This window comes from Tachysurus vachellii, chromosome 1 (genome assembly GCF_030014155.1).
Source record: "Tachysurus vachellii isolate PV-2020 chromosome 1, HZAU_Pvac_v1, whole genome shotgun sequence".
NCBI lineage: Eukaryota > Metazoa > Chordata > Actinopteri > Siluriformes > Bagridae > Tachysurus > Tachysurus vachellii.
This window is the reverse complement of record NC_083460.1, coordinates 30,787,172-30,858,583: the sequence shown is the minus strand read 5'-3', so window position 1 is coordinate 30,858,583 and position 71,412 is coordinate 30,787,172. Positions and strand designations below refer to the sequence as shown.

The following is a 71,412-nucleotide window of genomic DNA, read 5'->3' as shown; positions in this document are numbered from 1 at the left end:
ATTTAATTAGCTGTATGTAAAAGCAGTTGCTTTAAAGTAAATATGACCCTTCTGTTTACATTGTAATGATTATTTAGAATCTTCACACTTTTGAGTTTTGAGCTCTGTTCTGACACTTTGATTATTTTTAGCCTTGTTTGAACTGCAGATCATAGAGTATTTCCTGTGGCTGTTTAAGAGTGTTTTGGACATGACTGTTTATGATTGCAGATATGGGCAGGTATGAGTTGACCCGTGGTCGTCAGGCCCTGGAGCTGCGCAGTAACCTTTCTGAGCGCCGGACTTTAACGGATCGCATTCAAGCACCAGAGTGTCCAGTTATGGCATCAACACGTAACTTGCAGTGGTCCATTGCACACGGTGAGATTATCAGCTGTTATGTTTCTAATACAATGGTGTTTCTCAGATGAGGTTATTCCATAGTGTTAAAAAATAGAGAGGGCACATTTGTACAGTTCCATATTGGGCCACCATAATTTTATCAATATGGCCTATAAAATAGATAACAGTAACCTATGACAGGACATGTAGAAAAGTAAGTGCTATATATAATCGCTATACAGTAAATAAAAAAAAAAAAAAGGGATATGCACACGGTTTAATTCTGTGCTACTATATAAATACATTACACAAGTTCTAATTCTAGTTCTCAAAAATGTGTTTGTTGTACTAAAGTCTGTGAAATGGACACCCTGAAATCAATCAGTTGAAATAGTGAGCTATGTGGCAATGCCTGAGGAGTCATTTTAAGCTTTGCTGAATTCTGCAGTCTCTTTCTCTGCCAAAATACTTTACAGAACATCGACCTAAAAGCTCTAACTAATGGTTATAATGTGGTGCATGTCATTCGATGAGATCTGGAGGTATCAGTCTTTTAGGCACTTCACAACTGCAACAATTCCCAGGCTCTACAAGAAAGAAAACACTCTTAGTCCTCTTTTGCTGCTATAATAATCTCCACTCTTCTCTAAAGGTCTTTCTCTAGATTTTCAATTGTGTGGCTGTGGGGATTTGCTCATTCAGCCACAAGAGCTTTAGTGAGATCAGATATTGATTTTGGGTGAGTTATTTGCATGTAGTTCAGTGAGGTTGACGATAGAATTATATGCAGGACACCTGAAACCTCTCACTCCAACCTTGACCATGTCTTTTTGGAGCTTGCTGTGCACATGGGTATTGTCAAGCTGGAACAGGTTTGGCTTTTTAGTTCCAATCAAAGGAAATCTTAACAAACTTAACAAACCAAACAAAGATATTCTAGACATTTACATGCTTTGTGACAAATGTTTGGGGAAATCCCAGATATAGATGTGATGATCAGGGGTCCACATACTTTTGTTCATATAGTATAAAGCACATGCTTTAGATGAACTCAAAAATAAATAAAAAATAGAATAATAAAGTGTGAGACAATTATTTTGTTCCTGAATGTAGGGCATTAAAAGAATGAAAAATGTTTCTGTTGTTGCATTGTCACATTTGTGAATTATGAAGATGGTCAAACATTTCTTCAGGATTAGACAGAAAAATATTTCAATACACCTTCACAAAAGCACTGACAATGCTGAATTGTTGTTATTTTTTGGTGTTACAGCTCTGCCAGAGAGTCGTGTGCTTCAGTTTGACTGCGGCGTGAAAGTGCAACTGGGTTTTGCAGCGGAATTTTCTAATATAATGATCATCTACACCCGGATTCTGGAGACACCCACAGACATCAGTACCTGCTCTGCTCAGCTGTCTGATTTCACTGAGGTACATTTGTACAACTAAGACAGAAAGTTCTATTCATCTGTTGGACACAATAGGGAAGGGAAAGGCTGTTAAGGTAATGACTTCAAAGCTGCTAGAGCATAAGGATAACAAACATTTGATGGTCCACAATCATCAACAATCATTCTGACAGTTGCTGAAACAAAACACTTCAGGTTTTCCTACAAAAGCACATTTTATTTTATTCCTAACAAATAATATGTTGTTTATGCCTTATCTTATTTTAAGAACTTTTTTTAAGTATGTAGCTCAGGGGTGGGCAAAATCTTTGGCTCAATGGCCACAGAGGGTTTTAAAATTTGACAGTTAGGCTAGACCAATAGCAGATGGGAGGATGAACTAATATAAATTACACTTTAATCCTATTACCTAAAAAAAAAAGAGAACTTTTATTCAGTTTTAGTGGTATCATTGTTGTTGGTTACCTTCTTTGGGTGTCAGCTTTTCTTTTCATTAGTCCATTCAACGTTAAAGAAGGGCTTAATGTAATAGAAAACGTGTGAAGAATGAATATCTGTGTGTCGAGACAATAGACTCGGCTTTAGCAAAGCTCGGTTGTGTTTGGGGTTTTCTAGTGGTATCAAGTGATACACAATGTCTTGCAGGAAAAAGGCGAAATGAACACGGTCTTTAGGACAATTTTGTAAATACTCACTGCTCAGAGGAAATGTTGTTATTGTTAGCACTAGCAATGTGGCTTCATGCAATGAAATCATGCAATGTAACAACATGCAATGAAGTCTTAAGCCATTTAGAGAACCTCAAGAAAACTGGGACATCATTCAGCAACTATTACATAGACATTTGATAGATAGACATAATGACATTGCATGCAATATTGTTTTAGGGCCCAGAGACTGACCTTAAGCGTACCAACCAAGCGAGTCTTCGAGATGCTGGGAGTTTGCTGTTAGTCATGGACGAACGTCTACCACCAGAACAACCGCAACTCTTTACTCGTCTTTGTGCACTGCAAAGACTCAAGGTAAAGAATAAATTCTTTCTAATTTTCCAATTAACTTTTTATGAATATGAATCACTGTAAACATATTAGTTTAAAAATGCACCCATTATCCATCATGTCTTTGCTTACTTGTACATACCGAGACAAATTTATTAAGGTCACTTTGTCACACAATGTTCAACTGACACCATACAACCTCACAATTATCATAAAGAGATTACGCCATCTGTAACATGGAATACAGTTTTCAATTAGCATTTTATTGCTCACACATTCAGAGAGATCTGAGAGAAATTTTTTGATTGACTATCCTTCTCAAAGTGTTTATTAATACCAAATGAACTCACAGTCAGATTATTTAAGTAGATTTAAACATAGCTACTGATTTAATATGTGTGTATTTATTCTCCGTACAGAGCGAGCTGTCATTCACTGTGTGTCTTCACTATCAGTACACTCATCTTGATGAGGAGGTGCAGGAACAGAGAACAGTAACTGTGGGCAAACCTCTGGTTTCCAAACTGAACCTACACGAGCCACAGAGATTCCACACTTCATTACCGTCATTCTCGTCTGATCCTCAGTCTGCCAACATGCCACCTTACTCGTCTTTTGCTCAGGATCTGCATACCAGTTTGCCTTCCTTAGATGCTTCCTTCACTGAATCAACTGATTCCTACTTGTACCCACATGCTGAATTCTCTTCTACTTCTGATCTGAAGAGGAGAAATGAGCCAGAAGAGACCATTAGCCCTGAGTTCCTCAAGTCAGAGGAAGATAGAAAGTCCAAAAGTTTCACTCACACTAGTGCTGACAAACCTCTCAAATTCAGCAACTTTCATTCATTTTAGTTTAAAGGTGCAAAAGGTATTTTCTGTTATCATTTAATTTAAAATGGTGCCAACTGTTCAGCGGTGGTTTCCTTGTATGCAACGTCTTTAAGGCCTCAAGGCATTTAAAAAAAAAAAAACATGATTATCTTTATGGTGCAAGCACTTAACCTGAATGTATATTATACACTATATAGATTAATAGTCAATTTTTTAAAAGAACTTCAAAGTTATGTGTATAAATGTCTCCCTGTTAGGAATCACAGGTCTAAGAGTGTGGAACAGAACATTTTGGACTTACAGAGGCAATTGGTGGAAGATCAGTTTAACTTAATCATATTTTGAAATAATGATCTTAATGTATTTAAAAATTATAAAAAATTATAGTGTTGTTTATTTCCTCTGTTCTAACAGGAAATTATTTTAAAGACAGTTAAAAAACATGAAATATTTGTCAAATATGAGAATTAGTTAAAGAGGTCTTAAGGATGAAATTTAATATATTAATATTATAATATTGTTACAATAGTTATTAATATATTTGTTTTTGCATATAAACAAACAATTCAATATAAAAAAAACATGTACATGGGATAAATTACAAAGAACTACACATTTTTTAATGATTCATTTTGAGTTTAATACTTTCAGGCTATGCAATATGTAATTTGCTGTATTAATTATTTGTATAAGGAATTTTATACAATAGACTAATTGCATTTTTATGAGTTGTATGCAGGTAAAACTTTTTTAAAGTTTTTTATGGTCATTAAAAAATGATGACACTTGTAATTTGTGATAGTATTTTAAAATTGATCTTAAAATATAATCAAATCAAATGGGGAGGCAAGTGAAGGGTATGGAGTTAAGTGTATTGGGTCGTGTATTGGAGGTGGATGGCACAAGAAAGGATGTAAGGATTGGGTGCAGGGAGTGTATTAAGGAAACCCTAGGTAAGAGTTGAGTGGAGGCATTGTATAGGGATTGAAGGTAAGGAAGGAGATACTCACTTAGTGTTGGGTCGGATAGAGAAAACTATTTAGAGATAAGTGGGTACAAATTGTGTTTAGGGATCAGTAGTGTAGTTCAGTGTGTGGGGTGAAAAGGGATGTGTATAGGGATTATTTGTAAATTAAATATATTTAGGGATTAGTGGTTAAGGCTGGAGTGAAGGGAGTGTATTCAAGGATTAATTGGTAGAGGTTAAGTTTTATGGACTGTATATGGAGAGATTGAAGGTAGGGGCTGAGTGGAGGAAGATTTATTAGGGTTCAGTTGGTAGGAGTTGAGTGGAGGGAGCGTATTTAAGGTTTTTTATACTAAGGGTTTGCGTAGAGGAAGAAACAATTTAGAAATGTGTGAAAGCATTTTTGGGGATCTGTTTGGAAGAGCTTGAGTGTAGGATAGTGTGTAGGCATGTTTTTTTGGCAAGATGCCAAAATTTGGGCACAATTTGAGTAACAGTAGACAGGGACTGAATGTTAGACGTGTGAAAAGCCATTAATGAATAGTGTTTGTGTGGGGAAAGGTAAACATCTATTTATGGTCCTCTCCAAAACATTAGAATTAATTAAATTGCTAAATGAAAGTAATTAACACTTAATATTTGGTCGCATATCCCTTGTTTGTAATAACTAGTACATAGCAGAAGAAAGGGACTGTGTAGGGCAGAGGTATTCAACTAAAATTTAAAGAGGTCCAGTAAGAGAAAATTTCTTTAAACAAAGGTCCGGAAGATCATAATGTCTAACTAGTTAGTGTGATATATATATTTAAGTAGCCTAGTAGTTGTATGAACATCTGCACGCAATCAATACCTGTCTGTCAAATCAAATAAATTCAGTACAAGTCAAAAACTTTTTGACAATATTTATTGTTACGTAACATAGAACTGAACATATGTATGATTGTAGATATGTATAATGTTCTCTCATTACATAAATAAAAGTAGGGCTACATTTCAAAATAAGAGAAAAATAAAATGTGAAAATTTTGTATGTTTAAATAAAGTGCTTAACTTTCTGAGTGAGAGAACTGAGCTCTAGCTTGGCTTGGCAGGATGTTAAAACTGGGCTTGAATGGAGTCAGGGCCGTTCTCATACACATGTGGAGGTGCTCATTAGTGACCCTGGAATATTTATTTTGATTATGTTCATTGTAGAGAAAGCTGCCTTGCAGTTGTATGTAAAGCCAAACATGGTCAGGATGTATAGGGCTACTTTCCTCAGACCTGGGAAAGCTGTCTCAGGGAAGTTGTCTTCAGATTTGAGTGGATATGTTTGTTCAAAACCTGTATGTTTTGTTAAAAAATTGCCACTTTTAATATGAGACACACTGGTTTAGTGTGAACAGAAATCAGTCTCCGTCTCACTCGTCTGTTTCTCTCCCTTTCTCCGTCTCACTCGTCTGTTTCTCTCCCTTTCTCCGTCTCACTCGTCTGTTTCTCTCCCTTTCTCCGTCTCACTCTTCTGTTTCTCTCCCTTTCTCCGTCTCACTCGTCTGTTTCTCTCCCTTTCTCTGTCTCACTCGTCTGTTTCTCTCCCTTTCTCCGTCTCACTCGTCTGTTTCTCTCCCTTTGTTTTCTACATGTTATCGCTATCTTTCTTTCATGTGTAACTTTACTCTAATTCTCTCTCATCTGTCTTGCACTGTAGAGTCGCAGGGTTTACTTCAGGAATGCACAGACTTGATTGGTCTGTGCGTGTCCACTACCTTTACCGTAAAGATTGTAAAAGCTGCGCCGATAAAATAGAAGCGCTTCGTCAAGTTTTAAATCATAGCCTTTTGTTTTGGCTGTAGGTCAGGGTCCGGACTGGACAGCTTCTGGGTCCGGACCCGGACCGCGGTCCGTCTGTTAGTGACCTATGGTGTAGGGGGTGTAAGAAGCATACTTTACTACTTTGATTAGTAGGTTGGGGTTGACTGGAGGGGGCATGTATTGGTACAGGGATGAAAGCTAAATTATGTAACATATAATATAGGAAATGCATATACTGAAAAGAGGTTGATTAGTGGGTAGGGGTTGAGTAAAATGAGTATATTTTATGCAATTGAGACTGGATATTAAGTATATTTAGTTACAACAGTGTAAATATTTGTATTACATTTCAATTCTTCCATAGAGAATTGTAGGGAATTTCGAGAGGTTGGAAAACCGCGCATGCGCAGTACAAGTCTCAAGCGCCATTTTGTCGTGTGCAAGAAATTTTGGAGAGTAGACTGAGCACTGGCGTAAAGACCGGTCTGAGTCGTTTAACGCAAAGTTACACAGTGCAGTTTATCCGTGAATTTTTCAGTAATGTCTGAAAACACGTCGGCTGTAGATTCGGGTGCCGGAGAGTGTAATGAAGGCGCCGGGGTTCGAAAACTGTCGGAGCTGCGAGTCATCGATCTGAAGGCCGAGCTGAAAAAACGCAACCTGGACATAAGTGGGAACAAGAGCATCCTGTCAGAGCGGTTAAAAAAGGTGAAAAATCACACTGCAGCTTATATATTTACTTACGTTTGTTTTTGTTAAACGTTAACTATTATAAATCGTTTAGTAGAACGGGGTTTTCTTCTAAGTGCGTAAACGGCGACCGGTTTTGTGCTTTTAAATGTTTTTCGTGACGTTGTGTTTTTGTGCGTTCTGTTTTACTCGTAAAGCACATATAAATTCGTGTTAGCACAGACTAAGCGCTAGCTATGTGGCTAAAGCGTCCTCGCGCGTTTACACTTAGCTTTAGCAAAAAAGGCCCGAATTAGTTTTCGGTTTATGTTCTGCACACGTTGTTGTATGTGCTCCTGTAATCTGTAATAAACGTTCAGGGTATTGACATGTTGCTAAGACATATGTAGTAACGCACTGATACCGAATGTGAATGCTTTTGATATCGCTAGCTCGTGTTGTTAGCCACACGAGCTAGCGACGCGTGCTAACTTCCGGTTCTCTTTGAGGTAGAGAATGCAAAACAAATTCAGTTTGCATGTTTTCCTGGCAAAAATTGTTTCCCCAAATGTTTCATGCACTGAATTCCCACAGCATTGCTGTATTTTTATTTATTATCGGCAAAAGCCCATGGATACTCTCTAACCAACCCCCATGACCCCCCCCCCTTTAAACACAATTCCAAGTGTCATGTTATTGCTATAAAAAGTAATTTGTGTTGAACAGATTTTAGAACTTGCAGAATTTCCAATGTTACATGCTTTCAGTGGTCTTTGTTGCTTTTAATGAGAAGAACTAATCAAGTTCAGTCATGAACAGAGAGAGAACTCACAAAACATAAATCCATGTATCTTGTTTATTGTTGTTGTTATTATTATTGATCATTAATTTGCCTGCTTCTCTGTGACTGGTTTTGATTGGTTCTGTCAGGTGTGCTTATTTACTGACGTCAGAATATTGCCTGAAATTGTTTATACAGACGTCTGTTTTAATTAAAAAAAAGGAGTCTTATAAAAATGGTACTTTCTTGGCTTCTGTGAAGTAAAAGAGGTGGTAATTCATCACTAAAAGTTTGCCATCCCTTATCATAATTCTTATTTGGGAAAACTATCTTTATTCTTCTGTGATTATACTGTATATTTTGGAAGAAACTGTTGCTATTTGGCTTTGTTTTAGGTAAATTAACGTCCTCAGAGTTAAAATGGCAAAAAAAAAGTTTTCAGTATCACCATGTGAGATTTATTCACTGGTGGCATTTTGAGAATATTAACAGAACATTGAGAGATTTTTCTAGGAGAAAGGTAGAAGCCATATCTCACGTCTCAAAAATGAACATGGATTGTGCTGTGTGTAGACTCTGGTGGAAATGAAGTGTGTTTATCTCGGTTCTTTATTATTATTATTATTATTATTATTATTATTATTATTATTGCAGGCAATTGAGGAGGAAGGAGGCAATCCTGATGAAATAGTGGTTCAGCTTGAAATCACTCCTAAGAAAGCTCCCAAGAGAACTCCAAAAGGTAAAATTGAACTTTTTTTGTTCATTGTAATCACAATTTAGCTGAGATTAGTTGTGACGCTTTTTTCCTTTTTATTTTATTTATTTATTTTGTAGGGAAGAGAGCAGGAGCAGATGAATCAGAGGACTGTGCACTGGAAGAGGAGTCTGTTGATGGCCAGGTGCTTTGTAATGCACAAAATGTCTATTTAACTCATGCAGTATAAAGAAAAACTAACAAGTTCTTTCTTTCCTCCAGGACGATGGCGATGCACACGTTGAGAGTGTTCATGATATGGACATCATGGACATGAATGTTCTGGATGAAGCCGATATCGATAACAGCATGATTGCTGAGGACGACGAATATTATGAGAGCGATCTTCTGAACACATTTTCGAATCAGGCTAATGCAGATGACTTTGCAGATTCTGACGCACTTAAGTCTGAGTCTGAGGAGGTGAGTGTTTAGAACATGGCTGTGGGGAGGACTTCATCACGGATGCTTCTAAATTTGAAATAAACATTTACCTACTTGATGTGCTTGTTTTAGGAAATGGATACTAAAGATGCAGACTTAGAAGATCACCAGAAACACAATATTCAGGTACTAAAGAGGCAGAGTAACTATAGGAGTGCTGCCATAACTGTTAGTTCCTTGTCAGAGTAAAATTAATTCTTTTGGTTCTTTCACCTGGGAGCAGAGAGAGACCACCACAGTGAAGCTCTTTCACTTATTAACTCCTGAGTGTAATTGCTGTGCTCTCACCTGCCCAAAGAACTGCATGTATATAACACAACAGCAGTGAAAGCTCTGTGTGTTTTGTTACTGCTGAATCCTTATTGTTTGTGTTTTATTCTGCAGGGATCTGAGCCACAGGAGGAACATGAAGATATGACAGGTACTGACTGTATGGAGGTGTTTAACACGTGAATCATTTCAGGGTGAATTTTAAAGCTCGATTAGCAGTTAATAATTCCTCCTAATCCTGACAAAGAGACTGGAAATCCAGAGGTTACTGGCTTTGTGTGCAAGTTGACACCATTTAAAATGTGTTAGGAAAAATAAATATCTTAGTATTGAGAAACGCTTTTTGCTAAACAGGCTTATGCGCAGAGCCAGTAACGGTTAGTGGTTAGTCAGGCAATGTCTTGCTAGTTTTGCAGGTGCAGTTCAGTTTCTGCCTAAAGAAGACTTCAGAAGAGAAAATGAAGAAATGGATCACTTTGAAGCAAAATCACATTTAGGACTCAATGTTTGTTTTATGGAGATTCACTAAATGGACCAATTGCTTGATTCAAAAGAGAAAATAAAAGGCTTTTTAAAGGCAGCACAAAAGTCTACCTCTTCTCTATCATGGACACTTGAACAACAAAACAAATCACCAACGATGGACACTCTGGATCTGTGTGCTGCCCATGTGGCGTTCCACACGCTTGGCGTCAGGTGAAACTTAACAAGAGGCGACTTTTAGCCAGGAAATGGGTTGCTTTTTGACTCTGGTTTTTCCAGTCTCTTTCTAGGCATAACTAACTGTCTTATGTGAAGCAGTGGGTGGCGTCCTAGTCCAGTTCCACGCTAAACAATGCAATGTCTCAGAAGTGATTAAACTCTGTGCCATTCTATTCCTGTTACATTCGTAGAAAGTGAGAAAGTAGCCGGGTGTTGTATATCAGAGCCACTTAACGAGGAGCTGACTGAAGAGGAGAACGCTTCACTGTGGGATGGTTCTCGCAAGGAAGAGGAGGACAATGTGTCAGACCTCGGTAAAGCCGAGGAGGCCAGCAATGTGGAAGGAGACATTGACGCCTCAGAGCAAAGCAAAGTCCAACCGCCATGTGAGGACCTACAAGGCGTTAAGGACAATTCGCCGGGTGCTGAGAGCGCCTCCGCTCAGGCTGCTAACGCAAATGAAACGGGCTTGCACAAAATCGAAAGCGCCGATTCAGAAAGCGTGGCGAAGGCCGAGGGGACAGAGGAAGACATGAAGACTGAAGAGAGTGCTGCAGAATCTTCAGAAGTGAAAGAGTCCTCAGTAGAGGGTGGTGATCAGAAAAAGAGGTTTGTTGTTTTCTGTCTACTAGAACAAAAATGGCTGTTAGAATCTTGTTACTTTGGCTCCTTTGTTAACAAGTTTGGGTGCTCTTGGGGAGGTCTAATGGACTGCGCATTTCGTCCTTCATTTTGTTTTTGTCACCCCCCACCATTTCCCCCTTCTCCCTCTTGTTAACTATTTTAACGGTTAGATTGCCATCTAAGACGCCTTAGTGGCATGCTTACAGAAATTATCTCAAGTCGTAGAGTCCACATTTAAGTATTTTTTTTTCACTACCTGATGCTGTGTCCTTGCCAGGTAGGTATTTTTGTTAATCTCCATTGTCTTCACCAGCATTACCTGTTTGAAATGTTTCAATTTCTTTCTTTCTCTTATTTTTCCTCTAGCAGTGATGAAAAATCATGTAAGCCTGACTCAAAAGATGACAAAGGTAAATAAATTGGATTTGCAGAAACCCTTAATTAAAGGAAATTCTAGTATATTTGATCAAATTATGGTGTCTAACATGAGCAGGTGGTGCTGCCAGTAGTGGAAGGAACCTGTGGGTCAGCGGCCTCTCATCAACCACCAGAGCGACTGATCTGAAGAATCTGTTCAGCAAATACGGAAAGGTTTGTGTTCAATCTGACATTTATTGCATTTTTCTCTCAATCATAGTACATTTATATTTTAAATTCATGGCATTTTATCTGATGCTCTTATTATTTATCTGAGCGACTTACATTTTTATTTTATGACCACAATTTAAGACAAATATGGTGTAAATTTGCAGAAGGTTATGTTGGAGGTGCGGCAGGATTTTGAACAGCGTTCTGAACCGCATTAGATGGCGAGTGCCACTGCCGGTGTCTGTACTCTCAATTTTAAAGATGAGGCACTGCACTTTATAATTTACACTGCTAAGTACCTGCAGCTGTGGCGGGGATGATTCTTAATGTGGCGTCCCGACACGGCGACATGAAACACTGTCCCTATGAGAGTGATTTATTGTGGTAGTCCGGATGGAAGAGACAATAACCCCTCTGATGTTGGGCCAGTGATTTTGCGAGCCCTGGCAGCTATAACTCATTTACTTTATATTTTCTCCCCTTCAGAGAAAGTGCAAAATATGATGAACTCTTGTTAAATAAATGTCTCTTTACAGAACATTTGTAGTGTGTTAATATAAACCTGTTATTTGCAGCTGTGCTACTGTCAGAGCTCCTTATACAGGAATTAATCAACACCTTCTGCCTAATCAGAATTCAGCTGTCTTGTAGTATAAAATAGTATATTTCAACACCCACGATCCATCAGTTACAATTAGCAAGATTGGAGTCTGTCGAGTCCACTGGAGAATGATGGATATTTCTTCCCCGAGCACAGATGATGGTGGTGTTGAAGTCCTCTGCACTGATTTGATTTTCCTGTGAATTTGTAGGTGGTGGGTGCTAAAGTGGTAACGAACGCTCGGAGCCCAGGAGCTCGCTGTTATGGCTTTGTGACCATGTGCTCTACAGAGGAGGCCACCAAGTGCATCGATCACCTGCACCGGACCGAGCTACACGGCCGCATGATCTCTGTAGAGAGGGTGAGTACACATTTACAGCACCGTAGACACAAGCTTATCGTGTTGAATACGTTTGCTGACATTTGTCTCTATAAGTTGTCTTGTGGTGATCACATGTAAAGTATGAAACTTATATTGACATTATTTCAGTAAACCTTTTCAGACATATCTGATTCTAATATCTGTGATTTTAGACATCTACTTCTTTGTGCCACCAGTGGAATTTATTGCATTTTATGGCCCATCTTTACTATTTCGTTTTGGCTTCCTTTTCTTGTTTAATACTTTATTTTGAATAAATAGTCCATTTCATATGAAAAGTGCTACAAAAATAAAGATTATTAATGTTTATCCACAAATGCACCTGTAGGCAAAGAATGAGCCAGCTGGGAAGAAACCTACAGACAAAAATGACACTAAAAAGACAAGCAGCGACAGGAGACACTCCTCAGAGTCCAAGACTGACAAGTGAGACATTTGTTCATTTCACTGAAGTTGTGTAGGATAAGTGAGCAGAGGTTTACTATTAAGTTTTTTTTCTTATTTTTTGTAGATCTGAAAACAAGGATGAGAAAACTGAAGGCTCGGATGATAAAGGTGAGTTAGAAAAGTCAGCTAATGGTGACAGTTTATTTATCACCTCTCTAAAGATGTGAGGTGTAATAAAATTGTGTATTAGTGTATCATGGTGGCTGTTTTTGTGTCACAGCTGCTGGAGAGAGGACCGTTGTCATGGATAAATCTAAAGGCGAGCCTGTTATCAGCGTCAGAACCAAGAGCAAGGAACGGGTAAAGCACTCGGCTATGTTTGCTGGGCTAGAAAACAGCAGTAACACTAAAAGTATTTACAAAAGTAACAAAGCATTTACAAGAAGAAATAGTGATCAACTAGTCAAAAAGTTGAGGTCACTATCAGTTAATCTAGGTGAACTTTATCCATAACCTTGGAAGTATGAGTAGTTTGTGGATAATTATTAACTAGCAGTCCATTTGGAATGAGAGTGTGTGTGCCCTGTGATGGGTTGGCACTCCGTCCAGGGTGTATCCTCCCTTGATGCCCTATGACGCCTGAGATGGGCACAGGCTCCCCGTGACCTGAGGTAGTTCGGATAAGCGGTAGAATATGAGCGAGAGAGAGAGAGAGTCCATTTGGACCATTGATGTATTTTTTATATAAATGTTGCTACTTGCAGTTTTTAGCCAAGTTATTCTGAAGCCAGATTGTTTACAATTACTTTTTATTTCTTTTTTTTTTTTTTTTAAACTTTTTATTGTAACATTACAATATCTATGCTATCAGAAATTAACATTTTTTCATGTTAGTTTATCTATGGTTTCTCTGTATAACATTTAAATTCTAACCCATTGCTAAAAGAACGCAAATAAATAAAACTCGGTTGAAAAGCTGGTTTTAGATGTAGCGGACAAACACAAGCTTTGCACAAAATTTATCTGAGCCGATAGTGTTTGGAGTGTCCATGTGAGAATATTTGTGCATCTTATAGAGCACTAAGAGTCGTGACCGCAAGTCTTCGAGCCGAGAGAGGAAGGACATCCTGTCATTCGATCAAATTAAAGAGCAGCGAGAGCGTGAGAGGCAGAGGCAACGCGAGAGAGAGATCCGAGAGGTGGAGAGACGCAGGCACTCTGGGTATGCATCCACACGTGCGCAGGGTCATTGTATATGTGAAGTCAGTGGCCTGTAACGTTTTGCATGTTGTTTTCGTACAGCGGAGACCGTGACAGCCGCAGCGAGCGTGAGCGCATCCGTCTCTTCCGTGAGCGTGAAGAGCGGGAGAGACTGATGCGTAAGCGTAACTGGCTGGAGTTGGAAAAGCAAAGGCTGGATGCAGATCGTATGGAGCGAGAGTTCCTGGAGCGTGAACGCATGAGAGTGGAGTACGAGCGGCGACGTGAGCAGGAGCGAATTCACAGAGAGCGTGAGGAGCTGCGTAGGCAGCAGGAACAGCTTCGCTACGAACAGGATCGCCGTCCGATCAAGAGACCCTATGACATGGACAGCAGGTACTGATTACAAGTCAATTAATGCTTTGAGTAACTGTATTATAGCAAAGCATGTGTGGTGTATGTATGACTTTGGGGAAAAAACATTCATTAGTGTATCTAGTAAAAGTTACTACGAACATCTAAAGCAAGTAAATGTTCTTTTGGTATGTTGTGCTGCTCATAGGAAAGATGACTGGCCAGCAAAGAGGATGCCCATGGATGACCGATATGGACGCTCAGATTTTGGTCGTCAGGATCGCTACCAAGATTTCGACCACAGAGATCGCGGCCGCTACCAGGACGACATGTTCATGGACAGGTAGATTTTTTGATAACAGCACTTATAGAATTACTAAAAACATCAGTGGCATTCTGTTCCAAGTGTTGATCTGGATGTCTTTGTTTTTGGTTTAGGAGAGATGGTCCCAGAGGAGGCATGCCTGCAGACCGAGATGGCCCGGTAAAAATGTTCTCCTGTTATAATGATATAATGATTGTTAATAAGCTAGCACAGACTGTATGTTGGAACTGCAGGGCTAACAAAGTGCTTTAGAAAATGCATTTGGACTTTAATGTCATGTTCTTATCTCTTGCGCTCTGTCTTTGCAGCACTTTTCTGACCGGGACAGGCACAACAGAGACTCTCGGGATAACTGGAGTGGAGGTGGTTATGACAAGCGGCCAATGAATGGCCCAAGGCCGGTCCCTGGCAGGTAAAAAACAAAAAAAACCCACATCTTTCATGTAATGCACAGGGCTATACAAATATTGTCTTATGTCATATATAATGTGTGAGAGACTATAAACGTCTATTTTATTAGAAATGCTATGAATACAGTGACAGATGAATGCAATACTTGTTAGATTTTACTGCCATATTCGTATTAAAGCCTGTTCTAAATTGCTTTGTTGTTGGCACAGAGAAGGCCGAGACTGGGAGCCTGGGCGTAAGGTGGATGGAGACAGACCCTGGCAGGGTACATGCAGCTTCATTTACACTTTAAACCTATTCAAAAAGATGATACATGATCTAATTTAATGTGATTACTTGTTTCTTCCAGGAGCAGACCGGGGCATGCCAGGCCAGAGTCACATTACCCGTGGAGGAATGGCCAGGTGAGCAAAACCTGTTTTATTTATTTTTGGGGTTTGCACATTTCGTATAGAAGGTGCACTTCTACACTCTTGTGACAGAATAGATTGAATAAAAAAAAAAACAATGAACAGAGTTTTAGATTGATGGTATCCTGAGACTGAAACCTAGTGAACCAGTGTTAATGTATTAATCGAAATTGAGACTTAAAAGCCCTTTTGTATGTCGATCTGTATAAGGGGTCTGCCTAATGTCGTAAATGTAAATGAACGCAGTATGATCAAAGCAGATCAAAAATTGGTGTGTATTTTGTGCAGGGCTGCAGTTGTTTACGGTAACCATCACGTGCATCAGAAGGGAACGTGACTGCTGGCTTATCTGTTTCAGTTTTAATATAAACACTGGAAAAGTGGAATTTTAAAGTATACATGCCTGTGTATGTGAATATTTCTTCTAGAGTAAAACAGACAAGCTCAAGTTTCTAGCTAAGACCAGTCATTTGTGATGGTCTCTGACACCATGGCAAAACTGTACATTACCCCTATTTATGGTTTGTAGGTCTGGGTTGGTTGTAGTGTGTCAGTCTTGCACAAATTAACAAAATCATACCTTGTTTGAAATTAAAATACAACGAATATATTTGCCTTTTTGTGTCTATATTTAGCCGGGGCGGGTACATGCAGACGGGGACGTCTCAGTCTCTACCCGGAACCATGAACCGACAGAATCAGATGATGCCGGGGGGCAGTGGCGTGCAGGGGGCTGGAGCCTTCGGTCGCCGCTACTGATCCACATCTCCTCTTTTTTCAGCCTTTTTTTGTACTTAATTGTGATCTGACAGCTTGTATATAGCTTCTAAGCTTTGTAAATTTGTTCTGCTTTTTAAAAATGCTTTGTTTGCCATATAAAGACAGACTAAACAATTACCAAGTACAGTATGTCAAGTTTTGTGGTTTTTCATTTTTTGTCCTCACATTTGCATTTTTTTTTTAGAATGTCTTGCTTTTTCTAATGCTCAGGAATGTTGTGCGAAGCTGAACTTGTGCTCAGATAAGACAAGTTTCAGTGAAGTCTTCACATTTTTGTTTTATTTAAATGGTTACAGACACGATTTTTCATTTAGTTGATGTTATGTGGAATACAACCCTCAACCCTTTGTAGTGAAGTGATTTGCATTTGTAGTGATGACAGATGGCGCTGTTGTGTTGTTCTTATTTCCTCAGGACAACTCCAGTAACACTTCTTACAATCATGATTGTGTATGTGTGCATGCTCAGCTTTTTGTCCCTTTTGGTTGTTGAGTGAATAAAGTTGTTTCATAAAACACACTTGGTCTGTTTTAGTATGTATTTGTATACATAAAAAATGATGAATGGGTTTTCATGAGACAGAACTTTCAGCAATCCACAAAATGTTTTATTTTTGTTAGAAGTTTTGATAGCAACTGCTTGTCACTTCTCTGGCTTGCAACAAGACGTCAGGTTTTCTCAGAAGATTTCCTGAAATGCCCTTATGCTGAAACATAGTAAACGAGAAACTGCTTTAGTATGTTCATAGGGTTTTTTTTGTGTACACAACCACACAAATCCCCTCCACTTTATTTTGTGACCTTGGGTTCAGTGTTTTGATTAGCTGCCTCTTCTGGACTGACGCACGTTGTACAAGGCAAATAGAAAAAGTGACCTTGACATTGCAGCTGCACTTGTCTTTATCTGCCATGTTGTTGAAAAAGATTCTTATTTTTTCACATGGAACTCCAGGAAATTAGCAAATAATCATAGTTCTTTAGCAGACATTTCTATCCACATGAGACATAAAGTGTGTGTCTTACCTGAGAGGTTTTTTTTTGCACGTTAACCACATGGTTGTCATTGGTTTGTGTTATTTACAGCACCGTTGTTACTACTATTGTGACAGGATATGTTTTCGGAAGTAATGTTGCTGGTGTAAGTCTATAGTAGTCATAATTTTTTTTACCCAGGATATGATGAGTGTTATGTGCATGCCTTCACTGTAACTGGTGCTTGCTGTAGAGCATAACTATATAAAATATAAATGTTGGCTGTTTTAATGATCTGCATTTTAAACTCTTAAGTACTCACTTTTGGAGTATTTTTTTTTTCTTTTCAGGACATGATAGAAAAGTCTGCTTTAATGTACCTGAGCTGATTTTCAAGCACATATGTCATTAGGGTTTCTGTAGCGAAAACAAAACCCCCACAAAACCTCTTTTATCAAAGGATATAATGAAATCTTCACCAGTATGTTGATTTGAGAGACGTGTGTGATATTGGGGTGGTGCTGCAAGTTGTATTGAGGCCATTCAGGTCTGCTTTGGGTTCTCTGGTTTCCCCCACCTCCCAAAACATCGCAGTAGGAGAACTGGCAACATGTGTGTGTGTGTGTTACCCTGTAAAGGACAGATGTGCCATCCAGAGTGTATTCTGGGACTGGCTTTAAGCTCACTGAGACCACTTTTGTCAACGTGTTATAATTTTGATTCCACTTTTAATTCTGAAACTGATACTTTCACTAATTCTCAGACTTTGAAGGTAAAAAGGTTTTGGCAGTTAGAAGCCATTTGTCAACTCTTTCCTTCACTTTTGGCCATAAAATATGTGTGGCTTGGGTCAACACTGCAGCAATCTGACAAGTTCATAGATTAAGACTGAAAAATGATCCTGTGCAAAGTAGAGGATGGTTGAGTAAGGGTTTTGCTGACTGCTGTTGCTCAAGACCGAGGAGAGATTTCAGCTCTGAAAGTTTTCAGGTCATGTCTTCCTGACCCTACGACTGGAATTCATTATCCAGCGGGCCATGTGGAACGCCTGAGTAACCTCAAGTAGCATAGGAGGGCCGCTTTGATTATGTCATGCTTCAAGATCAGGCTGTTTCTTGTGGACCAATCAGTGTGGTGCAGGATATTAGGGGCGGAGCCAAGATCAGGTTTACACTCCTATGACTGTATATAATTATATTCTTTCTGTGGGGTTTACAGGGACACGTCTACTTACACACTTGCACATTCATGTTTCTGTCATTATGATGGAAAGGAAGCATATATACACAGTCTGTGACAAACACCTGTAATGCAGAATCAAGCTATAATTCTTCCTAATGTGATAGTATGTATTAGGAGCTTTGCCAGATGCTCCCATTTAGTGAACCCCTTCATCTCCCCCTTTTCTATTCTATTCTATTCTTTTCTTTTCTTTTCTTTTCTTATGAGTGGTTGTGTTACTTCTTAGAAAACTTGCTTGAAAGAAAGTAACTAAGAACCAGAGACCCATTATATAAGAAAATGTCTGTAATTAGTTTCTTGTTTCTTTTACATAATGTCTGTAAAAAGTTTCTTGCAGCTTTTTCTCTCACGTGATTTACAGAGCTTTGGACTGCAATTGCCCCAAACAGTTTTGCACCAGTCTTCATCAGTTAATAATTTCAACATTATAGACTTCATGTTAAAACTAAACTTTAAATAAACTAAACTAAAATTTTAAACTAAAATTAAACTTTTTAACCATATAGTACACAGTTATAGAAGGGAAATAAAAGACAGATCTGGTGTCACACAGGTGAGGATGAGTTCCCGTCTCTTCTGACTTTTACATGTACAAGGGATCCATTTTAAATGTATAATATACATCCTAAATTTATATAGATCTGTAAAGCTGCACTCTGAAAATGTCTGTTTTTAAAAGTACTATACAAAAAGAAAATGTAATTGAAATGAACATATTATATACATTTTACAAAGATATCCCCAAAATAACAATAAGAAAATGTTTCACAAAAAATGGTGCTTGATTTGGGGAAATCTGGAAATGCTGGTGAATGCAGTTTGGAGATCATCGTGACCCTGTTTCCTGTAGTAAAACAGCATCTTATTTTGATTACAAAAACCCCCATAAAGTCGGTTGAGATAAGGATCTGGCTTGCTTCCCAGAAATAAAGATTTCAAGGTGTTTTAAGTGAAAACACAGGATGCATATACTGTAATACATTTTGTCATACAAGCATAAATTGTAACTGTGATAAAATGACAGCTAGAATGAAATGATCCAAAATCAGGACAATGTTTCTACATAACACCTGCATATATAAAGTTTTTACCCAAGAATTGCTGCTTGTCTAAAATATCATGACATGCACAAATTGCACCACAATATCACAATACATCTCAGCAATAGTTTTTTCTATGAGCCCTGACTTTTATTTATTTATTTATTTATTTATGTATTATTTGTCAACAAATGTTATGCTGGCCACCAGTGTTAAATGTGTTCATTCTGGTTTTTCACTAGAATTTTTTGTATGTTTGCATGCTAGTTTATGAATTGAATGTCATGAATTTTCACAAATTCTTTATTTTTTCTTATCTGTTACAACATCTGTTAATGTAGGGTGCAAGTTTTTTTTTAATGTTCACATAGTCATGACCTTATGATATGTTTACTGGAGTTCAGATGTTCACCTTCACATGCTATTCACTTGATCACATATTATGCACATAATTACAGTACATGTGAAAAAAGGTGTAAAGTGTAGGAACTTTCAGAGCAGCAATTGACCTTAAGATAGACAAGCCTCACCAGTGCGTGTGCTCGGCATGTTAAAAATTATATACTAATTATTAAGCAATTTTAGAGGTAGCTCACACGTTAAAGGTCTAGACTTGTCATGTTATAAACTTTGATTTAATTGCTTTAATCTTTAAATCTTAAATCTTTTTGACTTAAGTGTCAAGTGAGCTCATATCCTAAATAGAATGATTAGATATTTGGCACTCCAGGAAGAGACCCTGCCATGATGTCATCAGCAAGTCTGAATCTGCCTTGGATGTTGCTGAGGCTTGTTGAAGTACATGCATTCTTTTCCATCACATATGCTGACAATCACACAAATCTGAGAAACAACATGGCCACAGAAGCTCTGAACACTCTGCAGATCTATGTGGTGATCTTTTGCCTGGTTTTAACGGGACACTGTGCAGGTATGGCCGCTGCCTTTGGTTTCATATTCACACGTGATACTGATTTTATAGCTGCTGGGATTGGAAAAGGCCTCGGCTCAAAGTGGAGCGGTTAGCACTGGGTGGCCTGTCTGCACATGCCTTCCACAGATATACTTTCTGTTCTTATGTGGTCTGTTATTATTATTTATCATTTTTCTATTATACAGTACATATTAATACTTCGGTCTTGTTGAATTCTCTCTTGTTTTTATTCTCTCTGGCTGGTATATGATTGCTTTTCTAGTTCTCATTGTAACTCAAATTACAGAGACTTATATAGCAGACAGTCCATATAAATAGGTTTTAAAAATTTTATTATTTAACAAAAGTATAACATTACATCATTGAGATTGTGAAGATTTGCTTAAGAAGATTTTGGGAAGTTTTAGTCAGGAAGATTGTGGACACATGACCATTCTGTCGATCCATACAGTATGCATGTTTTTTAAAGATTTATCTGTTCAGTCACAAGCGCACTAATGAGACCAGGCACTGATGCTGAACAAGAAGGTCTATAACACAGTCAGGGTTCCAGTTTATCCTGTAAATGTTCAGTTGGATTGAGGTAAGGGCTCAGATCTCTTAAGTTCTTACAAACCAGCTCGCTTTGTGCACAGGGGCATTGTTATGCTGGAACGGGTTTAGGCCTCTTAGTTCCAGTGAAAGGAAATTGGAATTCTACAGCCTACAAAGACATTCTGTTCAGTTGTGTGCTTCCACCATTTCAGGGAGAACCTGATTGTTAGGTGTTCACATATATTTGACCATATAGAGTAGTTGTTATAAAGTGATACAGGAACTTGTTTTTTAGACATCCTGCAACATTAAATAAAACTATAAATAGATAGAATGTAAGATTTGCCATTGTTTAAAAAGTACAAATCTGTAATCGTTTACAAATCACTGAGGTATAAAAGTAATAAACACTTCTGTTATTTTTATGTTATAGTAACTCAACATTAACATACAGTATATATGTATATGCCTTTGCTTTGTTATATCAGTGATTTTTCTTGCAAGATGCTTTTCCAAATGCACAGCTGGTTAATTTCACTGAAACTTTCCAGACTGTTTTCACACGCAACTTTGTTTTAATTTGGAATACAATGGTAATTCCCAATTCCAGAGGACTTCAAGGATATCCGGTGGTATGTAAAGTACTACGAGACCCTTTCTTATGACAGAACCGCATTACTGCAGCAGCATCATCGAGTAAGACGTCACCTCGCTCCAGAAACCCAGGTCCTGCATCTGGACTTTGAAGCTTTTCAGAAGTAGGTACTTTTCCACCTGACACCACCTTAACTCCTGCTAAATGCTGTTTCATAAAGCTGTTGTCTATTATAGGGTTTTCCGTTTACGACTAAAGCCAGACTTTGAGGGGTTTGCAGAAGATTTCAAGGTCCTGTCCAGCAATCAGTCATGGAAAGGCGACCTCTCTCACATATATTCAGGAGTGCTGGAAGGTACAGTAACAGATACAAGAACGTTCTGTTAAATGGAATTAGTAGTCAAGATTGCAGAAAAGGATCAGAGTATGTTCACACTAGCAAGTGACAAAGCGACAGCTGACCTTTAACGGTGTGCCACAATTTTAGCAACAAGTGAAATTTTAATAGTTTCTCAATTTTATGGCTCATGTAGTCCATTCTTTCTTTCCATGAAAAATTCCCTCCATGAGCTCCCATTCACTATAGGATGAGCAAAAATGGAAATGCTTTTTGTTTCATCCTGTCATATGAGAACATTTACTAAATGAGTATAGAAATATTATGAGGAAAAATAAAGCTTGGAAGTAATTAGTAGAGGTCACCGGTGCCTCTGGTGTGTGTATGTATCTAGTATAGTTAGCTTGCTGTGTTAATCTGCTAATAAAGCTAGTATGAATCTGAGCATGAACCATGTGATTCAAAAATTTTTACACACTGATTAGTAGATTGTTTCATTTGGTTTAACTAGCTTTAGAAGATATATACATATACATAGTTACTACTGTTTCTCAAATCGGCTGCTAAATGCCCACAAGTGACAAACTATAATTTACACAAGCGACTTGTTACTTGGTAGCGTGAAGTTACTCGGATACTTAGATTAACATTGCCATCATTAATTGACAGGATATAGAGGGCTCATAAATAATCTCCACCTTTACACTACTGTTATTGCTTCTTCTTTTAATGTCTCCTGGAATGCTTTACATTTTTTTTCCTAAGCTTGACCTAAATTTGTTTGACTTTATAAATGATGTAATCATCCTAATGTCCAACACCCTGTATTGTGCTTTACCACAAAGACGAGGTTGGCTCTTCATGCCAGGGGTCAATCCTCGAGGGCCAGTTTGAAGGCTCCATCAAAACCTCCAATGGGACTTTCTATGTGGAAACTATGCAGAGGTACACATCTGAGTCAACAGATAATCACTCTGTCATCTACCATGAGGATGATATTGGTAAGTAATGAATTTATCATCTTGAATTAGATAAGATTACTGTGATTAGCCAAGATATTGCTGGTGTTAGAAGTTTTATTTGAGTTTTGTACTGGACAGCAAGAGAGGTCATGAATTTATTAGCTAGTAATATAAAAGATCTAGCGTGTTGTCCATTGTTTTCAATGAATAATTACTGATCACAATCATACCTGAAGACAATCGACACTGTTTTGAAAAACCAACCCTCCATCACTGTTGTTCCAGAGGGCCAATCACTGTTTATCTTTGTACTTATGACTAAGAACTTATCACCAACAAATAATCACTTAGAAAATGTTTATTCAGTAGTGACTTAGGCTATGACACTGTCAGGTGACTTTTAATAAATATTTGTGCATACAGTAGATATGCTCTTTATGAAATATTCTGAAAACACTGAATTCCAGTCTTCTTGTGAAAACCTTTAGCCTCATAGCTTAATTCCAATACTGTAGAAAAAGACTTCAGACAACAAAAATTTAGGCTGATTATCTGCATCTAGTTTAAATGAATACATTTATTATGTTGCATCTATGAACATGGTAGCTCAGCAGTTTAAAGTTTGCTTTATTGATCTGTTGTTCAAGTGTAATTGCTGTCAGAGAGCCAGTGTTGTGTCCGTTAGCAAGACCTTCAACTCTCAGCTGCTCATATATTTGGACAAAACAATCGATCAAATGAATAAACATTAAAATATGATCTAATGTTAGAAACTATTTAAAACCAGAAGACAAAATCAGTTATTTTGTCAGTTGCAAAAATGTACAATATTCTTACACTATATATATATAGGCTGTGGGTTGGGGGATTTGGGGGTTATTAGGTTTTTAGATGTTGGTGGTGGGCCAATTGTTCCCACATGGATAGGTATATGTATATACATACTGTATATCTAACACTGGTCTGGGGTCTCATTTACAAAACTGTGCGTAGGATCCCTACTAAAAGTTTACGTACGCCCAAAAGCCAAAAATGGCGTAAGCAATGTTCCCTTTATAAATCACAGATCACCCTCAGATGTGCGTACGTGAAATCCCGCCCTGTACACGCCCATTTTTAACCATAAATAGTCAATGCAAATCACTGCGCGGGCACGAGAGTGGACCTCGTTATAATGAGTTTCCTCTGCGCTCTGCGGGTTTAAAAATGGGGTGAAGAGCCAGCGTCTCAGGGGGTAGCCACTGTCGCCTGCAGGTTATAATTATATTAAAAGCAACATTGTTATAATTATATTAAAAACAAAATTGTTACAGTTTCTACTTTTTAATATTGTTAAACTCACCAAGAAGCCAGCCATCACGTACTGCGCCTGCATTTAGTCTGTTCCCTACAGTTATGTGTCAAGATAAAGGAATCGTGTTGAACCAGGCCAGCGTGCCACAATGTTTGTGAGGGTCATGTTGGAGTCACATATGATTTGCACATTAATAGAATGCACATGCTTTCTATTAACATAAGCAAATTCATTTTCAGATGGTGCCCTTATAGCAACATGAGCGCAGTCAATTGCGCCGATTACATTTGGGAAACCAGACATTGCTGCAAATTGCATTTTAATTTCGGCCTGTTCTCGCACAGTGTAGGGGAACCTGACGTATCGACTACCCATATTAAGTATACCATTCAAAATGACAGATATTATGGCACTCAGGGACGGCTGTGATCAGGGCCGGCCCTGCGCATAGGCAGAATAGTCAAATGCTAAGGGCGCCGCCCACCACTAGGGGCGCCCGTGCGCCCAAATTATTATTTTTATTAATATATATATATATTTTTTTATATTAATATATATGTGTATATATTTTATTACCTGAGAAGTATTTTATTTATATATTTATTATATATATTTTATTGCTGTAAGAAAGGCAAGGAAAGCAAGGTCTCCGTAATATAGTTTTTTTATATAGTTTGTGTGTGTTTCCAAAATATTTTCAAAATAAAGAAAAACAGGACAAAGCTGTGCAGTTTGTTTCTGTGTAAGTTTATGAACAAAATGATCGGAACAGATCTAAGAGCACAGCTCTAGGGAATCTAAATCGGCTTATTAGCCAGGAAATCATCATGGTCCCTGAAAACTCGTTCTCTCCTTATTCTGCCATTGGCGTAATCCTCCAACAGTGCCAGCAGTGCCATCATGAAGCATTACATACCCGGGTCACCGGAGGATTTATATGTTTCTAGCAATTAGACTGATCGTTAACACCTTGACAAAATCACAGAATTAATTTGTGGGCAAAAATTTAAGACGAAAATGTTATAGTGAACACATACTTCTTCATGACGGTTTTGTAATGAACACCGTAATAGTTAGGACCGATGATGAGTAGCGATTGTGCTTCATGACTGTATTTGCAGACTTTGACATTTTATGATAGCTATATGTACATTAAGGAAAATATTTCGTTTTTACACTGTGTTCTGCAGTTCTCTAATAAAAGGGTATTTCATGCTATTTTGTATCACATGTAGTCGCGCCATCTCCTCCTGCGCTCCCGTTGTGGACAATGTGACTGTAAGGCAGCGCTGATTATTCATTCATTCATTCATTCATTCATTCATTCATTCATTCATCTTCTACCGCTTATCCGAACTACTCGGGTCACGGGGAGCCTGTGCCTATCCTCAGGCGTCATTGGGCATCAAGGCAGGATACACCCTGGACTGAGTAGCGCTGATTATTATTATTATTATTTTATTTTTAATACATTTTGAATTACGTTTGGATTTTACTAGATGTATATAGCCTAAAACAATCGGCACAAATAACACTGTTGGATTTAATCTTCATGATAATGTGGATATAACGTATGAAATGGGGTGAAAATTAAATGTCATTAATTCTTATAATCGTTCTTCTCACATGTATTTTCTACAATCTAACTTCAGTTCACGACCTCACCATCTGTGTCGCCAATTCCCTTTGTCTCCAGAATGTGCGTACGCACGTCTCAAAGTTTGCTTAAAGGTGCGCACATTTTCCCGTCATGTTGTTTTTTTATAGATCACAACCTTTGCGCGAAAACTGGCGTACGCACGTTTCCAGCCCCGTTTTGTGCGTACGCACGCTTTATAAATGAGACCCCTGGACATTTGGGTTTGAGTCAGATGAAGTTTACCTTAAAGTAGCTACATAACATAGCTGACTGATATTCTCTAACTAATCCCAAGCACTTTGTTCAGCAGATTTACTAATCTTACTAAACTAATTTATATCTCCCCTAAACTCTGGAATAGTATTACAGAGGATAATAGCAAAGCCATTTCTGTAAATGTTCTGTAAAGACCTACATGTTCAATTGACAAAAGGTTCCTGTTAATAAATGTATGATTTGTGACTGAGGTAAATCTATTTATAGTTAATATATGTATATTGTTTTATTTGTGTGTGTGTGTGTCTGTGTGTGTGTGTGTGTGTGTGTGTGTCTGTGTGAAATCAAATCAGATTTTATTTGTCACATACACATACATACAGGGTACGACATGCAGTGAAATGCTTTTTGCATCTGTCCGGTATTTAAGCATAAAAGGAATGCAATTGTAATGAGTCTGTCTGTGCTTTGCCCTGTTTCTGTCTGCTGTCTGCCTTGCTGTTAATTGTTTGCTCCGCCCACTCATTTGTTACCATGGACACTAATGGCACTCTATCTCCCCCCAGGTGTGTTGTCTCAGTCACTGATTGTCTCTGCGTGGTGATTGGTTCCTGTTTGTTATATCTACTCTGTTTGTTCACTTCCCTGGTGTTGGTCGCTGTTGAGTGTTTGTGTCTATGTTCCTGTTTCCCGTTTGCTCAGTGTTCTGCCCTGTTTTGCCTGCTTGTCGGTTTGCCTGTTTCTTGTTTTAGTTTATTAAAAGTTGGAACTGCATTTGGATCCTCACTCGTCTTTGCCTCACCATGACAGAACGACCAACCACTTATGGATCCAGCAGAAATCTTGTTCTGTTTACATCAGGGGGATTCCCCAATCGAGGAATATGCTGAGGTGTTCATGGACCTGTGTAACCAGGTGGACTTTGGGGAAAAGGCTCTTAAGGACATGTTTAGGCATGGACTAGAGGACCAGGTACGCTATCTGATGCCTTTGGGCCGAGAGATGGGGTCTTTCACAGACCTTGTCAATTTAGCGTAAATATTTTGGGGGGGGCAGTAGGCATCGGGGTCCGTGGGCTACGGAGCCAAACCAGCCACGGACGCCCAAATGCTCTACAGTAACCCTGTCCAGCCCAGTCCTGTGTACGCCTGTGACCGAGCCTGTCCACATGGCTGCTAGACCGGTAAGCTCAGTTGAGGCCCGTGCGAACCGGCTGATCTCCAACATGGCGGATACCCCGATGGTGTCAGTTCGGGCGGCCGGCATCCCTAAGCCACCTGATTCACCAGCCGGACCGATCGGGTCAACGGAACCAGCCGGACCGATCTGTTTGACGGAACTAGCTGAACCGACCAGGCCGACGGAACCAGCCGGACCGACCGGGCTCGACAGAACCAGCCGGACCGACCGGGCTCGACGGAACCAGCCGAGCCGACCGGGTTCGACGGAACCAGCCGAGCCGACCGGGTTCGACGGAACCAGCCGAGCCGACCGGGTTCGACGGAACCAGCCGAGCCGACCGGGTTCGACGGAACCAGCCGAGCCGACCGGGTGTTAACGGAACCAGCCGGACCGACCGGGTCCGACGGAACCAGCCGGACCGACCGGGTCGACGGAACAAGCCGGATCGACCGGGTCGACGGAACCAGCTGGGCCGATCGGGTCAACCGGGTCTTTGGAGCCTACCGGATAGATCGCGTCGGCCGGGTCACCTGGAATGACGGAGTCAGGTAATTCAGTGAGTATGGTTGCGCCCAAGCCCCATAGACTCTCTGCCCTTGCCGAGGTGGCTTTACATGACTCTCATGGGCTTACTGCCCTGCCTGAAGGGGTTGGTTCCGAACTCTCTGCCCTGTCCGGGATGGATTACTGTGAACTCTCTGCCTGGTCAAAAATGATTGTTTGAACTGCCCCGCCTATCTGCTCTGTCTGTCCTTGGTTTTGCCTCCCCGGCTTGGTCGGCCTCTCTCTCTCCTGTCCCTATTTGCTGGCTCAGAGCACCTCCAGCACCACCATGGGTTGCGATCCCGACCAGTTTGCTGATTGCACCTGCGGCACCACCCTGGCCGCCAACTCCGCTATGGTCTCTGGCTCTGCCTGCGGCACCACCCTGGTCTCCAGTCCTGCTCTGGTCTCTGGCTCTGCCTGCGGCACCACCCTGGTCTCCAGTCCTGTTCTGGTCTCTGGCCCTGCCTGTGGCACCACCCTGGTCTTCAGTCCTGCTATGGTCGCTGGGCTCCGCCTGTGGCACCACCCTGGTCTCCAGTCCTGCTATGGTCTCTGGCGCCGCATGCTGTACCTCCCCTGGCTGTGCACTCAGCTCTGGTCTTGGGTCCCGTCTTCAGCTCCGCCGGCTCCGCCCTGGCCTTCAGCTCCGCCGGCTCCGCCCTGGTCTTCAGCTCCGCTCTGGCCTTCTGCTCCCCCGGCTCCACCCTGGCCCTCAGTTCAGCCCTGGCCCTCTGCTCCGCCGGCTTCGCCCTGGCCCTCAGTTCAGCCCTGGCCCTCTGCTCCGCCGGCTCCGCCCTGGCCACCTGCTCCGCCGGCTCCGCCCTGGCCACCTGCTCTGCCGGCTCCGCCCTGGCCACCTGCTCTGCCGGCTCCACCCTGGCCACCTGCTCGGCTGGCTTCACCACAACACGAACTCGACCCGCCCTCCCACCCTGTTGCGCCTTCGCTCGACCCTCCTGGACTAGTTTTCTGCGCCCTTGGGAGCGTCTGGAAGCCGCTCATAGGGGGGGGTTCTGTAATGAGTCTGTCTGTGTTTTCCCCTGTTTCTGTGTGCTGTCTGCCTTGCTGTTAATTGTTTGCTCTGCCCACTCATTTGTTACCATGGACACTAATGGCACTCTATCTCCCCCCCAGGTGTGTTGTCTTAGTCACTGATTGTCTCTGCGTGGTGATTGGTTCCTGTTTGTTATATCTACTCTGTTTGTTCACTTCCCTGGTGTTGGTCGTTGTTGGATGTTTGTGTCTATGTTCCTGTTTCCCGTTTGCTCAGTGTTTTGCCTGCTTGTCGGTTTGCCTGTTTCTTGTTTTGGTTTATTAAAAGTTGGAACTGCATTTGGATCCTCACTCGTCTTTGCCTCACCGTGACAGCAATTAGGGGTAAAAAAACAAATAAAACCAAAAGGAGATAGATAAATAAAAAGTAGAAACTATATAAAATATGAAAATAGATGTGAAAAAATAATGTATATACATAAATATGTATGGTTTTTAATGATTGTCCTTAAAGTGTCTATGTGCAGTATGGTTTGTATAGAGTGTATAAAGTGGCACTGTGCTGTGCAAGTCCAGAATTAAAGTGTCAGTGCAAAAAAAAAGATGTGTGCATAAAAACAGTGTTGTGTGTGTGGGTGTGCATGCTTGTGTGTGTTTTGTGTTAGATTCAGCTTCTTTGTTGTAAACAATGACTTTAGCATGTGAGCTGTCATATACATACTGGGTCATGTGGTTGCAGTTACACCAAGGTTGCCCTAGGACATTTCCCAAGCTCAGGCTTACACATTACATAAAACATGTACACATTAAACAGTTTTAATCATCTCAGTTTCTGCATCATGTTCATTAATGGACCCTATAAAGCCTATAGTTTAATGTGTAACTTTATGAACCTATTCACTTTAAGGGCACATGCTGCTGAAATGAGTCTCTGAATGTCCTTGAACAGACCTGCTTTAATGTATACACATCCTTGAAATCTCCAGATGGAAAAACTTGCATGATTTCTGGAACATACGAAAGAACACAACATGATCAAAAGGTTTGCAAGGACTCAATTAGCTTTTTAACACAGTGCTGGCTCAGAAACACTGGGTTCAGCATGTTCACTGAGACAAACTCTGATCACATTTCATTCCTTTACTACTTCACAAGGGGTTAATTCAATTGCAGAGATCACAGCTTTTTCTTCTTGAGTTTGTTTTTGTATACCCATGCTTAAAGTTTGAATTAGCTTGCATTATTTTGAGCAAAATGAATGTCATAATTCATAATTCATCATTCGGGCTTTCTTTCTTTCTTTACTTTCTTTTGGTCTTGAAATCGAGGTTTTTTTCATTTGCTTCAAACATTAGCATAATAGTTTTGTATCATTAATAGCCACATTAGCATTTTTGGTTTTAATCCTCAATTAAAATCACAGATTAGGTTGTCAGGGCTGAACACATAAGTGCCATCTTTTCTAGCCAACAAGATTGTTATGATTGAAATATGCTGTTTTCATTTCCACTGTTCCTCTGCACAGGGAAAGCCAGGGTTATTTTCTAGGCTTTCCAATTTTCACTGATTGTGGGTCTTGATTCTTTCATCAGAGGCATTCAACCTTAATCCACGTTCTGGAAGTCATTTTTATAAATGGGTCAGTGGCTGAGAGTTACCCTCTCATGCTCTGTCTCACTTTACAGATCAAAGTGACACATCCTTCTGCTCCATTTACCCACACTTCTGCCTTGTTTGTATAGTGGGATTTTGTTGGCTGGTTGCTGTATACTTGGGTGGTGTGATCTGATCACACTAGTTCTCTATTTGCATGGTCACATATATGAGGTACATATATGCATGTATGAGCGACCTATATATAACATAGATATTTTTGGGCAGGTGAGGTTTGCCACTGTCGAGTGGGTTCACAGGTTGTCAGGATTTTTTTACTACAATTTTTTACTACAATTTAGGTTCAGACTGGAAGATGTGTACTATGGATAGGGGGTTGTCATGTGGAAATTCATAATGGTGTGTTTTATTTGGGTCATTGGGAAGGGGTTTGTCATTTGGGTAGTCAGTATTGGGTGATTTGAGTTGTTGGGATGGTACATTACTGAAAGGGTATTCAGCATACATCTTCTCTACACTACTCAACCCCTCGGCCCACCTGCTTCATCCGCCCTTACTGCTGAAGACATTGCTTCCTTTTACAATGAGATTAAGAAAATCTTCCAGACCTTCACTTCTGTCCCAACTGCATCTACATTTCACAGCCAGGATTCCTCTACTTCTTCACTGTCACATTTCTGAACCGTAGCAGCAGAAGTCATCCAGTCTTGCGATTCTACCACCTGCCCATTGGATCAACTCCCTTCCACTATGCTCCAGACAATCTCACAAGACTTTCTACCCTTTATCACCATCCTCATCACTGGATCCCTAACATGTGGTCATATACCAACTAACCACGAAAGCAAGGGTTATTCTCATCCTGAAGAAACCTGCTCTGGATCCATCAGACAACAGCAACTACAGACCAGTATCACTTCTCTTTTTCAATAATTCCTGAACGCATTGTGTATAATCAACTGTCTGTCTATTTCTCACAGAACAATCTCCAAGATCCCAACCATTACAGGTCTACCTATAAATGCAATTCATCATCTGCAAATGATCCAAAATGCAGCTGCCCGACCTGTTTTTAACCTGCCTAAGTTCTCACACACCTCCCCACTGCTGCGCCCCATCCACTGGCTTCTGTTAGCTGCACACATCAGATTAAAAACACGGATGCTTGCCTATAAAGCCAAAAATGGACCAGCTCCCTCTTACCTCAAAGCACTTATCACTCCTCGCACTGCACCTCTCTCCCTCAGCTGTACCAGCACTGCTCGACTGGTCCCACCATCTCTCAGAGTAAGAGGTAGGTTTACTGAAAGACTCTTTTCTCTTCTGGCGAAGAGAAGTGGTGGACTGAACTTCTCCTAGATGTCCGAACAGCTGAGTCACTGGCAATCTTCAAGTGATGGGTGAAGACTTACCTCTTCATGAAATAATTGAACTAGCATTTTTTTCTGTTCGTTGTATGTGTATATTTAAAAAGCAAAAACACACACACCTTAAACAGAGTTTTAGGTAAGTCTATAACCTAGTGAACCAGTGCTAATGTATTCTTCTTTAGAGAATTTTTGTAAATGGGTTATTCATATGCATTTAACAGTTAATTTCTCGGTGTGTGTGAGCACTGATATAGTATTAGATAATACATAACAGGTTGATGAAAGTCCATTAAAATGTTTGTCATCAGTGTAAGTTAGAGCCAATATCAACTGATCTATTATCAACAAAATTTATGATGTGTTTTAGTAAAAGCAACATTCTTTAAAGCAACAAATTCCAACAAAGCAGCATTCCAGGACTGAAGTTCATTTTGGATCACTGCTATCAGTGTCTTTATGCTCAGAGCTGAAACATTCCTCCAAAAGCCAAAAGACTTTTGCCAGTGTGCCTCAAGGCCTCTGTGATACAGTTGAGAAATTGCAGACACCAAAAGAACGCTGGCTCACAGGTTCCACTTCCATCCAGCAGAATCTTGCTGCCAAAACAAATACTACTTAAATACAAAATCTTAGTCACGATGTCAGCCGAGGTTATAGATGGGTTGGTAAAGGACCAGAAATGAACCAAGTATTAGATATGGTTGGTTACATGTCGGCAATTTTTGGAGTACAAAATGTCATCAAAACCAGAAATGTGACTGCTTAAAATTGAGCCAATATAACTGCAGATTCCATAATAAACATGATGTCTCTAAAACTGAGTATATTTGGCATGGGGTTGTCTGCTGACTTCATATAAGCCCAATCATAACACTATAACATTTTAATACAGTGTGTACTGTTGTTCTATTTTATTTGTACTTTTATGAGCTCACCAGAAGGTTTCAAAAGCCAAAAGCCAAAATTTCTGGTCTAGACTACGCCCACTTCCGTTTCGAATTTTATTATAGATACAGATATGTGGACCAGTAAACAGATAAAGATGCAGATAGTGATGTTGTGTTACACCCATAGTCTATAATTTGTCATCTTACATTAAACCAGTCAGAGATATAAGTTTCAAGTCCTAACTACCATGGTACCATCCTTTTGCACCAAAATTGTTAAACAATAAATCTACCTCACACCCAAATTTTAACTTAAAATTAAGAGGCTGTAAAAATGCTGTGGTTGAGCAAAGTTGTAGATTATGATCATGTTCTCATCATCTCATTACACTGGTTCAGCAGTGAAAAGTCCAAAACCAAGTCGTCTTCCTGCCTCAGAGGCCCATTTTGACTTATTTTTAGAACAGGTCTTTATTTACTTGCCAGTTTAACTTGTGTGTATATGTGTGTGTATGTGTGTGCAGATGATGTTCCTATGGTAGGTGGCCATGCTGGATTCTGTGGTACAGACCGGTTGCAGAGTCTATTCCAAAGCCTCAGACAGGTCAGACATGATGTCACTGCCACACACACATATTTAAGCACACATTAAATTCAGACTGCCTGTTTCACTCCTCTTCCATCCTGGGTGTCTTCTTAGCAAAGTTTAATCATCTCCATCAAGACTTTAGGACATAGAATTAACTTCAACCTCAGAATCTCCATCCATGAAGCTTGGGAATGTTCAAAGTGTCTTGTTATTCATAAACAAGCTGTAAATGAGTTGTCCTTCTGTATGCACTCTCTTTGTCCACCAATTTCTTTCTGATCAAAGTTCATTGCCATTATGTTTAATTGAAATAAAATATTAAATAAAAATATCAGCCAAAAAACAGATTATAATACACACACACACACACACACACACACACACACACACACACACACACACACACACACACACATAAAATCTAAATCTACATGGTCATAGCTGCTTTTTCATGTGACATAAAAACAAATATCTAATCTGTAAAAAAGTATCCTTTACTGTAAATTCTTATTAGACTTCAAAATGAGGTGTGTTACATTTCTGCTAGACCTGTTTCCTCTCAGAATGTCTTACATCACGTAGGCTGTACCTTAGTTAATGTTTAAGCTTTTACTGTCATGCTGAATTCCTAACCCAAATTCAATAGATATATTGGCCAACTGTCATAATAAATTATAGCAAGAAGTCTAAGCTTTCTGTTTCTTTCATAAAACATAAACACTGTCATAAACCTTTCTGTAAACTTAATAATCTTGCTTTTAAGTCTTCTCTTTAATGCCTCACTGCTTTATGTTCTGTAGAGTTATCTTGCCTCCTTATTGAGGAAATATACAAAGTAAAATAATATATATATTATATATATAAAAAACTAGACTTTTACAAACCACATGTTTAAAGCACCTGAGGCTGGGACTAGAACCAATGATACAGTAAATGACCATAAAAACAACAAAAAACATAAAAGGTAAAAAAAATATATATATTATTTTACTTTGTATATTTTAATTATTTCCAAGACAATTGCAATCCTTCTAAGGTTATTTGTGGTTGAGCACTTGCATGGCTATATATATATATATATATATATATATATATATATATATATATATATATATATATATATATATAGATGCTAATGATGTTAACAGCAGTTATTGTTCATGAATGGGCTATGCCGTCATTCCAATGTATAAAAGCCATTGTTTCTGGGGTATTTTAATGACAAAAACAAACCCTCACATTAGATGCTTTGTGCATTCCAATGTATTTTTGATCATTTTTAAACATCGTCTAAACAGATGTGGACAGTTTTCCTGTCCTACTTTTCTTATATTAACCCCTCTGTCAACTCACAGGATGAACCAGTGCCCAGGTCAAAACGTACAGTGGACCAGTCCAAAACTAGCTGTCTACTCCATCTGCATGTGGACTATTTGTTTTATCAGAGATTTGGCAGCATCGAGTCTGTCGTTGCCCAGGTGAATCCAGAAATCCAATACACAGCGGTCATTCACCCCAAATGCTGAACTGTTCTTAAAGTTAAAAATGAATATTTTATGCTGTTTTATATATACGTTGGTGTACATTTCTCCTCACCTTGCACTGTATAGTGCTTTCTTTATTGGTTAAACAAAAAGACTTTTAGAAATGGTGGGTGGGGAACCTAAAGCCATGTTCTGCCAAGTTCATTATTCCCCACTTCCTCATAATTCTGGGAACTCCGTGTTCTCTCAACTCAATTTGACAAAAATCGGACATCAAGTGATGTTTGTATGCTAAAGATAAGACCTGTGTACTCCATGGTGATTGGGAATGTTGGATTTGGATCCATTTAACTGCTTTCACACCACATGAGGTCACTTATACAGTATGTGTATTATTTTTGGTTAGAACATTATGTAAGTCTATTTCTATTCTAATAATATCAGATCAAGGCTCATTCATGGGCTCTGTGCCCATGGCTCAGTCTGTACTCCAGTAGTTTGTTTACCTCTGCCACAGGTCTGGTACAACAACAACAGAGCTTTCATTCATATTATTACTCTTACAGTTTACCAAATGACCTTATGCAATTGACTCTAGTTTTATTAATTATTTACTGTCAGATTTCTACATATGATTTAACTTCATTTAATAAGTATACCTATCTACATTTTTAGAAAGCTCTAATTATGATACTTTTTGAGTGTATAATTATTAGTTGTGTTAGTATTTGTTAGTAACATTAACACCCTTTGTAATAACAATGACTGGCCATCATTTTTTCCAGTCATAACCAGGCTTCAGTGAGGTTTTACTGTGCAGAGTATTGGGTCATGTTGGTTTGGACTGTGACAAAAAAAGGTCAAAAATGTAGCAAAATATCCTGCAATCCTAAATATGATATGTTTTGCACTTCATTTAAATCCCAGTGGAAAAGCTTTTATTGGGGACAGAGTTGGAGAGTATTAAATGCATTCTTTGCTATTTCTCAGTTATGTAACAAGCTGCATTTTTTCTAATAAATAAATAAACAAATAAACAAATAAACAAATAAAGTTCTGTACCTATACTTGAACCTTTCATACTTTTCACAGGTTGCATCATACATGAAAGCAGTAAACAATATATTTCATAAGGCTGAGTTTGATGGGATTGATGTAATTGACTTCAAGGTGAAATCGATGAAGGTAAGATTTCTTCACAGGTTAATTTCACAAAAATCCACATAAGTTGCTTTGTTCAGTTCCGTTAACATCCAAATGTAAACATTTTATTGGTCGTACCCACAGATAAAAGTATACAAAGCATCATTTTCAGTTTGTTTTAGAATTAAACCCAGATGACGTGCTCCAGGAGACTTTCATTGGCCCTGAGAAGCTGCTGAGTCTTTATTCAGAAATGAACTGGGGAAACTACTGCCTGTCCTACCTGCTGACCAACCGTGACTTCAACGGCGTCCTCGGTCTGGCCTGGGAGGGAAAGCCAGGTGAGATGTTTGTGTTTTTGTTTGTCTGAGCAAGGATGCTTTAATTGTTGAAGATATGATAAAATACACACCTTGTATAATACACTTGCTCAATTTCTATCAACATTATAAGCCATTGACTGGGAAGAACCCATGCACAGTGAAAGTAATCAGGCACAAAGGTTTATACAGTTTATTATTTATCCCACCAGATATTTAAAATGATTATCTGCTATTATTGGATGTTATTATTATTTCTGGACTTTCAGTTTAAACTGGACAAACATGACACATATGCTGAAGTAGATTTCATCCTATGCCCCCATCATCACATTCATCACTCATTACTCCTTTCCCTGTATCATAACATGCTCCTGCATTGTTACTACAAGTATATGAATATGCATGCAGTGGCGACTAGTCACATTAGTTAACTTTAATATTCAATGCAGACAATTAATGTAAATATAAATTCTATATATTAAATTCTGATGTGTCTGAAGTTTGAGTGATCGTCTACCACATTACAATGACATTCTGTTTTGAAATAACGGATGGTGGGAGATTCAATACTATAAAGTGAACCCTGATTAGGCTTCAATATGGAACAGTTTCTGGAATGTTCCTTTTGTCTATAGTTGTTCCTGAGGTGACTTCATATTGAAACAGTGCAAGCTGATAACATCATCCACCAATTTCCTCCTGCAAACTGGTGTAATAATGGGCTTTCTTGGAAAAAATGCAGGCATTAAGTAAAATTCAGAGAAAAGGCCCGTATAGACTTCCTACATAACTGATTACGGAAATATCCTACTTATGCAACATCATTAAACATATTAGCCAGATGCTCCATATAAAGCCAGGTTTGTTTACAGTCACTGTGATGGGATCACTGCCTACTTTCTCACAAATCAGATAAAGTATTTATGGACATTAACTGGGGCTATTTTTGTATGCCAGGACTTGGACATCCTGAAGTCAAGCCTTTGTCAGAACATCCTTTGTGTTTTCTTTATATTTAACTACTTATCTCATACCTTATTTCATGCATCCACATATCATCTGATCTGAAGATGATAACTGTAACATTCTAGTAGTGATAGAAACAAAATTAAATGTCATAATATTACTCAACAACAGCAAATGGTAGGTCCAACCAAGTCAATGAGTTCTGTTTGTGAATTTTGTGAAAATGGTTTGTCCACTGGGCATTAGAGTATGACAAGCGCTTTGACATCACATAGTCTTTATTTGTATATTAAATTAAGGCAATTTAAGGTTTCTTTTAACATTTAACTATTTTCTTATTAATTACTGTATGTAATAACCTAAAAATAAATTTCAGGAACGCAAATGCTTATGTAAATAGGCAGTACTGTACAATGAAGACAGACTGTATGAGCATTTTTTCCAGCATTTAGAAGACACCCTAATCCAGAGCAACTTACATTTATATAAATTTTTTTATGCAACTAAGTAATTGAGGCTTAAGGGCCTTGCTCATGGGCCCAGCAGTGGCGGCCTGGTGGATATCGGATTCAAACTCGCAACCTTCCAATTGGTAGCCCAACAACTTAACCACTAGGCTACCACATCCCTCATTGATTCATTAATAGAATGTATCCTACATTAATAGAATGAATACACTGTATTAGTGTAAGATTTCTATTTTATTGTAAGTCAGCTTCTCTGTGACAATTTCAAAAAATATACAAGGAAAAAAGGAAAAATAAATGAAGGAATAGTGATATCTTCAGTTCTGATGCTGGTAAAAAAAAAAAACAATGTTTCTATAAGTAGACAAAATTCTTGCTAAGGACCTCTTTTAATTTTTCCATTTAATATAATGTTAAAAAGTGGAAAGGAATATAAGAAAGGAAGCCTATCATAATGGAGATTAAAAATGAGCAGTTACAGTATACTCTATGATATTTTAACTATTACTCATTTCTGCAGTGTGTAAGTCGCAGACATTTTGACCCTGATTACGTTCCAGTAGCTTTTCAGATTTTGTTCTGTTGTTCTGCTGTCCAAATCGGTGACAATGGTGCCTGTGTTTCATCTTAGCAGGAGGTGATAATCAAATTGGGCAATCATTGTTGTTGTCAGCTGCCTGAGACGTGATTGGACGAAAACAGGGGCGTGAGCCATCACAAATGGTGACGTGTCGAGAAAAGTATGTGGCCTGACCCAACTACCTCTGCCTCCCACTTACCCAAATTTAAACCAGAAACCAGAAACAATTCCTCACTTCGGATTAGTCTCCATGGTGATAGACTCAGTGATAAGACCGGACAGGTTATGCACAAAACATTTAATTACCTTATTTTCATCCAAACACTTTGTCATGACTTTTTCCAGGTCCAGTCATCAAACATGTGATCCACACATCCACATGGCAGTTGTGTTTTGTGTTGTAGATGAATAAACTGGACTAATCTGGGCTGGCACTGGAATGTAAACTTGTCGACCTCTCATGAACAATGCCTTTACCACAACAAAGGCCCCTCATGGCTTTGGTATGAGCAATGGGACTTGTTTACGCTTTGCCGTCTAACAACTAACTTATAACCACAATTGCAGAAGGAAGTTTGAGTTATCCGGATGTTTTTGTTTTTACTACATTTAATTAGATATCTTTTTAAAATTATATTATGGATGACTGATAAAACATCAGACAAATTTATCTATGTTCTTTCTGTGCAGATATAAGATATATGCAGAAAAATGAACACATAATTCTGTGCAAACAAGTTTGCAATGTACCTAGACACCATGTAGTTCACTGAGATATAAATCTGAATCCAGATATACAGCTATACAGCTATAGATACAAATCTTTGGGCAGCTATTCCTCACACATCATTGACTCACATAAGTGGAATGTGGCACTTTGTTTTTTCCATCCCAGCATGTCCTTAGAAGAAAATGTTGGAAAATTCCCTCCTGCTGAGGCATTGCCCTTGAAAAGTCACTGAATCCCAAAGGTCTTTGAAGATTTTGTTTGTTTCACCACTTTTGGTCTCACCAGGCAGATTGCAGAAGCATTGTTCAATTTGATAAAACTATCTTATCAGAATAAGGTTTATTGACAGGTACTGTAGGGTTTATATGTACAGGAATTTGTTGTGTTGGTGCATAGTAGTAATAGAGAAGCAGCATAAATATAAAAAAAACAAAGGTTATAAATAAAAGAAATGTGTTAAAGCATAAAGATAAAGATTTACAAAAAAAAAATAAATAATAATAAAAATAAAACAATGCAGAGGGATGCAGGATGTGCAAAGTGGCCAGTGCAAATGTCCAGTAAAATGTTAAATACATTACAACTGAATGTACAACTGAAACATTAACTGTATATTAGTGTAAGATTTACAAAAGTGGATTATATACATTTTATAGGTGTTTCATTGGAGACCACTTAGGTTGATTTTATTTTAAATCTAGTGCTGGGCAACAATTAAAATTTTTATTCTTGATTAATTGCATATTAATGCGTTAACATGCCCAGCTCTATTTAAATCTGATGCAATATATGGCTGATTCCCAAACCAGACGGTAATTCCAGTAATGACAGTTCCAATAAGACACTAGAGCATATATTTATGTCATAAAATATCACCAGACTTGTCCTAGTGTGACCTTTCACAGCTAACAGTGAATGTTATTGCAAAGTTCTGACATTAATTAAAAAGTTCTCTGAAGTTTAGCCTGTAGGTCTTTATTCTAATACGTTATGATTTTACAATAAAGGTTTACACAGGGTCTTGTATGACAGATGCTCTCTAGAAACAATTTTAACAACATGTACAATCTTTGGTGAGGTTTTCTGTAAAGAGACATTTTCAAACCGGCTACATTCCCAGCTTAAGTTACACCAATGCTGTTAACTAGAGATGAGCCGGATACTCGGCTGAAACGAGTATCCGGTACAGATAAAGCACTTCTGCCGAGTACGAGTATTATACGAGTAATATGAGTCAATATCTGTGCTCGGATTGAATGAAAATCATCATTGGGTATCTGATTGTGTCAGCGTTCTGTGATAGGCTAGTCACAGCGCCCCTCCCCTACAGTGATAGGCTAGTCACAGCGCCCCTCCCCTACAGTGATAGGCTAGTCACAGTGCCCCTCCCCTACAGTGATAGGCTAGTCACAGCGCCCCTCCCCTGCAGTGATAGGCTAGTCACAGCGCCCCTCCCCTACACACATACAGATGTACTGTATTGTGTTGCTGTGTCTCGCTCTGCTCGCTCACAGTCACACACAGAACAGCTCTCTGTCTCTCCCTCAGTCACTCGGGTTCGCGGGTCTTTTCCGTTAATGTTTAGGGTTTCTTCAGCTTTTTACTTCGGGTTGTAAAGTTAATAATACGTACTTACTAACCAGTAGAGTTCTGGTAAACGTGGGTTTGTTCAGACGTGGTGCTTGCTTGGTAGAATGCGACTCGCATTGCGTCTCTGCTTGTCGGAGATTTTTTTTCTTTTTTAAACCTTCAGCTGTCTCTAACCAGTAACCAGACACTGAGTGTCTGACACGTTTTTGCTGTATTTCATAAAAACATAAAGGTAGTAAGCTAGTGTTATAAATATTACAAAGAAAGTATTACCGGTTAAAGCCACGCCCATTTCAAGACAAGCCCCGCCTACTTCCGAGTTAGGAAGTAACCCCACCCACTCCGAGTACAGATACAGATACAGATAATTCATATGGTTAACAGATACAGATACAGATAATGCTGTACTCGCTCATCCCTAATGTTAACCTACATAAAACTGGGAGTTCTAGCTTGTTGCTTTACTACACATGATGGGATGAGGTGTCTCAGGTCTACATATCCCTCACTAGGGTTGGTTGGTTGTTTTTTGCCAAATATGTCTGTGTCTTAGTCTTGTGGAAACAAAGCTGGATATAACGGAGCTATATATAAGAGATGTGACCTCAGTGGGAGGAAAGTGGCCTTGCTGAAACCCCTACCCAGGACACACACTGTTCTCTTGTCATCTCATATGAAATTTTCTTCATTAATGAGCTGAGGTCACAACACGGGAACATTGAATAGGGCAGGAATAAAGAATAGCAAGAATCCTGAATTTGTATCACTTCCAATGCTGTAAGCCTGCCAACCGCTCCCTGTCTTATAAACACACTTTCCTGTTTATCTCTACAAATTTTATGTGAAAGTGATGTTCATTATCTTGCTTGTGTACACCCTGGTTTGTTAAAGAACATGGAACATGGAGCAGACCTGATTCTGTTACTTTCCAGGAATACTGTTGGTACAGAAGAGCATTCCCAAGCTGCCCAGCTGTCCTCTTAGGCAACTGGTACAGAGTCACATGAATGCTTTCAAAGACATGGCCAAGGGGGTAGAGAAAGGGGGTAAACCAGGCCATAGGAAAGATGCATTCGACTTTCAGGATCTCATATGAACTTTCTCATATTTGTTGTTCATATTACTCTGTGGTTATCTAGATGTGTTTTGTATTTTTATGTATATCCCAATAGTTATTGGTTCAAAATAGTCAGCAAGGTCTTCTGAGATGATTAGTGTCATTTACTATCATACACAATGAGCAAGATAATTATTTGATGACGTGTGGGAAAAGAACTGAGAAATTATACAATAGATAATCTTACAAATCTCACAAAATCTTAAAACTGGAAATTTTACTCAGTTGAAAGTCAGAAAGTTGCTACTTTTAAATGTAGTAAAATATTAAATAGTAAAATAGAAACATTTATTTTATTGATGAAGTTAATGTAATTTTTTCATGCAGCCTGATCTATACATTTATCAGGAAACATGATTCACTCTCTGTAAATTTCCTGCTTATATGCATGACTAACCCTAAATTGTTTTCTAATGAATTAGTCAAATATCCTGCGTTGCCAATATTTACTATTAGTTAGAATTTAACTTGCTACCTAGCTGATCATCTTGGCTATTGGAATTGATGCTAGTCTAAACTGGCATTAGCAAAGAAAAAAGCAAATTATCAAAAAATATCCTTAACAATGTTTTTTGTTAAAAAAAAAAAAAAATTAGACAGAATTCATATTAAATTAGACAGAGTTCATATTATCTAAAAAGCCTCATTCTGAGCTCATATGATTCATGAATAGCATACTGTCACTGGCTGAATGGTAGAAAAGGAGACCAATGGGATATTGTAGTAGGTATTACTACATTTCAGGTTTAAAAAAACAAGTAATAAATAAAAGGAAAAATATTTTTTAGTGAGTTCAAACACACCAAAATCAAACTTAAGTATAGTAAGTAAGTATACTTTCCAAATCTGTGACTAATATCCTTCTGTTCATCATGATCAATTTACAGTACATTGTGGAAATAATGATTCTAAAGTCTAATGTATAATGAAGTCCATTAAGCTAACATTTAATTCAAATGCTAATATTGTAATTGATGAGCTTAAGTAAAATATATTTTTTATCAGTAAGTGGAAGCCTAACTACACTGCAGTAGACGTTCCATCTGGCAGAGTTTTGGTTCAACACACCTAATAGGTTCAAACGTTATATTTAAGCTCTATCAGTGCACTTATGACCAAGCAGTTCTTTATTATTTCTTTCTTCTTTTCTGTCCTCTGTAGATAACTGGGGTGGGATCTGTTCCAAACCCATACACATGGATGGTCAGTCATCCAGCCTGAACACTGGTCTGATAACACTGAAGAACTTTGGACGTTACCTTCTGCCCAAGTTTGTTCAGCTGACCTTTGCTCATGAGCTTGGCCACAGTCTGGGAGCTCCTGTGAGTTCAAAACCTTCTCATCATTAATCAATGAGATGACCGGAACTTTATGGTTCCTTAGGATGGGGGTTTACAATCTACTTGCAGTCATGCTGTTACAGATTATATAAGCTCTTTACTGAAATGTGTTAAACAGAACATGTAGACATTATGTCTGAGATGAGTTGTTTGACATATAATTATAAAAAGTATGTCTATGTGTCTCTGGGATCCCACTTGAGACCCATGGGATTAAGTAGAATTTTCCATTTTCTATGCTGGTGTTAAAAAACAAGAACAAAGCAAGAGTTAGCAGATCAGGGAAATGCAGGTCCATGTTAATGTAAACAAAATATCTGGTAATTTTAGGGTGTTAAAAAAGGACCTGGAAAGAGGTGTTGGGTTAAAGGTCATTTAGGTGCTTTGTTATGTGCCCTTTGTGTGTCCACTGCTGTGTGGTGGTGTGACTTTTTCTCCAGCTGTTGAAACGCTTTTCTACTGTACAGTATTTGCGTCATCGACCTTTTGCTGTTCAAGTTTCCATGTCCATATAAATTAAACTACTTATGTCAGTAGTTAGAAGGCATGCAGAACTAATGCTTAACTGTTTCCAGACTTGTAGGAAGATGCATAACTGTTTCTAGACTTGTAGGAAGATTTGTAGGAAAGGATCAGAGGGATGATTTTATCTAAGAATTTTACATGGAGCTTTTGTTCTATGCCCAAGTTCTCTTATTCCTCTCTGTGAGGTATTTTCTTGTTATAAATATAATTGTAAGTGCCAGGCATAATTACCCACTGCCATGATTTTTTCCCCTAACCATTAAATGATTAGTACTTTTCAAGAATTTGTTACAGATTTGTTTCGATATTGCTTAAATCCTCAATATACTACGGTGGCCAAGAAGTGCAAAACAAATGAACAAATCCGAAAACAAATTAACAAATCTGAAAACACAACGACAAGTCAGACAACCTGGAAGCGGTAGGTATCGTTTTTGAATGGAAACTTACCGATCATTGGACAAGACACCTGTCACTCAAGATATACAGGTATGGAATCTTATGTGTAATGTGTAAAGTTCTCCATTTAAATATAAGAAAATAACAGAATTAATCCACAGTAACCCATTCCATCCATCCATTCCAACTTTTTCCTGCGGCAGACTGTTGAACTTCATGTATACCTTGAGTGACAGGTGTCTTGTCCAATGATCGGTACGTGTTCCAGTCACAAACTATACCAACCTCTTCCGGGTTGTTTGAATTGTCGTTGTGTTTTCTGATTTGTTAATGTGTTTCGTGCGCCGATTCAGACAACCCGGAAGCGGTAGGTATAGTTTGGGAATGGAAACTTACCGATCATTGGACAAGACACCCGTCATTGAAGATATACAGGTGAATGAAAGGTGTCTCGTCCGATGATGGTAAGTTTCCATTCACAAATTATACCAACCTCTTCCGGGTTGACTGACTTGTTAATTCGTTTTCGGATTTGTTAATGTGTTTTCAGATTTGTTAATGTGTTTTCAGATTTGTTAATGTGTTTTCAGATTTGTTAATGTGTTTTCGGATTTGTTAATTTGTTTTGCACTTCTCGGCCACCGTACTATACGGATGCTAAGTTTGTTAATAATCCAGAAACAGGTGAATTTATACATTTGTTTTATGTTTAATATATATATACTCGCATGTATACTAACTATTTATTATTATTATTATTATTATTATTATTATTATTATTATTATTATTGCTGTTGATGTTATTGGCATCATTGTTATTGTTTGTTTCTTTGTTTGTTTTGTTGTGTATATGAAGCATATATATATATATATATATATATATATATATATATATATATATATATATATATATATATATATATATATATATATATATTAATATAATAATATTAAAATATCATATATACATATATATAATTAATATTAAAATATCTTATATATATATATATATATATATATATATATATATATATATATATATATATATATATATATATATATATATATGCTTCATATACACAACAAAACAAACAAAGAAACAATAACAGTGATGCCAATAACATCAACAGCAATAATAATAATAATAATAATAATAATAATAATAATAATAATAAATAGTTAGTATACAAGCTCAGTTAGTATAATCACACAAATTAAGCTCCACAGCATGAACCTAGAAAAGTATTTCAGAACATCAGAACAAACTTAGCTAATGTTTGCAATTAATACAATTTTTGTTTTATTGTAGGGTCGGACAAATTTGGTAACATGAGGAATAAAACACGATGACTGTTGATATATTAATATTACAAAAGTTCCCCAAGTGTTTTATGCTTGTTACACCACATCCATTTACCTGTGATTACAGATTTGGATTAGATATAGATATATCTTTTCATTTATTCGTTTAATGTTGTGAAAGTTCAGGAAAGTTGTTCTGTTTTCACATATGTGTTACACTTGATGTTAATTGTAAGCACAATAAAATGCAGATTGTCATGTTACAGAGAAACTGCAAAATAGAAAGGTGTCTTTGCTGACAATGTCCGTATAGCAAAAAATGTAAATAAAATATGTAAGGCTTTGCATCTAACTTTTAAAAAGTCAAGCAAATATGTTAAATAAATGCCTCTGTACAGTAAATACAACCCTATTATTATTTTTCGAAAACTATATTTTTAATATTTTGTTCTTAAAAGCATCAATCCTGTGTAAATTATAATAGAAACTATATTAGACATACATATCTTCATAACTATATTACAACCCTCACTATGTCATGCCTAAATGTCATATTCACTGTCTCTGTATTTGCATGTTAGCATGATGAAGGCTCGGATTGTGGTGATCTGGGAGTCACTGAAGGTAAAGGATATTTTCTGATGTTCCCACATGCTGCAGATGAAGTGAAGGAGAACACCGACCGTTTTTCACCATGTAGCCTCCGGCATATGAGCCGTTTGCTGAAGATCAAGAAGGACAATTGTTTTGTTGGTGAGACATCAAACTCAACAAGTTAGAAGAAGGTGCTACATCAGGGATAGGCTCTAACACCTGGAGGGCAGCATCGCTGCATATTTCTGTGTATAATTATTCTAAAACACTTGATTCAACTCGTTATGGATCGTAGAATTAAACAATGTGTCAAACCTTTATAGTTCCCATTCCCGATCTTGATTTATCTGTACATGTCTCAGTTTGTGAAACAAAATAAGAGACATCAAAAACAGAAGTCAAGTCAAGTCAAGTTAAGACAAGAAGCTTTTATTGTCATTTCAACCATATTGTAGTACACAGTGAAATGAGACGTTTCTCTAGGATTGTGGTGCTACATAAAACAAAGACAGGGCTAAGGACTTGTAAGTAGTCTTAGCCACATAAAGTGCAACTGTTCAACCTGGTGCAAACATTTCAGCACAAGACAAACAAGACAGACAAGACAGTGCAGGACAAAAGACGGTGCAGGACAAAAGACAGTGCAGACAAAAAGTTACAAGACAATACAAAAAATACAAAAAAAAAGACAATATACAAAAGACAGTAAACAGAAACAGTGCCAACCAGTGTAAATACGGTATGTTCAGACAATATTTTGTGCAGTAATACTAGAATGAACACAGTTTCTTAGCAGCAGGTCCCTGAGATAATGTATAGGATTTGTGCAAAAACAGCAAACGACTGAAATATTGTACAGTATGTGCAAAACGACGGAAATGATTAGACAGTGTGTGCAAAGAGCAAAAATGTAAATAGCAAAATCAGAAACACAATCAGAAACACAATCAGAAACACAATCAGAAACACAATAGTAAAATCAGAAACACAACCACATGAAACATGAAAACCAAATCAGAAAATTCAAAACAGCAAATTCAGAATCGTGACCTAAAATCTGGAAACATAACAGCAAATATGAAAATTCTCACTCTGATTCATGAAAGCTAATTCAGAAATAAGACAGCAAATTTAAACATTTGGAAAAGCTAAATAAATTTATATTCTAAATCATGAAAATTCTGAAAATCCACGACAAATTTGGAAACAGGACAATAGAGCAAGAAATGCAACAACAAAACCAAAAAAGGAAGCCATGTTAGTCAGAAAAACGAATTACTCCTCACTATTATAAAATAATTAACTATGCATTCAATCTTATTTCTAGGTTAACTAGATAAAAACTGAAAAAAATGTTCCTTATGATATTCATAAGCCACGTCCAAAATATAAATGAGTGTATGAGTTCCTTCAGATTTGTTCCTAAATTAGCTGTTGTGTGTGTTTCACTCTTACAGGCCACAGAAACATTCTTTGAAATGTCTATAAATGATTGTTGTGTGTCTGACTGTATGTGTGTGTGTTGTCTCCTACTAGTCAGCAATCAGCCAATCTGTGGAAACCGGATTACGGAGAAAGGAGAAGAATGTGATGTAGGACTCAATGCAAATGATCCGTGTTGCTACAGTTCAAAGGAGCCAATAGAAATTCAGTGTCGCCTAAAACCTAACAAACAATGCAGGCTGGTATTCCGTCTCATTGGTTGATTCACACATAGCCTTCATGTAGCATATTGTCCAGCAGTTTTTAAATGTTTCACAGCTTATCCATCAGGTTTTCTTTATACCACCTTAACAGTGGATATCTGAGAAACACTAGCTAGAGTTGACTGCTAGTCAAAACTACCATTTTGGTAGGTGGATAAATATTCTAGCATAGGAAAATCCGAGAAAGAAATAGATCTAAGTGAACTGAGAAATGTATGCAACTCCCATTTAAACCGCATTTTGTGTTGTATTATATTATGTCATTATGTTTTTTTTCATCTCTCAGTCCGAGTCAGGGTTTCTGCTGCAGCTCTGGATGTGTCTTTAAAACCTCTGGACAGCTGTGTGAGGAAGATTCAGAGTGTCGGATGAAAAGCATGTGTTCAGGAATCTCTGCCACATGTCCTCAACCTGCTGCCAAGCCAAACCTGACAGTGTGCAGTCTGGGCACACGGGTTTGTCATAACGGGGTGTGTCCAGCATTATCTCAAGTCTCAGACTCTGTCTAAATTTGTCCTTAAACCACCAACATCTTGTTTTGTTTTGTTTTGTTTTTGAATATAATCCAATAGACTACAAAGGAAGGTTGTAAATATGTCACTGTTTGAGAAATACAGGCCTGTAAAAGAGTGTGAATTTTGAACATATGACTCTTTAGAGGGGGGTCTAATGACCTTATAATAGGAATGGGAGCTGTGTAGATTGATGGAAAAGTTATAGCTAATCTGGCATTTGTGATTTCATGATGTTTTTGCTTGTGTTGCACAGGAATGTTCACGCTCCCTGTGTGTGCTACACGGTCTGGAGCAGTGCGACTGCCCGGGGGAAAACAAGAAAGAAAAGTGTCACATGTGCTGCCAGCAGAGAGGTAAAAGCTATGAGCCATGTTCAGTGCTCTAAGCAGAACAAGCAGGGAATTTGCTGTTTTCCCAGCATCTGTTTTTTTCCTGTGGCATAGTTACTCTCATCTTGCTCTTAATTGATGTCTATGTGCTGTGTACAGACACTCAAAGTTTTGACAGTGGACAATAAAATATGCTCCAAAAAGTACATTTACTCAAGTATTTTGAGTAAAATTTATTGTAAATGTGAAAAATGTATTTATTCAAGTATTTTCCACCCCTGATTATTAATAATAGTCTTAATGTCTTAATGCTGTTACTAATCACTAATCTTTTGTAATTAGGAAACCCCAAGACATGTGCAAGCACCACTTCCTCTGTGCTATCAGTGTACTTTAAGGGACAGCAGGTGTCGTTGCTGCCTGGATCTCCATGCTACAAAAACCAGGGCTACTGTGATCACTTTCAGACATGTCGCCTTTTGGATGCAGACGGCCCCATCGCCAGACTGAAAAATGTCTTCCTGAACCTGCGCGAGTATGATGATGTCGCAGACTGGATGAAGGTTTGACCTGCTTTTGAAGTTTATCTCACTGCACAGCATCGTTTTTATTATCTATAAGAACTACGATGTACACAATTTGTTAGTGTAACGGTAGTTGACGAGCCAAGACACATTTGAAGCATGACATTTGCTTTTTAGCTTTGCAGTAGAGCTACAATAGAGCTAAAAATATAAAACAGTATTTGTATATTGCTTTAAACAATGTCTTATAAATGTCTCTTAAATATAAAGATATTTAAATATAATAATATACAAATAATTAATATAATAAAAAATATAAAAATCTAAATAAAAAAGTATAAATTCTAAATCATAAATTATAAATTAAACATAAATAAAAATAAATAAATAAATAAATAAATAAATAAATAAATAAATAAATAAAGACAATAAAATTGACAAAATTTTAAATTACATTTATATTTATTCCTAATAAGCAAGACAGCGGTAAGAGTGGCAATGAAAAACTCCCTGAGACGACGTGAGGAACCCTGATAGGAACCAGACAATAATATAAAAATTTATCTTCCCCAAACCAAATCCACAGTACTTTCTGACGTGTTTTGACCTACAGTAGGACTCAGAGTTATCTAAAAACAGGGAAAAAGCTTTACAGTGTAGCCACACATTATGTAGGTTATTTTGGACCACTGGTCACTAACATTATCCAATCAATCATCCTTGTTTGATATTAATCTGTATTTTCTGTGCTGTGTTTGACAGGCCCACTGGTGGGCGATCCTGCTAGGCATCCTGGGAGTCTCGGCATTAATGGCTGGCATTGTCTGTCTGTTTGGACGCACACCTAAGAGTGTCAATAAAGAAGAGACGACACAATAACCGAGCTAGAAATATGCTGCACAATACAGACACTCTGTTGTTTTATACCTGATAGTATATTTAAGTTTCTGTGCTCATGATCATTACAAAGCACTGATTTTTAATGTTGTACAGTATGTAACTCTCTATGCATTAATAACATTTAGCCTGTGTATGTATGTCACACTTGATTTCTGTGTTTCTACAGAATCAGTGTGAGAGTTGTCAGAGGAAAAAGGCTCCAAGAGCTAAGAAATATCAGATGTGAAAACTCATTCATTTTAGTAATGTAAACTCTTGAAATTGTAAATTGTAGTAATGTAGACTTTTAAAATTTGGACTTTGCCTTGTATTCAGCAGCATGTGGGTGGTATTGCCCTTCGGAAGTTATCACAGCAAAATGCATTCAGAGCTGTGCATTCTGCATTAACACTGACAATTCATTATTTTTTAATCTGTTTTTATACATTATAGTAAAAGTAACATTTGTGGGTGTTATGTAATTTTTTACACTTATTTTTGTTCAATTGAGTATGTCTGATTTAATAATTGCAATATATCTCATTAAAGAGGTTCAGTCGATTGAGTGATTAGTTGTTTTTTTATTATTAATATTCACATATTACAATGTTTCATTTTATATAACCATTGCTTACAACATTATACTCCAAAAACACGAACAAGAATGCTGTGCATTGTTTAAAAGTGCAAAACTTCACACATTCAACATTTAGCTGAGCTTTTTTAGGGTTAGCACAGCTTTATGCTATCAGTTAGGGTCACTATAAATTTAAAATACCTTAAAAAACACTTATTGTGGTGTTCAAAATTAATGGAATATTTGAAAATAGTCCAATACATTCTGTGCCATCAAGTAAAGACAAGATAAGAAATGGAAAGAAGAAAAACATCTGGGAGTGGGTTTTCAAAGACTTTTCAAATGTCTCATGGAGTCTATTCCTTTAATATATCTCCAATTAAACTTTTTTAGCTTTTACATTTTTTTAAAAAATGGAATAAAGGCATTTAGTACAATCTGTGAAGCCATTTTGAATGCAATAAAAACATTAGAATAAGGCATTAGGTACCTAAATGGCTCTAAACAAAGCTCTAAACTATGTACAGTAAGATCTCATTCTCTTTCTCTATGTGAAAAATCTGATATAAATTCAGCAAACATGTTGAATGAATGTTCAGTAACATGTTAAATGAATTGTGAAATAAACCCCTATTCACATCTGCTGCCCTCCCAGATTCACTACACCTCTGTAATCAAATCTAAAATCTAATCGTATTTAACTAGACATGTTAAATTATATTTGATGTAAAATCTGATATTAGAATATATATTAGATTAGATTCAATTCGATATTTTATTCAATTCAATATTAGCTGTTAGAGATTAGACTATATTCTAATTCTAATACCAAATTTAACATCAATATATAACTTAACATTTTCTAATATCTAATATCTACCATAACGCAATATCTAATCTGATATCTGATCTAATATAAACCAAATCCTAATGTAGTATCTAATGAATAAAATATATAATCAAATCTATCCTAATGTCAAATCCAATGATTAATACAATGTACTTGAACCTAATATCTAATGTAATATCTAATCTAGGACATTTATATTTATTCTAACTGAATCCAATGTTTAGTTCATCTGAGGTTCTCTGAGTGCTGTGTTCAAGAGCAGAGCATAGCAGTGGTGTGTAATGTGCAGCTTCCAGGCTTTGGCCTTTACTAAATCTCCATCACAGACATTTGTACCGTTTTATTATGCATCAAACAACCATGAGTTAAAAAATAAGTGCTTGTAAAAAAGGATGTTTTAAATACATTACAATAATGCATTAAAATAATATAAAATATTACATAAGAGAGACTTCAAATGCAAATACAGAAGTAAATAAATAAAATCAGAATAAATAATAATTCAAGTGCTTCACCCCAGGGGATAAAATTTTGTCATCTCATTGGCTGATATACTTGTACCTGCAGAGTTTGAAAAAAATAAAAATAAAAAAGTACTCTGATTGAGTAAAATCATCAGTGCTGCAATTTGTTTATATAATGCTAGTGGTAATCTTACCTTACGGATCTCCTCCATGTGTTTTTGCATTTCACAAAAATTACCTCAGAATTTTGCTGATTTGTATTTTGGTGATCCTTTGAACAAAATATCATCCTGGTAAAAAAAAAAATACAGCAAAAATTACTTCACAAGCTTGAACAGAAGACTGTTGTTAGGCAAATATGAATGCAAAGCATGAAATTAAAAATGCTAGGACTTACAGTAGCTTTTAAGTCTTTTACAAACAATGTAAAGGCAAAATAACAATAGATACAAAACAGACTAATCATCAACATCAACAGATGTGCGGAACAAATACAAAAAATACTGTGTGAAATTATACTGCATTATGCTTAGCAGTAAAGGCATAGCAGAAGCAGCGTTGTTTATATTAGCCATAAAACCAGTGTATTGTGAACATCAGGAATGGTGATGTGTTTATAGAATTTAGCAAGCATACTTTTTTTGCATCTCCCCGATCCAAATGCTAATTTTTCTGACATGAAGTTCAGGAAAATCTCCTTTCCACCAAGGCCACATCATGTTGAGCAGTGAGGACGAGTCCTCCACCTTTAACTTAAGCATCAGCAGCTCACCAATATCTTCCTCCGTAACCAAGAGGAAGGAATGGGTCTTGCTGCTGCCAATTTCTCCTTTTCTGCTTAAAAACAGGTAGCTAAGTTTTTGCTAACAAGCAAATATGGCTCATCTTGGCTGTAAAATGATTTAATTGATGATACTAGAAGTTACTTACACATTAAGATGGAGATTTTCCGCACTGCCATTACTGCCATAAAGAGAAACGGTTACCATGAATTCTGTCACAGATTGAGTTGTCTGTGTTGTGAAGTGCATCTTCAGCTGATAATGAAAAACTGTGCAAAGTAACATAACAATAACCACCACAATTCATGAAAGGAAGGTTTAGCTACACTTTTTTATGTACATTTCGATAGCTACTTATAAACAGAAACAGTAACATTTATGTCAACATTAAAGCAGCTAACTAATTAGCTGGCTAAGGTCAATGTTGTGTTTAGGCTATGTTTGAGAATGAGTGTTTATGTGTATTTGTGATTGGTTGAAATGCTCTACTTTATGCTTCACCCTTACTAGAACCCAGTTATGAAATATTTAGCTTTTACATGGCTCTGTGCTTGGATTGGCTTAAATTTGGCAAACAAATAAATGTAAATATAACTTGAGAAATCTTGGCTACTCACCACTAAATGGCATGGAAGCTCGGGTCTTGGTGAACATTTTCATACTGCGCGGTTTGTGAACCCTCCTGGTATCATAGCCCACTGTACTGCAACGGTTCTTGTGGCACCTGAGACACACTCCACGCTCAAACATTGCACTGCTACCGCAGCTGTAGGCTTTACTGGCCTCTGCCCCATTTATAATTGAGTCAATAAACAGATGAACTGATCTCTCCTGCTCACAATTGATGACGTTGTTCATTGCTGTGGAGAAAAGGGATAGAGTATAGACTGAGGATCCACACAAAACCTAACAAACAAAGCCCCCTTCAATGAGATAGACAGAAACAGATGGAAACAGTTTTTCAACATCACAATTAGAATTCATACCAAGCAATCCATAAGATGCCAGGTTCTTGAGGGCTCCTCGTAGGTTGCAGCCAGGTTGGAAGCTACCTCCATTCGGGTATATGTCCACATGGCCAACTGGCTGTTCGATACCAATGCTGAGGCCCAGAGATCCTCCTGAGAAGGTGTGAAGAACATCCACAAAATGGGCATCATCAGGGGAAAGCCGGCGGTGTGCGTGGACTCCTTCAAAATCTGGTCCTGCTGGATCAAGACCTGCAAAATCCCAAACATAATCTTCTGGATCTTATAGAAATTAGCTGGTTTGGCATCATAAATATTTCAGTTACAATGCTATTCCTGATTTATAGAATTGAGATAGACATCAACCTGTTATCCTTCCAACTTTTTTGTTGGCACTACTGCCTGCGATTCCAGCAATGTGGGCACCAAGGCTGTAGCCAATGAGATGAACTTTCTCCAGAGGAATATTGGTTGTCCCCTTGTTTTAGGGATACAGGCATAGTTAAAAAAGAACAGACATAATCCTTTCTTACTATACATTCATTCCTTTTAGTTTTCATTTAACAAATGCTGTGATTACTATTTATATTTCAAGTTATTTCACTAGACTTGTAAAACCTTATCTGTAATTATAAGACTACTTTTACCACTAATGTGTTCTATATTTTCTATTTTAGAAGTATAATTTTTCTCTCCCAGCAAGTACTCTGATTGGACAATGTAAAATACTACTGACTGTGGAAAATGGAGATAAAAATCCAGCAATGAAATCTTGGAGAAGACAAATAAGTCTCTTGTGTTAACTGAAGTAAGTCATTTTAAATTTGGATTTGTTATGCTTTATATCAACAGGTACAATTTTAAATATCAGTAAATCAGAAAAACAAATGGCAAGACTAACTCCACTGCATCCTGTCGCCCTCACTCAAATGCCCACAAAACAAGCCAGACAACATTTGATGTTGTAACTATAGAATGGCTAAGACAATTGAAATGAGTACAAAGGACAAACACAAATACATACAGACTACATAATGAACAATGAAGAAAGAATGACAAACATATTTAGAGTTTAATTATATCATTTGGTTTAACTGCTGTTGAGACTGAAGATGAATCTTAGCAATCTCAAAAAGTCTTTTTTTTTCTTCATATGTATATGTCAGCAGTACTGTTTCTTGTACTTCAACAGACCTGTGATCAAAAACTTTCTTTTTGGCAACAACCACACCAGTTGTCTGATTCAATATCTGGATCAATCTGAAAAGATATCTTTCTTTCAATATGCTGGATAGCTTTAGTCACATTTAGAACATACAATCTATGGTCCCCTCAGAAATCATAAATCAGACACAAAATGGAGGAAATGATAGGTTGAATTTGTGAAGCTGAAGATTGGCATTAAGAGAGCATTATTGAATCCTTTGTAGACCCATGGCTTACCCAGGGTTTGTTAAATTCAATCTCATAAGACAGGGAAGACAAGGAATGTAAACAGCTCAGAAATGCCATTCATTATGCCATTCTTAATAAAAGGAAGCAAAGACTGAATGAAAGTTATTGAGGTTATTTAAAGGGTGTGTGTGTGTTACTTATAGGTGTGCCTTTTAAGAAATTCATTGTGACTAATTCTAACTTGGTCTTATGACTAAGAGTCATGTGACATGACTGCAACCTTTGGTGAATTAGAGTAACTCTTATGTCCAGATTTATGTCATGAGCATCCAAAATGCAGCCTCAACATACTCATGTTCTCTCAATGTACTCTCAATAAACCATCAATGTACTCTCAGTTTAATGTACCTTCAATGTACCCCTCCATGGATCCTCACTGTATTTTCAATATTCTCTCAATGAACTTTCAATTTACCAACTACTGAATTACATGACACAGTATCCCACATTTTTCTACAAACCTTATAGGTTTCTTGTACTGTCTGGTCAATTTGTTTTTTCTTCATGCTACATATCAATATTAAGTGTTTATATAAAAGTGTATTTGGATGGCATACTGAGTGCTTTATGATATCATACCTCTATCCAGTCAATGAATCGTCCAACCTCTTGTCCCACCTCTTGAGTTTTATGTGCTGCTACACCATAGTGATTCTGAGCTATGTCCAGCCAGTCCACCACTACCACGTTGGCACCTTTCTCCCTGTCATACAGCGCGGCTACCAGTTTGGCCACCCAGCTCTCAAACATCCCACTCACCTAGCATATGCAAGATTGCACATCAATGAGAACTGTTCAAGATTAAGCAAATGTTTAACATTAAACTGGATTCAAGAGCAGTTACCGTCCATCCATGTATCACCAGAAACGTTTTTGCTGTACTGTTGAAACTGCAGTTGTGCAAGGTTTCAGATTTGCCTGGCACAATGTAGCAGATGTCTTCGTCAGGCAACGTTGGTTTCCTTAGGGAAAACCTGGAATGGGCCTTGCTTGGCTCTCTTTGGAGAAACAGGCTCTTGAGGGGCTCCAATATGTTATCTGTTAAAGAAGCTATTTGGGAAGAGGTTCAGAAATAGGGCTTTGGCTTTTAGGTTATATAGCGTTTCTTTGCACCTCCTAAAACATGACAGTAGGTGCATTTGTAACACTAAATGACCAAGTGCCGTGTCACGAACTGGCATCACAGGGGTCCATGATGTTTACAACAGGAGTCCATGATATCATGTTTTGGTTATTATTTAATTGGCATACTAATATAATCCAAAATGACTGGGCACTTGAAATGAAAGGAGTTATTCTAAAGCTCAAATATTATAACTATATAAGTTATATTATAAGTATAAATAAATCAGCTGAAATCTTTAAACCAAGTGATGTTTATATATATATATATATATATATATATATATATATATATATATATATATATATATATATATATATATATATATATATATATATATGATATGGAAAGGAATTGAAGTGGAATGGAGAGACTGTGTTAAATATGATAGTGTTGTAACTTACCATGGAGACTGAAAGTGTATGATGGTCCCTCCAGAGCTGCGAGGCAGAACACACAGAAGACACATTTGAATGCGCGAATCATTTCTTAATTCATTTCTTTTTTTTTTTGCGCACTTGGATATAAGTATTTTTTTTATTCCGCAGGAGCTCCTTCACAGACTGAATAAAAAACGCGAAAGAAAATGAGGTAATATTACACAAACCAAATTAACGAATCGAAGCGTGACAGACACCTGCATGTTCCTGGATCCTATTGGCTGTGGTACAGGTGATGGGCGTGGCTTACCAAGACGGTACTGTAGCCCGCGCGTTATTTCAGGCTGATCCCAGGTCAGCTCCAGGTCAGCTTTGCACTCTTTCTGTTTTTTTGACGTTTCTTTTTTTCTTTGGATTTGTTTTGGGCTTGAGTCTGTCTCACCTTTTTTGTGTGTACTGTATATTAACTGATAGATAGATAGATAGATAGATAGATAGATAGATAGATAGATAGATAGATAGATAATTTAATTCTATCTATCTATCTATCTATCTATCTATCTATCTATCTATCTATCTATCTATCTATCTATCTATCTATCTATCTATATAGTGACTCTTTTTTTATTTTATATGGAAAACATTTTCAGTAAGCATCCTGATCAAGGTCATGGTAAATGTACTTTTCCCATGAGCCCTTGTTATGCAGTGGGAATAAAATCTGGATGGGAATAATGCCAGTCCACTGCAGGACACACATGTTCACATGCGTACTTACTTCTAGCTGTAATTTATCCTAGCCAATAAATCTACCAAGTATGCTAGACTTACTACATATAAGCGTATATGTAAAGTTATAGGTGCTATTTCAGTGGTGTTGAGTTATTGTGAAACATTACATCCACATTAGTGTTAAATAAAGACAATAAAGTTGATCAGATTTCCCCTCCAACCCATATGCCATGAGTTTAGATGTAAATATTTTTGTACAATTTGTGTAGATTTAACTAGAACACAATATTGAACAACTATGAAATCAGTTATTTACGTTAGGTGGCCATTCAATTTGTGCCAAGGAACAATAAATATATTATGAAAAATTAATATGAAAATTTTTTTTTCTGTAAATAAACTAGGGCATAACATGCCATAGTGTTATTCTGCCCCCTTCTGTGAATCAATATGTTTGGATATGCCTCTGACAAGGAATCAGTTATAAAGGCATAATTACACACATTTTAGACAAATTGAAAGAATATCTGAACAGCTTGGTGATGGAAAGGGTAGAATTGCTGTGTTTACTCCTGAGCTTGTGTTTGTTGTTTCCTCCTGATTCGCTGGTATCAGGGTTTTGGAAGTCAAAAATAAAGCTTTGTTTTCAAAGTACAATTTTGTAGTTTCTCAGTAAAATAACAAGCTGAATGTTTCTCATTCACTTTAAGAGAGAGTGAGATAATATATTTAACAAATTAGGCAAGAAATTGCTGGGGTATAAGTGGAATAAAACACTAAATTAATAATTAACTTTGAGGTGGTAACAGTAATACTGCTTCATTACACCACCATTTCGTCCATTGTTTACTTGGAACACATTTCCTCCATGGGTTTTATTCCTTATGTAATAAATTTTGATGTAGGATGCTTTTGACCATTTCTTATATACACCATGGTAATTTTTTCCCTAAAGCCCTTTTAAGATTCAATTGGCACATCTTCTTTGAAATTTACAAATAGAGAGTAAACCAAAGAGCAAACCATTACATGTGAAAACTTTTATTCTGTAAGAATAAAATGTATGTCCACTCAGTAAAGTCAAAAAAAAAAAATCAACTGGTTATTGTCAACTGGTTATTGATTTAATCAATCAATAACCAGTAAAGTTTTAAAAAATAGACTTTAGTCCTAGTAAAATGTAAAAAAAAAAAACCTCCTGTTTCATGACATTTTACAATAAATACTGTGAAGTGATTAAATAACTTTTCAAGAGGTCATCCTGCACTTCAGAGAACAACCTGAAGAGTGCCTGTTTTTGGCCCCCATTTTCCTGTAATGTCATGCACACTCAGCTGCAGGTCAGAAGCCTGGATTAGTAATGTGACCTACAGAGGACAATAAATCAGACATTACCAAGTGCCAGAGAAGCTCACCCTCTTGACCTGGGGAGCATGTGTACTTCTCTACAGCTTAACAGGTTTACAAGTATAGAAGTGATTTTCTTGATATGCAGGCTTGAAATACACAACTGGAGGTTTTTAGGAATACAAATGAGACAGGATGACAGTGCTAGATGGATCTATAATTGCATGCTGTATAAGAACAAGAATAATTATTTATTTAAATATATCATTTAGACACTAAGTACTTTGTTCTGAGGATGGAGGATAGTGTCAACTGCCAAAATAATACTAAGGGTCTAAATAATAATATACTACAATTATTAATACATATTTAATAATATACTAATATACTATAATTATTAACAACTAAATAATAACAGAAAGGGTCAAGCACAGAACTCTCTCTCTCACTCACTCATTTTCTACCGCTTATCCGAACTACCTCGGGTCACGGGGAGCCTGTGCCTATCTCAGGCGTCATCGGGCATCAAGGCAGGATACACCCTGGACGGAGTGCCAACCCATCGCAGGGCACACACACACTCTCATTCACTCACACATTCACACACTACGGACAATTTTCCAGAGATGCCAATCAACCTACCATGCATGTCTTTGGACCTGGGGAGGAAACCGGAGTACCCGGAGGAAACCCCCGAGGCACGGGGAGAACATGCAAACTCCACACACACAAGGTGGAGGCGGGAATCGAACCCCCAACCCTGGAGGTGTGAGGCGAACGAGCTAACCACTAAGCCACCGTGCCCCCCGCACAGAACTCTGAGGATCAGAAATTAGAGTAATGCTAAATATTATATAACTTTTTTCAATTTCCATTTTTAAACATGTCCATATCAAGAGAAGTGTTCTTGAATTGACTCTGAACAGAAATGCTTTAATACTCTCTGTTCATTCCCAAACCAAGTTTCCTCTTTTCCATGAAAAGCAGCTGAGAGCCCAGAAAGCCAAGTTCAGAGGAATCATGAACTCATTTCAACTTTGTTTACATCACATGTAGTTGAGTAACACTGTTGATGCTATTGTTCTTAGATGGCTATGCATTGGTCTCTGTTTGTGTGTGCGTGTGTGAGAGAGAAAGTGTATGTGGACATAGAACAAGTGCCATTTTGAAAGTTTTTGTTTCCAACTTGAACATCAAGTCTTGCCAGGACTTCAGAAGAGTCCAAATTACTCCTTAACTTGCCAGGATTTCCAGGAATTCCATTTAGAGAGGCCAGTAAAAGACATGTGACAAAGATCTGTTCCAAGATTTACCTCCTGTTTTTGAGGAAATCTGTTTTTCCAACAAATAGTACTAAAGGATTGGGGATAAATTAAAAGCAAATTTTACAAGATGATATGCATGTATGGTTTGTTTACTGTTTGAATTAGATGTCCCAACAATTGCAGGAAACAAACGGCTATGTTTAAATGAACAAATGTAAGTAAGTCTGGAAAATGAAGCAGATTTGGCAATGAGATTATAATTAGAATAGACATTCATGTTACACAGGACAAAGGGAAAATATAATACAGTTATATAAGGGTGTGTAATGGATATAGAGTATGGATATATAATGATGAATAAGGACTGGTTCTCTGGAACTCACAATCGTCTTGTCAGACCCCTGCAGACCTCTTATTTAAAATCCATCTCTAAACATCTTACATTCACAAGTCCATCTCTAAACTTAAAAAGATATTCACCATTTCTTGTTTTCAAAGACAAATGAAATTGTTTGTTTTATTTTGCTGTGGTGCTTAAAAGAGCCACTTTTGGCTAATATTACACACTCTGAACAGATGAGTCATCTGGTATAAAGCAGACAATTTCCAGTCCAATTATCTGCAAAACTTCTGCTTTTGTGGCCGAGGCACGTCATCACTTATCTAATCAGATTAGAGGGAAAGGTACAATAGAAAAGGTGACCTGCTGGCCTTTTCTTTGAGATATTGGAGTTAAAAATTTTCAACCAATTGTGGCTGTGAGACAAAGAGAGCAACAAGCACTGGCTGCATAGTAATACTGAGTGGGAGGGGCATTTCTTCCCTGTCAGTTACTGCAGCACTAGCCAATCATGGGCTTCTGTTAGCTCCTGTACGAGGAAGAGGGTTAAAAGCATTCAGCTAGGTTTTTATTTGCCATTTGATTTCAAGACATATTATAGTTGCACTAATTACAGTTTTCCAACCATATGTTTTGTTATTCAGTCTAAACATCAATCACAGAAATAGTAGATATAACCCCTTTATCTGAAATGGGAAATTCCATGTATCAAAAAATTGACAGACCTCAGAGGGTTAAACAACCATTATATATATCACTACATTTAAGTGAATTCTGTTCATTTTCATACATTTAAACTCAATTCAACATTTGTCAGTGGTCTTATAAACAATTTGCGATTTTTTTTAATCAAGTCTTTTGAACTTCTTTCAGTTTTATGTTGTTCATCATTTCAGTCTGAATTATTATGCGTTTTTAAATTCCATGTTAAAACTCATAAAGACAGAGAACTTTAGACAGTTAGAATACATACTCTTTATTAAAATATATTTATGCAGTGCATTGAATATTAATACGATGAATAATCCCAAGGGTATACATTGTTTATACAAGGCTAATGTACAAATATATACAATTAATAAATAACACTGCTATATTTATGACTGCTGTGGGGGAATTGTTTTTTTTCCACAAGTGCTATTTTGTTTTTGATTTCCTCAGGGCTCGGTTTCTGGTACATGTTGGAAAGTTTTCAGAAGAATGTTCAAAATTCTTTTTTTCACAGTCTGGCAATGATCACATTATAAGGCAAGATTAAATGCACGATTACATACTGAAAATGAATCAAAACCTATACTTTTGCATGCCTCAAACACTTATACCCATTTAATAGATTTTAGGTCTTGAGTGATCTTTTCAGTGAATCGGAAACAATTGAGCAAATGAAAAAGGACTTCTGCCTATGATATTAAGTGACAAATGAATCTAACAGGAAGACAATCCAAGCCTATAAAGTGACCTGTGCCAAACACAGTAACTTCTCCACAGACACAAAAACAACTTAAACTTACATATTTCCAAATACAGAACAATTAAACATATTTACATCGATTAGTTCTGTATATAGATTCAGCCAAGAGAGTATTTGGTCCCGTGCTAGCAAGTGGTCAGCATATTATGACTATTTAAATACAAAAATTGGACTGCTAAATACATGAAGACCTGTAGGTTCAGCATTATGTGTGTTATCTTCTAGGTAGAATATAGGCTTTTACACAGTGCTTCACTGAATTGTTGAGTGCTGTACGTCTTTTATATTCTATAAAATTTCACCATGATATGCACAGAGCCTAGTGTCACATCAGTGTCAATTACTTCACTGTAATCAAGTACACTCAGTATTTGATTGCTATGTAGGCAGATAAGAAGAAATAAACATGCTGCTTAATTTCACAGATGAAATAAGCTAGTTCATCAGGGAAATCACCTTTAGAGCTAGTCAGTGAGCCAGTGATTAATCAGTCAGTAACTCAGTGTATCGGTCAGTCAGTGACTTAGTGATTCCATCATTCAGTCAATGAATCAGTCAGTTAGTGACTCAGTGAGTCAGTCAGTCAATATGAGACTTATCAAGCTCCTTTTAGCTGAGTAAAACCCTGCGTGATGCCCATTTTTCCCTACATTGTTTATTACTTTTGCTTAGGTTTGACCAAAGCTGACAAAAATTCAATACACACATTATAACAGTGTAACAGTTTACTTACATATACGTACAAATATATTGCATAACAATAAAGGACTCCTTATCTTTTATTTAAAGAAATATTTAGCATCTAGGCATGTGCATGATTGTTCTATCACTATTATCATAACATCATTGCTGGTCTCATTGGTCAGATTTTTCTACCACAAACAAACCTCAAGCAGCATTTCATTCATGAAGTTTGTTGAACATGCACATGCCTATTTACAGCCAATGAGAAGTGGTCAGGGTCCAAGTTCTGGCTCTACTCTGAGCTCCAGTGAGCAGTTCAGCTAATCAATAATACTTAGCGGTAATTAGAAATTAAACATTTCTTTTAAACTGCTCAGCAGTTTAAGGTTATCACAAGTAAAGGTTCCTTACAGGATGTGCTTATGGGTGAAGGTCACATAATTGCTACAATTCTGCATCTTGCTCGGTTCTGAATGTACAGAAACTGCACCGTCTCTCTCCCTGTCTGGTTTCAGCAGGTTCCCCTCAGTTTCTGGCAAAATGCTGGACAAGCGAGGGCCTCTCTAAGCGTCTAAGGCAGTATTTTTGAATGAGCTGCCATGCATCTTCAACTTGTGCAATCTGTCAAAGTCAAAAACATCATACCATTGATATATACCATATAAAAAGTTTCAACTGATTAACATTTTGAATTATAACAAGCTTTGCTACATGATGAAACATTTGCAGCTTATATTACGCTGGAAATAAATCAAAAAATGTTACCTTTCACTTTTGCGGCTTGACTGAGCTTCTTTATCTTTCACAAACACAGCGACATCCCCTCCACGGGCAAGGTAGGAGAACTCACCATCCTTGGCAGTGAAGTGCACTCTGAAACATTGCATATTGTAAGTGTGCAAACTTATTGCAATATATTAGGGGTGTGTATAGCTGTACAATGGAACATCAGCACAAGAATTTTTGTACAATCCAGAGGTTTTCTACAATCCAGAGGTCTACAGAGAAAAGTAGCTTGATTCTGATTAACAATACAATAAGTAATTTTTTCTGTACCATAAAAACTGTTAAATTTTCAGTGTTTTGATGGTGAGACCATGCCTACTTCATTGTAACTGACAAGCAAAGAGGCCACACAGATGACACACCTTCGTTATAAGAACCGACAGACACAGCGGCCAGACCTCTGCTAGAACTGACAAGCACCTGCCACATGCTCTGTTTAACTCTTGATTGTTGTCCAAATTTTACCCAATCCACACTGATTCTTAAATATATACAATGGTATCATAAATATTAATTATGCTCCACCCCTACTATTCCCATTTTAATCACCTGGACTGTGTTTCCCCAGATTTGATGCGCAGCTTGCGAATGTGGAAAGTGTCTGGGTTCCACCAGGGCCAGCTGAGGATAGTATCCTTCTCCCAGAGAATCTTCACCATCAGTAGCTCGCCAATGTCCACATCCGTGGTGAGTAAGAACGAAATGGTGGTGTTGGTTTTCAAAGCAGGCCTGCATGACATACATCAAACACACCATGACATACACCACCATCAACAAACATCCTTGTGCTGCATCTTACATGACAAACTGAATCCAACTTACATAATGTAGGGAATGTTCTCCTTCTCTCCAGAGTAGCCATACAGAGAAATCTTCATGGGCTGATCTGTATAGCTTAGCTGGCTCTTGCTGAAGAAATGGACTTTAACTTGGTAGTGGAAAACTGTATGGAATTAAAATAGAATTTCTGAGAAACAGAAATAGGCAGGGGAAAATTCCGTCATATAGGAACGGGAAGTAATCAGCTTTATCTTGAAAGGAAATGTCTGCTGGCCTGGAGCCATTATTGTCGTAGCACAGGTGCTTCTGTTGTAAAACAAGCCTTTTATTATCACAAGGCATATTAATAATCCTCATTACAACCAATCCTTTGTAATATTACTAACAACAGCACAAAACAAAGATCTACAAATGACCTAATCTGCTCAGGATATAGCCTGATTTTTTTTTACAGCTAATTTTTTTTATTCAAATTTGGCCCAATAAACCATAGACTACACTGTAATAAATTACATCAGCTATACTTATTGTAAGGACAACAGCAATGATTTCCTTTTTGGTTTTTCAGCAAGTGACAAGCCTAATCTTTTACCTTTGTACGGCATCATCTCTCTGGTCTTCATGTACATCTTGCTACTCCGGCGGCTGCGCACCTTGTTGACCTCATAGCCCACCTTGTTGCAGCGGTTCTTGCGGCAGCTCAGACACACACCCTTGTTGAAGGTTTCTTTGGAGCTGCAGCGGTATGCCATGCTTTGCTGCTTCATGTTGACCAAAGAGTCGATGAAGAGGTGGATGGAGCGCTCATGGGAACACTTCACAATCTGGTCCATGTCTAGTGAATACAACAAACAGAAGTGAGTTCATTACAAGTGCAAAATGCTAACAGTAGCAAGGTGCTACCTAAATAGGTCTAAATGTTTTTTAGGATTTTATATTTTTGCAAACCTGACCAATCCCACCTACTCCTACAGAAATTATGACCAATTTCTCCCACTCACATAAAACCTTTAGCAATCCTAATTTGATCTTAATCTTACCCACTCTCACAAAAAATGCCAATCGTAAATCTGCCCACCTCGATGTACACCTGTACTCTAGACATTCTATTTATGCCAAAATAACTGTATGAGACTATTTTCATAAAATTGTAAGAGGGGATCCATATTTTCAGCAGGAACATTATCAGCTGCAAATGTAAGCATAGTATTAGTTGTTTTTTAAACAGGTTTTTTTATTAAACTAATTAACCTCTAATTTAAGGCCAAATAATCTTTTAGGATTACATAGTAATCATGTTTTGCTTCTGTAAACTGTTTGTAGTATAAAGAAGAGAGCTCACTTCTCAACCCTGTGGTAGCCACCATCATCATGGTGTTCTGTAGATCACATCCAGGCTGGAACGTCCCTCCATTTGGGTAGAAGTCCACATGACCCACAGGCCTCTGGATGCCGATGCTGCGGTCCGGTGAGCCGCGGGTGTTCGTGTGGAGCACATCAACAAACTGGGCATCATCTGGGGAAAGTGTGCTCTGGGCATCAGCATACTCAAAGCTTGGGCCAGCTGGATCCATGCCTGTATGAACAGAAATAAAAAATGTTTGGAAACAAATCTAAATTACATCAGCATGTATGTATGACTCATTTTTTGTGACTGTTTATTAAAAAAACATGTATAATAAATTATATTAAAAGTATAATAAAAACATATGGTTATGTGCTATAAGTATTGCAATGGCAAATATTGCAAAAATCTCTTTATTATCATTTGATCCCACCATTTGCTGCTGGGTGTTTAAGAAGTTACAATAAACCCTGCAAATAAAAATGTTATAAAGTCCTGAAAGGTTAACAGTTTTACTATGTCCTCCTAAAACCAACAACGAGCTGTCTCCAGTCTAGTGACTTTAAAAGGGGTGTAAACAAACCAGATTAAGCCAGTAGGACAGATGCATGTTGATGAGTTACCTGTGATCCTGCTGACTTTGTTTCTTGTGAGAAGTCCTGCAATGCCGGCAACATGAGCACCCAAACTGTAACCCAGTAGGTGAATCTTTTCCCATGGATACTCCAGCTCAGCCTATCAGCAAGAAATAAAGGCAACGGAAGGCTTTTATTCAAAAGGAAGATGATTTAATCCTAAATGGTTTACATGGGTGTACCTGACAGTATATGATGCAAATATTTGCACTGTCTTTATCTACTGAGAAGAAAACTATGAAAATTTCCAGGGAGAAAAACTGTACCTGCCCTTGTTGCTAGAATAGAAACACCCTTTTTCATTTGTGCCTTTAATACGTGCAGTATCTTTTACCTAGAACTGTGGCGATAGTGTACTTTTCAAACAGATTATATTGGACTATAATTGACTTTTAGAATACATGTATCTTTCTTTGTAAACAATACATACTTCTGATTAAAAAGATGCACACTTGAAATCCAAGTGTAAAGAAAAGGTAGTAGCTTTTTTCAGTGAGTGTACACTGTACAAAGAACATGCTAAAAATGAAATATAGGTAATTCTGCACATTATGCACCATTTAGAATATCTAGGGCTGAGAGATTTCAAAACATTGATAGGTCATAATACACTTTCATATACATCATAATATCTTTCCAGAATAAAAAATGAGATCAAATGAATTACAAAATTAGACAGCATCTGATTTGATGTTTTAATTTTCATACTTTAAAGTTGTAAAATGTTTAATGTTCAAATTACAAGATACTTTATTTTACCAAAATATAATTTCACAATTTCAGTTCACCTTTTTCTTTTATAAAATATAGAAATATTTAAGAACTAATAGGACAACCAGCAGAAAATTGTTTTAAAAATCATTTTTATGCACTAGTATTAGTAAGGAGAAGTAACAAAAGTTCTTCAGAATAAGGAAAAGTGTTTGTAGGTGTTTATGAAGGCAGAAGGACAAACATATTATTAGAGAAAATTAATGCAGCATTTAGAAAATGAGATGCAAACTTTTGTACCGATATTATTTTGTACTGAGTCTTTGCTTAGTCTCTCACCTGTAGCCAGTTGACAAACTTGGCCACATCATTGCCAACAAGCTTGGTGTAGGCAGCAGAGGTTGGGTAATGTTGCTGTGCCCGGACAAGCCAGTCCACCACAATGACGTTGGCTGCTGGCTCGCGTTCATACAGAGCTGTCACCAGTTTGGTAACCCAACTCTCATACATGCCAGTGACCTGAACAAAGTTTAGGTGATCAGTTTGTGGGAAACACCTTCACATTCACTTTGCTTGAACACACTTGATGAATTAATGCACTTACAGTCCATCCATGAATAATTACAAAAGTCTTGTTGTCTGGATTGAAATTGCACTCTTTAATGGTGTCCCGTTGGCCAGGAACAATGTAGCATAGATCGTCCTCCGGTTCCTCGATTGTTCTCAGAGCAAATTTGGACTCAATGTTGCTGAATTCCTCCATCCAGTCTGTAGAGTTGGTTGTGATGTTGCCTACTTAACAAAGTTAACAAAACAACATTTGGAAGTGTAAATACTTTCAAATGGCAAAATAAAACTTTCCTCTAACGTATATGAGTTCTCACAGCCATTGTAAAATTTGCAGATCATTTAAAATAGAATTGCAACAATAATATCATGAACACACCTGTGATGCCTTAACACTTAAGTTTCGGTTATTTTTATCCTAGGAAATAAAGCAATACTAAAAAGCTTACACAAATCATACAGAAAAGCAGAGGTTAAATTCTAAGAACCTGTGATTTAGATAACGCTTTTAGTTCATTAATAAATTTGTATTTGCATAAATTTTGGTAATAATAATAATAATAATAATAATAATAATAATAATAATAATAATAATAATAATAATTATAAAAAGGATTCCAAATGTAAAGAAAATGTATAATGTAATTTGTGTAAATCTGTGCAGGGCCCCAGCACTGGGGTCTCAGAACCAGGGGCTCCACAGACGCTTCATCTGAGCGCCTCCTTTTATTTCACTCAGTTTACATTAACAACTGCATGAAAGAGGAGGCACCCTGTTCTCTAAACCAGTGTTACTTCAATCCGAATGAAATGGTACATAATAAAATGTAATAATAAAAGCAGAAGCATCAATACTTACTGAATGTGCTCGTTTCCAATGTTGGAGAAACAGTGGTTGAAAGACTGCAAGAAAAACTCAAAAAATACATCCAGATGATGTGCAAAGCAACGGTTTCTCTTCCCATATTCTCTTCAAAATAAGTGCTAAATATTTTCTTGGGTTTAATAAAATGATGATTGCAAAGTAATGTTTAGTTTAGTCCGGGTGAAAGGACTGCGCGTGGATGTCTGATGAGCTTTGAGCACCTCCACTAGTTTGAAAGAGTCGCCGCTATTAGCGTGGCTTTATGCTTCAAGCGGGATCTCATATGCAAAACACTCGCTTTCTATTGGTTCATATGCAAAGCAACTGTTAAATGATTGGCCCTGCTAGCGGGGAAATAAGCGGCAAAAACCACTACTCCTGCCCCCAGTCTTTTAATCATTCACTATTAGGAGGCTTTGAAATATTTTCGTTTAAGTAAATAAGTAAATTGATAAATAGAAATGTGTGATATTTATATAATGTTTGACGAATACGAGTCAGATCTGATTTACATAATTAATATTTCAATTTGAATTAGATCTGAATGAAACTATTTTGAAAACAATGCAAACATATATATATATATATATATATATATATATATATATATATATATATATATATATATATATATATATATATATATATATATATATATATACATACATACATACATACATACATACAGCTCCAGTTGTGAACTCCATGTGATCTTTTGCATCAATACAACATTTGTCAGACTGTATATTTATAATCACACCCCCAGTGTCACCCATATGAAGATGGGTTCTCCTTTGAGACTGGTTCCTCTCAAGGTTTCTTCCTTCCATTCTAGGGAGTTTTTCCTTGCCACTGCTGCCTGAGTCACCTCAGACTTGCTCATTGTGGATAAATACATACATATTTAAATATATCTAATATTTATCTTGAATTTTGTATTCTATTAATCTTTATATTATTCTTTATATTAACCTTTTGTTTATGTTCTGTAAAGCTGCTTTGAGACAATGTCAATTGTAAAAAGGTCTATACAAATAAACTTCAATTGAATTGAAATGAATATATATATATATATGTATATATATATATATATATATATATATATATATATATATATATATATATATATATATATATATATATATAGAGAGAGAGAGAGAGAGAGAGAGAGAGAGAGAGAGCTTTTACTGTGATTCAATAATTTGTGCTTCACAACAATTACCAGTTTTTATAATCCACCATGTCACAGTTTGACTTATGTGAAAGAAAAAAAGCAAATACATCGCCCAGCAGGAGCAGAGACGGTGGCAGTGACTGCAGTGTGGGCGCTAATCTGTAGAAAGGAGCATGTCCAAATCTTGGCACTAAAAAGGAAGAATGTCATAGAGCTTGGTTTCTGAGTTTGGGGAGCAGGTCAATGGGTGTGTGAGAAAACACTGAATCTGATTGGCCAGACAGTGGTGAGCAGAGCATAGGCACACTGCACAGTCAAGACATTTTAACCCACCCTGATCAAGGCCTTGTAAGAGGTGGGGGTTGTAGGGGTGGGGGGTTGGTGTCGATATATGAGCATGTGGGGGTTTTCTACTCTGACCGGTGTGGCTGCATACCATGAGGGGTATTATGTAACTTAACATGCATGCATACATAGACTGAACACATACATCAAGACCCTGGGGAAAATTTCATCAGAGCCATATGGTTATGACTGAAGATAGGCACTAAAAAGCTTAATAATGTTGCACTGAAGTTTCAGACTAAGGAGAGAGGACCCATCTTATTTTGCATTGTACTTAGTAGAAGGAAATGGAACACATTCTCTTTGTCATGTACTTCATAAAAATCCCACGCATTTTCACTGCCAACATTTTAACTGACACTCTCCAAATACTTGTCAGATATCATGACATTATTCATTAATTATTAAACCATCAAATTAAACCTTGAGGCATCTTACTGTTAAAATAAAATAAAACATCCAAAAACAGTGTGGTGATGTGATTGAGCATAGTGCAAGTTAAAGTCTTACCACTCCTTAGTGTTTTTTTTTTTTTGTTACATATACATTACAGCACAGTGAAATTATTTTCTTTGCATATTCCAGCTTGTTAGGAAACTGGGGTCATAGCACAGGGACAGTCATGATACAGCACTATGGGAGCAGACAGGGTTAAACAATGGCCCAACAGTGGAGTTTAAAAGTGCTAGGCCTTGAACCCCTGACCTTCTAATCAGCAACCCAGAGACTTAACCATTTAACCTTTAAGCACTGACCACCACTGCCTTTAACTAATTTAAAGTTAACTAAAACAACATTTTCCAGAATGTTTTATTCCTTTTACACCAAAGCAATTGGCCAACAAGTTTCTTATTTATTAAACAATGGCAAATCATGCATTTGATTTGTTTATTTTTAGATTCAATATTTATGAATGTCCTTAAAATACATTAGCTCTTCAGGGAATCTTTAAGGTTTGTTTCGACAATTGGAGGCATTCAAAGAAAAAATGTTTTGAAGAGTGGTCTTTACCACTCTGGTACTCAATTATTGGAGCCTTTCTCTATTCCCAAAAAGTAATTTAAGAAATGAGCAGAGTTTAACACCTAAACCTCTCAGGAGCTGCCGGCTGTCCTCAAACCTCACTCATACTTAACTGCACATCTTTCCTCTGATTGTTATTAAATTAATAAATTAACAGTGGCTACTAAATATGCTTTAATGCAGATAATTAAACAATAAGTCAAAAAATTTAAGCTGATAATGTCTTTGTTTACAGGAAGTCTGTAAAATTTTACTCAGCACCTCACTGTCCTAGTAAATAAGTAAGCAAACTAAATATCTACCTTTCCTAAACTGTGAAATTCAATTACCCAGGGTTTGATCTATGTTAAAATATTAATAATCCACATTCCAAGAAAACAAATTTATTTTTTTAAGTGTGTTTTTTTTATATATATGTAAAGGAATTGTATATGCACAGACAAAAATAAATCTGTGTTCCAGTCATCATGATGAACATCAGAGATAAACATAGTATAGATGGACAAAACCAGACCTGGCAGTCTTGTACATTTTCCGTTTTATTAATCAATTATTTGAAACAAGAGGAATGTGTTTGCTTTATTCTCAGGAGATAGTGAGATCAAATCAAATGATGCTGTAGCCATCATTGGCTATGAGTTTGTGCTCGCTGGGTGGGAGTAGTTGCCTATTCTCCCTCTGCTGTCAATTACAGCCATTAGCCAGGCATGGGCAACTGTATTCACATGACGCAGCATGAGCAGCAGTTCAAAAAGATAAGCTTGACCAACTTTATGTGACTCTAGGTTGCTCTGGATAGCCTTCTATCTCCAGGGGTGGCATCCAGCTGTCATATGAAAGGGCAGCACTAACTTGTGGGTAGGAATTTGCCAAGACTATATTAGTAGTAAGAAAGTTCCTACTAAATTACAGAGTAAACATTCCTAATTTAGGGTCCACATCTTGACTAAAACAGAACTAGACTAAAATAAATTGACAAAGCAGTTCTACTTTCCTCTTCAGAGTTGTAAGGTCTGAGGTAACACAGTTTGGGCAAGCAACCATGACCACAAATCCCATCCACACACTTGCTTTGCCAGCATGTAGCTAACAGCAAGTTTTTGCTCTTTCTAATCATCATCATCACATTCAATAGAGAATAAAAAGATGTAGTGATGTGCACAAGCAGGATTACAGGAACAGCTTCAGCCTGATCTGCATTTTTAAACTGTACACTCTATAGCCAGACCTTCCAGTCATATTTATGGGTATAGTTTATTGACAATAAACATTCATAAT

At 37.4% G+C, this 71,412-nt stretch overlaps 5 protein-coding genes across 8 annotated transcripts in view; 3 read left to right on the top strand and 2 right to left on the bottom strand.

The window, feature by feature from the left end:
• malt2 (MALT paracaspase 2) overlaps positions 1-5,451 on the top strand; it is an 18,376-nt gene extending 12,925 nt beyond the window's left edge. The window contains exons 14-17 of the mRNA XM_060882737.1: positions 211-360; positions 1,595-1,752; positions 2,618-2,755; positions 3,151-5,451. Of these exons, the coding sequence (XP_060738720.1) occupies positions 211-360; positions 1,595-1,752; positions 2,618-2,755; positions 3,151-3,585 (881 nt within the window). The 3' untranslated portion in view covers positions 3,586-5,451. The remainder of the gene's footprint in view (positions 1-210; positions 361-1,594; positions 1,753-2,617; positions 2,756-3,150) is intronic.
• A 1,276-nt stretch (positions 5,452-6,727) lies between these two features.
• Positions 6,728-16,526, top strand: safb (scaffold attachment factor B). 2 transcript variants are annotated; one of them, XM_060882690.1, is made up of 21 exons: positions 6,728-7,030; positions 8,427-8,514; positions 8,610-8,674; positions 8,752-8,952; positions 9,046-9,099; positions 9,358-9,394; positions 10,137-10,554; positions 10,939-10,979; positions 11,063-11,160; positions 11,970-12,119; positions 12,469-12,566; positions 12,652-12,695; positions 12,808-12,887; positions 13,604-13,749; positions 13,830-14,123; positions 14,290-14,424; positions 14,520-14,565; positions 14,715-14,818; positions 15,027-15,082; positions 15,167-15,221; positions 15,863-16,526. In XM_060882690.1, exons 1-21 carry the CDS (start codon positions 6,863-6,865, stop codon positions 15,984-15,986), a joined length of 2,502 nt encoding a protein of 833 aa, XP_060738673.1. In that variant the 5' UTR covers positions 6,728-6,862; the 3' UTR covers positions 15,987-16,526. The 2 variants fall into 2 exon arrangements, with proteins under 2 accessions (XP_060738673.1, XP_060738666.1); XM_060882683.1 differs by having other exon boundaries at positions 10,936-10,979.
• A 3,417-nt stretch (positions 16,527-19,943) lies between these two features.
• si:ch1073-396h14.1 (disintegrin and metalloproteinase domain-containing protein 10) lies at positions 19,944-50,030 on the top strand. The gene is made up of 15 exons (XM_060882703.1): positions 19,944-20,191; positions 21,339-21,486; positions 21,560-21,678; positions 22,506-22,661; positions 32,888-32,967; positions 34,308-34,430; positions 35,529-35,621; positions 35,752-35,920; positions 42,514-42,674; positions 45,500-45,671; positions 47,049-47,193; positions 47,505-47,688; positions 47,987-48,086; positions 48,405-48,625; positions 49,349-50,030. Exons 1-15 carry the CDS (start codon positions 20,005-20,007, stop codon positions 49,463-49,465), a joined length of 2,175 nt encoding a protein of 724 aa, XP_060738686.1. The 5' UTR covers positions 19,944-20,004; the 3' UTR covers positions 49,466-50,030.
• Positions 50,021-56,273, bottom strand: LOC132854369 (lipoprotein lipase). Of its 2 annotated transcripts, none has more exons than XM_060882716.1 (10): positions 56,089-56,273; positions 55,406-55,611; positions 55,141-55,320; positions 53,473-53,584; positions 53,125-53,358; positions 52,756-52,998; positions 52,287-52,407; positions 51,993-52,193; positions 51,551-51,646; positions 50,021-51,453 (listed from the first exon to the last, which is right to left on the bottom strand). In XM_060882716.1, the coding sequence occupies exons 1-10, from the start codon at positions 56,168-56,170 to the stop codon at positions 51,432-51,434; spliced, it is 1,497 nt and encodes a 498-aa protein (XP_060738699.1). In that variant the 5' UTR covers positions 56,171-56,273; the 3' UTR covers positions 50,021-51,431. The 2 variants fall into 2 exon arrangements, with proteins under 2 accessions (XP_060738699.1, XP_060738709.1); XM_060882726.1 differs by having other exon boundaries at positions 50,022-51,453; positions 51,993-52,190; positions 56,089-56,272.
• Positions 56,274-60,699: 4,426 nt separating this feature from the next.
• On the bottom strand, positions 60,700-67,823 carry lpla (lipoprotein lipase a). Of its 2 annotated transcripts, none has more exons than XM_060882659.1 (10): positions 67,587-67,823; positions 66,765-66,955; positions 66,500-66,679; positions 65,438-65,549; positions 64,812-65,045; positions 64,062-64,304; positions 63,512-63,632; positions 63,239-63,418; positions 62,669-62,776; positions 60,700-62,524 (listed from the first exon to the last, which is right to left on the bottom strand). In XM_060882659.1, exons 1-10 carry the CDS (start codon positions 67,690-67,692, stop codon positions 62,467-62,469), a joined length of 1,533 nt encoding a protein of 510 aa, XP_060738642.1. In that variant the 5' UTR covers positions 67,693-67,823; the 3' UTR covers positions 60,700-62,466. The 2 variants fall into 2 exon arrangements, with proteins under 2 accessions (XP_060738642.1, XP_060738652.1); XM_060882669.1 differs by having other exon boundaries at positions 66,765-66,952; positions 67,587-67,822.
• Positions 67,824-71,412: the final 3,589 nt, after the last annotated feature.

What these genes read in the sequence shown, in the direction of transcription:
- safb (XM_060882683.1), top strand. Translation starts at nt 6,863, where the DNA reads ATGTCTGAAAACACGTCGGCTGTAGATTCGGGTGCCGGAGAGTGTAAT. An exon ending in TGTTCAGCAAATACGGAAAG is followed by an intron (nt 11,161 to 11,969) that starts GTTTGTGTTCAA and finishes GTGAATTTGTAG; the next exon opens with GTGGTGGGTGCTAAAGTGGT. An exon ending in GAGAGACGCAGGCACTCTGG is followed by an intron (nt 13,750 to 13,829) that starts GTATGCATCCAC and finishes GTTTTCGTACAG; the next exon opens with CGGAGACCGTGACAGCCGCA.
- si:ch1073-396h14.1 (XM_060882703.1), top strand. Translation starts at nt 20,005, where the DNA reads ATGATGTCATCAGCAAGTCTGAATCTGCCTTGGATGTTGCTGAGGCTT. An exon ending in GGCCTGGGAGGGAAAGCCAG is followed by an intron (nt 35,921 to 42,513) that starts GTGAGATGTTTG and finishes TGTCCTCTGTAG; the next exon opens with ATAACTGGGGTGGGATCTGT. An exon ending in AAACCTAACAAACAATGCAG is followed by an intron (nt 47,194 to 47,504) that starts GCTGGTATTCCG and finishes TTCATCTCTCAG; the next exon opens with TCCGAGTCAGGGTTTCTGCT.
- LOC132854369 (XM_060882716.1), bottom strand. Translation starts at nt 56,170, where the DNA reads ATGATTCGCGCATTCAAATGTGTCTTCTGTGTGTTCTGCCTCGCAGCT. An exon ending in TGGTGATACATGGATGGACG is followed by an intron (nt 55,321 to 55,405) that starts GTAACTGCTCTT and finishes TGCATATGCTAG; the next exon opens with GTGAGTGGGATGTTTGAGAG. An exon ending in GATTCATTGACTGGATAGAG is followed by an intron (nt 53,585 to 55,140) that starts GTATGATATCAT and finishes CCCTAAAACAAG; the next exon opens with GGGACAACCAATATTCCTCT.
- lpla (XM_060882659.1), bottom strand. Translation starts at nt 67,692, where the DNA reads ATGGGAAGAGAAACCGTTGCTTTGCACATCATCTGGATGTATTTTTTG. An exon ending in GAGAACATTCCCTACATTAT is followed by an intron (nt 63,419 to 63,511) that starts GTAAGTTGGATT and finishes TATGTCATGCAG; the next exon opens with GCCTGCTTTGAAAACCAACA. An exon ending in TCAAGCCGCAAAAGTGAAAG is followed by an intron (nt 62,525 to 62,668) that starts GTAACATTTTTT and finishes TGACTTTGACAG; the next exon opens with ATTGCACAAGTTGAAGATGC.